This window comes from Maniola hyperantus, chromosome 16, assembly GCF_902806685.2.
Source record: "Maniola hyperantus chromosome 16, iAphHyp1.2, whole genome shotgun sequence".
NCBI lineage: Eukaryota > Metazoa > Arthropoda > Insecta > Lepidoptera > Nymphalidae > Maniola > Maniola hyperantus.
In genome coordinates, this window is record NC_048551.1 from 12679797 (window position 1) to 12751885 (window position 72089).

General features: G+C 37.5%; 2 protein-coding genes across 3 annotated transcripts; one reads left to right on the forward strand and one right to left on the reverse strand.

Annotated features, from left to right (window-relative positions):
• Nucleotides 1-231: 231 nt before the first annotated feature.
• LOC117989469 (mucin-4-like) lies at nt 232-36589 on the reverse strand. Of its 2 annotated transcripts, none has more exons than XM_034976838.2 (4): nt 36456-36589; nt 26814-27973; nt 7416-7594; nt 232-3830 (listed from the first exon to the last, which is right to left on the reverse strand). In XM_034976838.2, exons 3-4 carry the CDS (start codon nt 7571-7573, stop codon nt 1085-1087), a joined length of 2904 nt encoding a protein of 967 aa, XP_034832729.1. In that variant the 5' UTR covers nt 7574-7594; nt 26814-27973; nt 36456-36589; the 3' UTR covers nt 232-1084. The 2 variants fall into 2 exon arrangements, with proteins under 2 accessions (XP_034832729.1, XP_069359964.1); XM_069503863.1 differs by having other exon boundaries at nt 36452-36576.
• Nucleotides 36590-42627: 6038 nt separating this feature from the next.
• On the forward strand, nt 42628-45967 carry LOC117989796 (uncharacterized). The gene is made up of 3 exons (XM_034977208.2): nt 42628-42838; nt 43522-43718; nt 45614-45967. Exons 1-3 carry the CDS (start codon nt 42691-42693, stop codon nt 45965-45967), a joined length of 699 nt encoding a protein of 232 aa, XP_034833099.2. The 5' UTR covers nt 42628-42690.
• The last annotated feature ends 26122 nt before the right edge of the window (nt 45968-72089 follow it).

Below are 72089 nucleotides of genomic sequence, written 5' to 3' on the forward strand. Positions count from 1 at the left end.
ATTTTTTTATTTTTGTTAACAGGGCCATCTATTCTCTAGTAGAAAAACCACGCAACTTTTAGACCAGCGCCATCTACTTTCTACTAAAGAAACTACGCAACCGATGCACCGTGTACATAGTTCGTTATGACGTTGGCAGATGACGCTCTTTACGAATAAATATTGTTTTTTTAACCGCTGAGTTTTTGAGATATAAAAAAAACATTTTTGTAATCAAGTATTGTAATTAATTTAATCGATATTTACACACAGTTCCAAAATATTAATAAGAGTGACCACAATATAATATCATATTCGGGTTCTCTTACTTAATTAGAGATATCCTAAATAATTTTGTTTTTACACTTAACTTTATTTCTGAAAGTTGTGTCTTGAAATAACAATAATATTATTATATTTACCTAATACTTGTGTATGATCTGCTTATACATTACTTAAACGATTTACAAAAAAAAGTAGTAACGATACCTTTAAAAATAGTTTCGTTATAAAAGTCTTCGTAAAATCCTTACAAAATAAATTCGATATCACAATATAAAGTCAGTAGGCTTCCCTCAAAAATTTTGTTCGAGGATAGCATTCTGAAAATATACTATTTAAAAAGTAAAAAATATAAAAATGGACTCACACAATGGACTTACGTTACAAGAATATATGTATCAAAAATTCTAGTAAATTACAGGATATTTTAAGTGTGTGCGAGCCTTTATATTAATGTAATAAATGCACTAAAAAGTCTGAAATACGAGCATAACGTGTCCCATAGATATCTAAAAAGTTCTATGTTCTTATTTACTGAAATGTTTAAATAATTAATGTACTCGTAATACATATACTGGTCACCAAACTTCTCTAATAATTCGGTTTTTTTTACTTTTGCTAGATTTCTTTAAAAATAAAAACAGTAAAATGTTTATATTAAGCAAAAAAAATTTGCCAGTCATATAAGTTTGATCGTTGTAATATGCAAGTACAAATTACCTTGCTGATGGTAAAACATAGTTTGTATGTTGCCACGGGGTCGAATGTAAAACAATTTAGAAATAAAAAGGTGAATTGCTCTTATTTGACACGGTGATAAAAATTATGCTTTCGCAGCTCTTTTAACCGATTCCTCCATACTTCTTAAATATCTATTGAGAGATTCAGATGTATTTTGCAAAATGCTCATACCAAGTCTATATTTGAATTCAACAACCCTTTTCAGGAAATCAAAGAAACCTCCACCAGTCGACGGTAAAGGGGGATATGTGATTACCTCTGGTTTATATGTTGGACCATAATACGTCGGTCTGTATGGCCTTCTGCTAGTAATAACTGAAACCGGTGGTGGAGAAGGAGGCAAAGTTGACGTGGTCTCTGACCGGATATCAATAGTAGTTTCTGTATTCATGTTTTTAATCTGTGTAGTTAAATCCGCTTTGGTATTACTATTTTCATCAATTATAGTGCTCTTTTTTGTTATTATTTCAGGTTTGCTTGTAAAAACTTCGTATACTTTAAAAGTTTTAGTTGTTGCATCTACATCATTCGATATTTCTATTTCAGTTGCTTTTTTTTCATCTACTGGTAGAGTAGATACACTTTCTATTACATCATTTTTGATTGTACTTGCTTCTTCTGTTTGGGTGAATTCTTTAGCTGGATCAACAGATACTGCATAAACGGTGAATACGTCTTTATTCTCTGGTGTAATTGTTACTTCATTCTTTACTTGCATAGATTCGATTGGTGATGGTGTTTTGGCGGGTATTTCAAGCCCGTCATCAATTTCGTTACTAAGAAATATATCATTCTTTTCTCGCGTTGCTTTTAATATTTCCTCAATAGATCCTACAATATTACGTTTACGGCGCATATTTCTTCGCCTTCTTTCTAATTTCCTAGGTCCATGTTCGGGTACAACAGCTGGTGTGGCGGATTCAGTCAACTCTTTCGGTACATTACCTACAACAAATTTATTATCTGAAGTTTCCGTATCTTCATTATTATCATCAGCATAATTGTCACTTTCTGCTTCTTCTGCCTCATTATTTGAACCTAAATACATAGAAGTGGGAGAATATGTTACGGAACTACTTGTGGTTTCAGAATAAAACTGACTATCATAAGGATAGACGGGCTTAAAATCTGCCTCCTCTGCAGGTTTTACTCCATATACAACGGAACTTGACAAGTCACTACCGTATGATGAAATTTCAGGAGATCCTGCTTGGGGTGCTGCATATATTGGTTCTACAGCCGCAACTTGATATGGACTATACGTTTGAGCTTTATCATTTTTCTTTTCAGCTGTTGTATAAGCATGTCTTGTTTCATATTGATAGCGATTATAATTATTATATGGGTCAGGATACACCGCCCCATGAGCGATTCCTGTTTTTTGTTGAGGATAATGAACACTGTGGTTTGGATAACTAGGCGTAACTACGTGACGATATCTTAAATCTTGTTCCTTTTTAGTTGGATATCTGTTAATGTACGCTGTTTGAGAAACATATGGGTTTAACTTTTGTTTCGAATGAATTGGCATTCCAGCGAGAACAGTTCCGAGCATTTCTTCTTCGGGTTGACCATTGCCTTCGCTGCCATATTCTTCGGCATTGTGCCTGTAAATGTCATCTTTCTTATCAACGTCAATTGTACGTCTCACTGGTGTAGCAAATGGATACAAAAAGTAACTAGCTAGGCCCACTAGTCCAGCTAAACCTATAACTCCAACACCAACTGATGGCATCACTTCTCTGGAGAAGTAATTATAAATTTGAGATGTAAATGGACTTGTAATACTAGTTGGCTTCTTAGAAGTTTTAGTCGGTTTTGTTTTGTTCGAAGTTTTTACATCAGTTGATGCAGCAGTTGAAGCTTCAGGCTTAGGTTTTGATGTTTTACGTTTCTTTGTTTTCGTCTTCTTTCTTGTCGATGATCGTTTCGGTTTCTTAGTAGTTGTTGCAGGTGTACTTACTTCCAATTCAATTTCCTGTTCTTTGGGTTCCATTGGTAACATAGCCGATTCACTTATAATTGGAAGATAGGTAGTGGTAGTTGTGGTTGTAGAAGTTTTATGTTTGTTTTTATTATTCTTTTTTACGGGTTTTGATGTTACCTTGGCTGTTGGAACTGGAGCTCTTGTCGTAAGTGCTTCAGTCGAAGGCGTTACGCTAGTGGTACTTAGGGTTGTGGAACGTGGTGTGATATTTTTGTTTTTCTGTACATTTGACAATACCGTATCTTTAATTTTGTTATAAATATTTTCATTTATTGCAGAACCACCAGCTACTAAATCTGATTTATTTGTACTTCCAATTATTGGGCGTTTTCCACCTGGTATCTTATTTTGTGGCTTTTTATTCTTATTTTTATTTAGAACGGGTTTTTGTTTCTTTTGAACGTCTTCAGTTTTAGTTGGCTCTGTAGGAATTGAGGTGTTTTCTTTGTTTGGTGGATTGCTTAGTAAGATCCATGTTGATAAACCTTCGCTATTAGTAGAAGATTCATGTACCAATTCTTTATTTTCCAATTCTAATTCTTCCATTGTTACGGGAACAGCAATACCTACATGAGAATTTTCAATAGATTGTTCATCTTCCTTTCTAGTTTTGTGTTTCTGTTTCTGTGTAACTTGTGATTTAAGTTTTGGAGGTATCCTTGTATCAGGCACAACTGCTGCTTCAATTGTTTTATTAGGTTTATCAAGTAGCTGTATTGTAACCTTTTTAATTGATTCTCCTATCGCTGGTGATTTAACTTTAACTTCTCTTGAGGTATTTGATAGAGCCGGTGTTGCATCGTTCTTCTTATCTTCATTAGACAGTGATTCGCTCGTAACCCTGAAAAATAAAAATAAATATTTTTATTTTTTTTCGCATTATATGTTATTGTACTGTTTAAATTATTTTATTGGGATTAAATAAAACGTTTTAATATTTTAATTACTTTTTATTCCAAATTTTACACACTACCTACTCATTTAACAATTTATCAATCAATGAATAATACTTAAATATCAAATTCATAAATAAAATACCACTAAGGTAATAAAAATTATCTGTCTCTTCTATTGCAATTTATAAAACATTATAACGAATATCACAATGTTGAAAACTTATTAATAATTATCTTAAAATAAAATATGTGTAGGTATTATGAGTAAATTTCTGTTTAAAAATTATTTTGAAGACATCTACGAAGAAGGAAGTTCTATATTAGAAAAAAGTTGCTTCAGATTCAGATTCTTTATTTGTATAGTTTGTGTGTGTTTAAATGAAATTGATTCAGCTCAGTAACAAATACGTTTCAATCGCAGGGTGCCTAATATTGCATTTTTTGAGATTATTTTCGTAACGTTTTCTTTTGAATGACCATTATTCATAATTCTCATCTGTCTTGAGTCCTTTGTGCTATGTAAACTTTCAATAACTAATGTTTATGTTAGGAGCTGAGAGCGGCAACAGACTATAACGTGACAACAGAATACAATAGGGTTCAGATTTAATCTGGAGATGCAACAGATTCCATTATGCAAACAAGATTGGAAATGTTTTTGGAACAAGTAACTAGATATTCAGTTTCTTTACAATCTAAAATCATTCGTAAAAAGCTAAATAAAATAAAATAAAAATCCATTTACATAATGTATTAGACATGTGTCCGCTATAGCTTAACGTAACTGAAAACCGCTGCCGTGCCTATAGCGTACCGTAGCGTTATTGTCGTAGCTAACAACGGTTATCACTATGACGAACCACCTGACAACGCAACGCTGCTAACTGGCAACTGACAATGCATTGTTTGGTTTTTGGTAACTAAAAACGCAATAATTATGCCTTCTCTTTTTTTCTTTCACTGAAAGCTGAGAAGGAGCGGTTATTGGCTACCGGCTTAGTAACTAAGAACTTGATAAACCAAAGCCGACCTTATCTCTATTACGCTAAGGCTTAACTGTACAAGTACTTGTCCATTACACTTTGATCTATTAATTTTATTACAGTTAGCCTTAGAGTAATAGAGATAAGGTCCTCTTTGGTTTTTCAATCGTCGTGAAATGTTTTTGATTAACTGGACTGTGGCAAACTATCCGTGCAGGCGTCCACTATAGTTTGACCTATGTCAATGATCATTTTAATTAAACTTTGCTGCTATGAACTTAAGGTTGTGATTACTTCTTGTGACTACGATATTCATGAAAGTAAAATTGGTTTTATTTTAGTGAAATATGCGCGCGCTAGCTATACAGACGGTATTGATACGGCAGCTAGCTTAGTTACTACAACGGAAACCGTTGTGAGTTGCGCATATTAAATTAGTTGAAACACAACTCTGATACCGATATTCGGCAACGGTTATCAATATCGGTATTGAAACTAAATAACTGTTGGATAACTGTTGCCAGAAATAGCCAATAACGCCCATCTCTATAATGTATTAAATAACTGATAATTTATTTTATCTTTAAATTAAGCAAACACAACATCAGCAAAATATTAGATCAAGTTAATTAAGTCATTGAAAATTTTTTATATTTAAATATATTTGTACTGCCGTTACCTACCTCACAACCTCTTATCTTGTGTTTAGTAATGTTATTATTTTCGCCCTAAATATTAACGAGAAACCTGTTATTATCTTTATAATAAAATAAACCTTCTTTTTAGAGTCACAACCTTATAAATGAGCTTCTCGTAGATAGTATTGGTTTACCAACAAAATTCATAATAGATGTTTATCTTTCTTTTCGCTTTATTTTACGTTTATTGCTTCTTAAGTTCTCTGTAAATCTCTTTAAAAAATCTTTAACACTCTCAAACCAAGTGGGTTTCTCTGAAACAAAGTTATAATTCTCTGTACTCTTTCTTGTTTGATCTTCCCATCTTCTATTATTTGGAAAAGATTCTAGGTGCCATGTTTTATAATTCTCATCCCATTGCCATTTGGGGCTGTAAACGAATGTTTCCGGTGCTTCTCTTCCAGATAATACAAATGGGGCAAATAATGTTGCTAATCCCGAAGCACCAGCAAAAAGTAATAAAATAGGGGTTATGAAGAACGATATCGCGCCAAAACTAAAAGGACTTATTGCTGCTAACCAATTAAATGCACCAACAGCAGGTCTAAAGAAGTCTATTAAAGATGAAAAGCTGAATCCGTCATCATCGTCACTGCTCGGTTGATTTGGTCTAGAATAAGTTGATAGAGCTGAACTAGGTGATGCAAAACTACCTGGTTCAGAAGATTCTGCATTGACACTATTCGCTGCACTGTAACTTGATAACTCTAAACCTTCAACTGATGCACTATCACTCTCTTCATCATCACTATCAGTTTCATCATCATCATCAGTTTCCTGTGATTCAGCATAATCATTCGGAGCCTCATCACTTTCTGATTCATCATCTTCTGGTAAACCAAATACATCAGTCAGTGTTGTGTCTGTATCTTCATCAGATTCAATTACAACATTTTTGTTTATTACATTTGTGTTTACTGCGATGTTCAAATCCGGACAGGCTTCTTTAGCTTGACCTTGAAAAGTGTTGTTAAGGGTGAGAAAGATTGTTGGGCATTCATTGGGATCTGCACTATATTCTTCTGGCCTTATAACTATCCTATCAGTGTATGCACCTGCAGGTGGGAACGTTGTAACATCAAAATTACTACCAGGATAAGAAGGATAGTTGTTAATAGTATTATGATAATTGTAAGGATATTTTACCGTTGTGGATTTTATAGGTTTTCGAGTAGTAGGTCTTATTTGAGGTTGAATATATTGTGGCCATGGTTGTGGATAGCCTACACTAGTAATAATTGGTGTAGGTGATGGTGTCGTAAAAATGTAAGAAGGTCTCGTTGCATATGGGTTATTCATTAATTGGAACCCATCTGAGTAAACCTGACTTTCTTCAGAATATTGTGGTCTAGGTCTATTATAGGAGTATGTAACTTTTTTATCATTTGAGTTAAAATACTGTTGGTTTTTTGTGCTTTCGTCTTGATCATCGATTGTACTTGAACTGACTCCATGGTCAACATATTTTAATAAATTAGCAAAATTTATAGCATCTATTTCACTTGAAATACTACTTTCGTGGGATATACCATCTAAATCCTCAACTTTTACGTTATCCACCCATTTTGTGAATACTTTTTTAATATTAGTGTTTTTGTGAGGATTCAGATTACGTTTGGCTGATATCGGATCTTTTAACGAATTATATTTATTATTTATTTTTGTGTGGTTAATTGGTCTTATAATACTTTTTATTCGAATTAGACGACTTGTACGATTTGAGGTAACACCAGTAGGATTGGCTCCATTAAAACTATTTCTTATACTAAAAATATTATCTAAACTATTGGTATAATTTTTTCGTAAAGGTAACTTATGTCTAGGATTATTATTTTTATTGTAACCATACCTTATAGCAGTCTCTGTGGGGTTATTTGTTGGGACACTTGCTACACCTAAGGCAGTTGAAGACACTTCAACTTGAGGTCGCGAATACACTAAAGGACTAAATACAACTAACACTAAAGCTACAGTCCACTTAACACTGTCACTTTTTAGTCGCGCCATCACGGTGCACTCGAAATGTACCTGGAAAGATAAAAAAATGTCTATTAGAAAAAGTGATAAACTTCATAAATAGGTAGGCAGTTCTTTATTTCCTGTATGCAGCGTATGCATTATACACCTCTAGGCTCCGAATTGAAATATCGGTTGGGTATTTATTACAGACTAGCTTACGCTCGCGACTTCGTCCGCGTAGACCACACCAAAAATTTCAAACCCCTATTTCACCTCTTTAGAGGTTGAATTTTCAAAAATCCTTTCTTAGCGAACGCCTACGTCATAGTAGCTATCTGCATGCCAAATCTCAACCCGATCCGTCTAGTAGTTTGAGCTGTGCGTTGATAGATCAGTCAGTCAGTCAGTCAGTCAGTCACCTTTTCCTTTTATATATTTAGAAGATAATCCGTAGTATATACCCACTGAGATTCACAAAAGGCCTGCCGACTCTTTAGGTCAATAGGATATTTTAATAAAAACCAAATTATACTGATAAAAATGGTAATTATGAAATCTAGTCTCTCAAACCGTTAACCCAAACGGTACCCGTGTATGTTTGAAAACGAAGTTAGAACCGGTTTCGAAGAGGGAAGTTGATCCGTTAATATATCGTTAAGCTACGATGAGGCTGAGGGGACCGTTACGGAAACCTTCCATTATTTCACGATCTACGGCGTTATTGCTTTAAGGGAAACCATTAGTGCTAGAAACACGCATAAGCATAATCTAAATATATATAAAACGAAAAGGTGACTGACTGACTGAGTCGCAATGGTGCAACGGATTGACGTGATTTTTTGCATGGGTATATAGATAAATACCTAGAGAGTGACACATAGGCCGCAAAAACAAAGATTTCCCACGGGATTTTATAAAACCTAATTCCACGCAGACGAAGTCGCAGGCATCAGTATTATATAAAAGAACAAACCAACTGACTGAAAATAAAGGTAAGTATAACAGCTGAAAACGAGTCTAAAAGCATGTTGATGTAAATAGTTTATCTCTATAACGAAAACTCTCCATATGTACTAAGCAATCATCCTACTAATATCCTACTAATATTATAAATGTAAAAGTGTGGATGTTTGGATGTGTGTTACTCAATCACGCAAAAACTACTGGACGGATTTGGCTGAAATTTGGAATGGAGATAGATTATACCCTGGATTAACACATAGGCTACTTTTTATCACGCAAAATCAAAGAGTTCTCGCGGGATTTTGAAAAACGTAAATCCACGCGGACGAAGTCGCGGGCATCAGCTAGTAAGCTATAAATTCTACCACGCAGAGCATAGTTAGAATAAAAGATTGACAAAAGTATTATTTTCGAAATTCACAAAACAATAGCGGTTTGAAGTTATATTCATTAGTATAGTAGGAACAATATGTTTTGGGGATCCCACCTAGGTAATGAATCATAAATCTTAGTTTCTTGTTGTTGTGGTTTTGATAAATTATTATTATCTATCATAAAACCGGCCAAGTGCGAGTCAGGCTCGCGCAATGAGGGTTCCGTACTACAGTCGTATTTTTTCGACATTTTGCACGATAATTCAAAAACTATGATGCATAAAAATAAATAAAAATCTGTTTTAGAATGTACAGGTGAAGACCTTTTATATGATACCCCACTTGATATAGTCACTCACTTCGAAAGTTGAAAATACTAATTATTAGTTCATGACCACAATTAATTTTTTTTTGTGTGATCTAACCCTAAATTCACGGTATTCAGATTTTTCCACAAATGTCAGCTATAAGATCTACCTACCTACCAAATTTCATGATTCTAGGTCAACGGGAAGTACCCTGTAGGTTTCTTGACAGACAGACGGACAGACAGACAGACAGACAACAAAGTGATCCTATAAGGGTTCCGTTTTTCCTTTTGAGGTACGGAACCCTAAAAAGGATTCGTACTTTGACCACAGAAGTAAAATGTTAGGTGGATGACGTTTAACTAACCCTTATGGAATTTCTTGCCAGATTCCTCGGTAATTTTTGAGTTTTGTCACGTATTAATAATAAACAAAATCTTTTGAATACAGTGGAAGAACTATGCGGGTATGCGGGGCGTGCGTCCCCCCGCCTCACACCCCGATTGCCATCTCGACCTGTCGCGTATTATAAGTATTTCATATGACGTACATACTACCTAGTGACCTAACAATCTCGATTTCAAAAGTTGAATGACCCCACGCGGCCCTGACCGAAACCGGAATGCTTACATTACTGACCTCAGACCTGTATACCCGAATCTGGGAGACACCGTTTTTAGAGGTCCTATTTATTTATTGATGCCCACGACTTCATCCGCGTGAATAGAGGCTTTAAAAAGTCACGTGATTTTCCGGATGGAGAATTAGCAATCAAATTTCAATAAAAAAAGTTATGATTTTTTTTAAAATTTAAATCTGATTCTTTGCAAAAATAATATATCAAATTTTTGCTTTGCTTACGAGATATACCTATTTAAAAAATAAAAGGGCTTTTTCCCCCCTATCTTCAATTTCCACCCTCTAATTTAATAGCACGCCGCGATTTTTTTCTTTTAGAACCCATTAAACGATTCCTGCAATAAAAACCCGTAAACATCTTAGTTTCACGGCCCATCCGTTCAACCGATTTTGACGAAATTTGGTACAAGGATAGCTTGCACCCCGGGGGAAGGACATGGGCTACTTTAAGGGTAGGGTATAGGGAAGGACATAGGTTCCCACGGGATTTAAAAAAAAACTTAATCCACGCTGGTGATGTCGCGAGCATCATAGACTAGAAGATATAGTCTAGTCTAGTTTTTTATATTTTCTTCGGAATAGTATTAGGAACCACGTCATGCATTGCCAGACTGGTGGCAACCCCTTACCAGACATCCTTAAAGTTTAATAAATTGTTAAAGTTTAAGAGTGTCTGGCAAAGGGCTGCCACAATGCTATAGATTCTACTTTATTTAGAGTTACTAAAATTTTAAATCAGTGTAGCAATGTGCAGCGTTTCCGTCATCCTAAGCCGTGGTCCGAGCGTCACAGGAGGCGCCATTAAACAAAAAAAGAATATTAGCCATGTTAAATGACTAATATTCCCCTTTCCTCTCCAACTATGCGTCAAGCTTGTGCTAGGAGTAGGTACGACAATAGTGCAACGGGTGGGGTTTGAACCGTCGACCTTTCAGTTTTCAGTCCACTCCTATACTCGTTGAACTATTGTGGCCCTTAGTAGGAGGACGTTGGCCCCCGACCTCTCAAACTATTTTTTCGAGTCCTAAGGCGGTGCTTCACGCTCATTACCCTCCCCGGTGACGCTGTAGCGGCCAGTAGAAACTACGCAGCATATAGTGAATCCGAAACAACACAAATGACGCGTTCAAGTCTTTTGTACTCAGTAACTACTTGAATGTAGCGCTACGAACAGTAGGTGTGATGCAAAAGTAATGTAGCAAAATATGGAAAACTGTAGTTTGCCTAATTGGCACTTACGTTGGACCGGTAACAAAAACTTTTTGTTACAAAAACTTTTTGTTACAAAAACTTTTTGTTACAAAAAATTATACCTAAACAGGACTGTTTAAATATGCATGATTTGTTATTGTGTTTTATATTTTCATATTCCAAAAATGCAACTTGTACCTAAATTTTGCTAAGAAAGAGTGTAGTATATTATTGCAAAGTTTCTGAAGAAATATTACGGAGGCACATTATTGTTTTTACGTTCAAGTAAGTATAGACATCACTAGCTTATACTTGCAACTTCGTCCGCGTGGACTACACAAATTTCAAACCCCTATTTCACCCTCTAAGGGGTTGTCTTTTCAAAAATTCTTTCTTAGCGGATGCCTACGTATAATAGCTATCTGCATGCCAAATTTCAGCTCGATCCGTCCAGTAGTTTGAGCTGTGCGTTGATAGATCAGTCAGTCAGTCAGTCCGTCACCTTTTCCTTTTATATATTTAGAAGATTATCATAATCATAGCCCATCGCCGGCGGACTACTAAACACCAGTTCCTCTCAGAATGTGAGAGGTAACTCTACTGTAAATGTTTTTGGTACAAAAAAAAGGTTAACCATTGTTCATGTGTTAACCATTCAGTGACATTTGAGTACAATCACTATAGTAACTATAAATGGCATATTATATTAGAATTAAACAATAGGTATGAACGATCGAATCAGATAACTTGATCGTGTCATATAAACACTCACTCGAAATGCAAGCGACGGCAAAAAGAATTCATATTGATCAAATTCATGAAAATACTTAGTTTTTAAAATAGCCAAGTGCAAATTGGCAGATTTCAGTGAAACTTTCAGGCAAGCAGGTTTCCTCTCGATGTTTTCCTCCTCCGTTAAAGTATGTGAAAGTCTGTGAAGTCTGCCAATTCGCACTGGGCTAGATTATGGCTTTAAACCCTATGAGAGAAAACCCCTTCTCAGTAGTGCACCGGTGATGGATTGATCAGGATGATGATGATTACAAATGTGTGTAGTGGCATTAAGTAGATGGTCTCAATATGATTTCGTGGTATTCGGCGAAAGGTTTCAACGTAACATGAACAATCGAGATTCAGGATGCTGCAAGATGTCAATATCTCCTTTCAACTTTACCAAATCCCCTACTTTTACTTTTACTTTTGTGTCCAATCTAGGTTTATCTTATGAACTAAGAGCCAGCGCGTGCCAGACCTTCGCTATTTTAGAAAAGCTGAAAGTTCCTCTGCATGTTGTCAAAAACACAGGGAGGAAGGATCAGCGAAATGAAGTTTGTTTATATATTTGTTTGGATCATGGTGGCTTTGGGAGATAACAGGTAATAAACGTGCAGATAAACTTTCAGCTTGTATAAAATAACGAAGGTCTGGCACGCGCTGGCTCTCTCTTTATTATGTTTATTCTACATGATTATAATGTGTTGTTACGTATCAAATTAACCTTTGCATTATCCCACTCCCAACGAGATAGAGTTCAGAGTTCTGCATTCACTACGTTCAAAAACTTTTGACGACCTCCGTAGCGCAGTGGTAAGCGCTGTTGTCTTATTAGTGGGAGGTCCCGGGTTCGATTCCCAGCAGGGGTTTGGAATTTCATAATTTCTGGCCTGGTCTATTGGGAGGCTTCCGCCGTAACTAGTTATTACCCTACTGGCAAAGTTTAGTTTATTCCTGTACGATGCCGTGTTGAAACCAAAAGGATGTGGATTTAATGAAAACTGACATACCCTTCCAGGTTAGCCCGCTTCCATCTTAGACTGCATCATCACTTACTACCAGATGAGATCAGTCAAGGGCTTACTTGTATCTCAATACAATTAAAAAAAACTTTAAGCTACAGTCACACTTACACGAAAACTAACTTTTATCATATTTTATAGAGCCTCAATAGCTCAACGGGTAAAGGAGTGGACTGAAAACCGAAAGGTCGACGGTTCAAACCCCGCCCGTTGCACTATTGTCGTACCTACTCCTAGCACAAGCCTGACGCTTAATTGGAGAGGAAGGGGGAATATTAGTCATTTAACATGGCTAATATTCTTAAAAAAAAAAAAAACTTAACTATACAGAAAGCAGTGAAACTGCAGTGAAGAATCATTATCTTACAAATTGAAGACGACAATCATATTTGTTTCTCCTTAAGTACGATTATAGAGTATATATTAGTCTATTTTATTAGTATATTGGTATTATACATATTATTTTAATACATGTATTAGTGGTTTATGTATTAGTATGGATCAGTTATTTGAATGTATGTTTATTAGTATATTACACACCACCTGCAGTCTAATTTTCCTTATACTTTCCTATCTTTAAGGTTGCCTGGTAGAGATCGCTAATTAGCGATAAGGCCGCCTTTTGTATCTTCCTTCTGTCTGTGTTTTTTATTCTTTAATGTAATCCTTCTTGTGGTTGTGCAAATAAAGTGTATTTATTATTTACTAGCTTATGCCCGCGACTTCGTCCGCGTGGACTACAAAATTTCAAACCCCTATTTAACCCCCTTAGGAGTTGAATTTTCAAAAATCCTTTCTTAGCGGATGCCTACGTCATAATAACTATCTGCATGCCAAATTTCAGCCCGATCCGTCCAGTAGTTTGAGCTGTGCGTTGATAGATCAGTCAGTCAGTCAGTCACTTTTTCCTTTTATATATATATATATAATAATAATAATGATAATAATATAAGATTATTAAAGCAGCAAGCGCGGGTCCTTTGGTCCCACAGTCGTGTGGGAGGCATGCATAGGCTGCTATGGTGTTACATAAAGGCCAAGTTAACGGTTTAATTAATTTTAAACCGTACTTGACCGTAACATTTCACTATTTAATTACATGTGAGTTGCAATAAGTTGTGTGCACGTCAGATGGTATAAGTCACTGGCGACTTATCCATCCATATTTTAATATTATAAATGCGAAAGTGTGTCTGTATGTCTGCTAGCCAGCCTTTCACGGCCCTTCCGCTCAACCGATTTTAACGAAATTTGGTACACCCGGAAAATCAAAGAGTTCCCACGGGATTTATAAAAAACCGAAATCCACGCGGACGAAGTCGCGGGCATCTCCTAGTTCAATATATTTTTGCTCAAAACATGGTAAATACTTATAAACTTGAAATATCGACATAGCTCAACGGGTTGTGAAGCTGAAGTGGCAATGGGCAGCGCACATAGTTTGAAAAACTGATAGACATTGGGGTCCCAAGAAGCTAGAATGGCGAACTTGCACCGGAAAGCGCAGCGTTGGAAGACACTCCACTACAGATTCGTGGAGTTCCTTCCAGGGGAAATGCGCAAAAATATTTCCCAGCGATAAAAAAATGTGGACAGACGACATCAAACGAGTCGCAGGGAACCGCTGGATACAGGCGGCGCAAGACCGTGGTATGTGGAAGTCCCTACAAAAGTCCTATGTCCTAAACACTACGTTTCTTTTACACAAAAACATACAGTGCTGGTTTTCTGAAAAAAATAGCCCGTGCGGATGAAAATACACGCTTCCGCCTATCGCTTATGATAGAACAACCAAACCATGACTATTATGGTAATCGTATAACTGGCAGTCGCGTATCGGAATGCGCTCACGTTTCTATCGCGCCGGTTTTCCAAGTTCCAACTACGGCCAGCACTGACTGTGATCACTGATCATACACTCTGTGCCAATGTTTACTATTTACTGTTTGCCGCTGGATTCACGCGGCGCAAGACCGTGGCACAGTAACAAAACGTCGATACCTAGCGTCAAATGGTCCAACATTTGACGCTAGGTAGCCTATGAATGGCATATGAATCTATATATATAAAAGGAAAAGGTGACTGACTGACTGACTGACTGACTGACCGACTGACTGACTGACTGATCTATCAACGCACAGCTCAAACTACTGGACGGATCGGGCTGAAATTTGGCATGCAGATAGCTATTATGACGTAGGCATCCGCTAAGAAAGGATTTTTGAAAATTCTATATATATAAAAGAAAAAGGTGACTGACTGACTGACTGACTGACTGACTGATCTATCAACGCACAGCTCAAACTACTGGACGGATCGGGCTGAAATTTGGCATGCAGGTAGCTACGTAGATTCTGACGTAGGCATCCGCTAACAAAGGATTTTTGGAAATTAAACCCCTAAGGGGGTGAAATAGGGGTTTGAAATTTTGTAGTCCACGCGGACGAAGTCGCGAGCATAAGCTAGTTAGCCTATATTTCTTTAATTTCACATCACCTAAGCCTAATATTAGACATATTGTCGATTCAGGATAAAAGCGATAGTTTCCTCATTCTAGTTCACTCTGTCCATGACGTGTGGAACTCCCTACAAGAGACTTATGTTCAGTTGTGGGGGTCCTGATGATGATTTACAGTTTAAAAGACTAGAATCAAGTGGAAAAGTAAGAAGGATAGATTTATTTACCAATAAAGCGATGTTAGCCGCCTCGCAATCAAACAACCCAACAATAGTTAGTAACTATTTAATTGGGGCGAGTTGCGAATGGGAAAAGTTGCGAATGGGACGAGATGCGAAAAAAACGAAACACGAATGGGACGAGATGCGAAAAACACGAGCTTCGAAGTTCGAATAGGACGACTTGCTGACAAACCTAAGGGTTCTACCCCGGACCTTTCGCCCCTAAGGGGTGAAATAGATATTTGAAATTGTGTAGTCTACACGGACAAAGTCGCGAGCATAAGCTAGTTCAGGATAACAGGTAGTAAATGCCAAGTGTATTAGAAATGTATTCGTCATTCCATAGCGGAGACATTTATCGAATGTTACCTAATACGTTTTGGTCCACATAGCAGCTAGTGTATAGTTTACCATGGATTTCGCATTATTACCACAGTCACCTGCTTGTGTTATGGTCTACTGAAGACTAAACATTAGCTATTTTTGCATTAGCTTAATTTAAGGGTATAAGAATTACGCAAAGGTTTTATAGGTGCTTCCATCATCATTGAGAACCTATCGCCAGCCCAGTACTGAGCACGGGTCTTCTCTTAGAACGAGGAGGGATTAGGCCATAATCCACCATACTAGCCAAGTGCGGATCGGCAGACTTCACACACCTTTGAGTACATTGTGGAGAACTCTCAGGCATGCAGGTTTTCTCACGATATTGTGAGATTTGGAGTGTTTTGATATAAGAAAGGTGACTGATTTAGCTGGAATTTGGAATAGAGATAGATTATGCCCTGGATTGACACATAGGCTGATATCCGAGAAAATCAAAGAGTTCCCACGGGATTTTTAAAAAACCTATGTCCACGTGAACAAAACCACGGAAATCAGCTAGTGTGTAATATAAACAAATAAATAAATAAAAGTTTATTCAGCTCACAAAACAGTAGGTACAAGAGAAAAACAAAAAAACAACTGTTGAAAATTACAAAATTAAAACTAGATAATCTTTAAACTACGAGCTAGAAAGTACTAAAAACAAAAAATGTCTTGTTTGAGCTGAAGGGGCTACTAAGGATAATATAAGGAAGTTCTCATTCAAATGTAGTTACAAAAAGCTTTGATATTTCTGCATAAAGTTTCTCTCTACTTTTCTCTTACATAACACTGCATAATAACGTTCTACAAGCATAAGCTAGGTATTTACTCAAATAGTTTTAGAACATAACACTTATTAAGCGACAAGTTAGCATAATACTTGAGAGGTTAGTGACATAATATTATATTCAACATAGGCTACATAAAGCTCTTCACCCATTACACAGATTTAACGCCGACTCCACTCCAACTCGACTCACAAAAGCGGAAAATGTGAGCTTTATATCGTATTATCGACATCGAAGTGTGTTGCGTAAATAGATAAAGTGAAATAATTATCATTTTGTCTATTGCTTAGCTGTCTGATTAGACAGCTAAGCATACATTTGCCACTTTACCAGGCCTAACGCGTTGATTCACGAGGTGGCCATGCGTTGACGAAAGGACGACTCGTTGACAAAGTCAACGGGTGACAAGCGGATCGTAGAATGTTCTGAAGTGCACGACGCATGAAAATTTTACCATACGATACAAAATATAAAGTTCATATTTCAATGCTTTACTTTGAGTCGAGTTGGTGTTGAGTAGATACAATATATAGAATACACTTTACACCACAGATGAGGGATTATCTGTGCTTTACACACACTCCACGTCGACTCATACTCTCAACATGGAAATGTGGGCTTTATATGGTGTCTTTAAGGGTGAAATTTTCAATAATTAATGAATGAAATCCCATGACTACTTGGACCATGTGACCAATACACTTCTTTCAATTAAATATTGAAAATTGCACCGTAAGGTTCCAATATATAAAACTCACATTTCCATGCTTCTGTGAGTCGGAGTGGAGTCGGTGCCGAGTGTGTGTAATATGCGAAGACCTTTAACATAATAAGAGGTTGCAGTTCACGGAAGACTTTTCTATTTATGTCATTGTATGGTCATGCACACCATGGGACCCGCCTCTATCGCCTATAGGTATTGTTTGTCATGGCCTATTAAACTAATGTCGTAAAAAAAGCAATCAGTGCTCTTATTATCAGTACCTCAGTACCCTTATTATAAATGGGAAAGTGTGTTTGTTTGTTGGTTTGTTACTTTACTGGTTTGTTGGTTTGTCCTTCAATCACGTCGCAACGGTGCAACGGATTGACGTGATTTTTTGCATGGGTATAGATAAAGACCTGGAGAGTGACAGAGGCTACATTTTATCCCGGAAAATCAAAGAGTTCCCTCGAGATTTTTAAAAACCTAATTCCACGCGGACGAAGTCGCAGGCATCAGCTAGTCCGTTCATAAAGAAGATATCATACGGATTGCTTTATTTCCGACATTCATCATCATGATCAACGTATCGCCGGCTCACATAGCACGAGAGCGAGTCTCCCCTCAGATGAGAAGGGTTTTGGCTATAGTCTACCACACTAGCCATGTGCGGATTGGTAGACTTCATACACCTTCGAGAACATTATGGAGAACTCTCAGGCATGCAGCTTTCCTCATGATGTTTTCCTTCACTATTAAATCAAATGATATATTGTAATTACTTAAAACGCACATAACTCCGAAAAGTTCCAGAACTTCAAACATAACAAATTATATAGGTACACGTATATAGAGTTTTCCATAATGTTCTCAAAAGTGTGTGAAGTCTGCCAATCCGCACATGGCTAGCGTGGTAGACTATGGCCTAAATGTGGCCCTTCTCAATGTGAGAGGAGACCCGTGCTCAGTAGTGAGCCGGCGATGGGTTGATCATGATGAAGTGATATTTTAGTAGCACAGTAGTTAGATAAAGTACGTGGCAGAAAATAATGTACATCATCCTTTAGAATGAGATTTCGGCTTTGTATACCTATGTGACGTTTTGTCGGTGTCAACGACAGAGACAACGCTCTACAAAACCGCTATTTCTTTCTAAAGGTCAAATGTACATTATTTTCTGCCGCGTTTTTCTCGTCCGTGGTAGAGATGGTGAGCGCTATGGTTTTATAATCCAACTTTGTGCAGGCATTTTGAAGTTATGGTGAAATAAAGAAACTCACGTACCCTGAAAACATTTCACTCCTTTTTTTGCAGTCGAGTAAAAAGTAACCTTTGTTCGTCCTCGGAATGTTTAACTGTATTATCAGATGAGGTAGGTACCTATCTATACGATAGTAACTAAAGGTCACACACACAGATATTAATGGGTGGGAACCAATTGTGGCTTAAATTAACGGACACTACGTGTGTATTTACGATATAATAATAATATTATAACGGACTTTCAAAAGAATTTTCTGTAGAAAACTTGTTTTTTTCTCTATGTGAGAAATATCACATCAAAATGAGGGCACTAATGTTAAGAGTCGTGGAAATCCATCATTGTTGTTTAAACCTGCTTTACTACTAATGTACCTACTCCTATTTAAATATTTACTTTCCACAATAACTGGAAATTGACTCAAAAAATTACCGCCCAAGTGTTAAAAAGGTAACAGTTTATACATAAATTCTACGCCTAATTACAGGAATTTAAATGTTATATACTTTCATCAAATCAAATCAAATAAATGCTTTATTCAAAATCCACACTAATATTATAAATGCGAAAATGTGTCTGTCTGTCTGTCTGTCTGCTAGCTCTTCACAGCGCAACGGTTCAACCGATTTCGATGAAATTTGGTACCGAGATAGCTTACATCCCGTGGAAGGACATAGGCTACTTTTTATCCTGGAAAATTAAAGAGTTCCTACGGGATTTTTGAAAAACCTAAATCCACGCGGACGAAGTCGCGGGCATCATCTAGTAGGTAGTAAATTACACTTTCTGAAAGTCAGTTGTTGCATTTGTAAGATGATATAGTGGTGATAATTTTTACGCGCACTTAAAAACTAAACCTACGAGGCCGAGGGTTCCAAACGCGCCCAGGTCTGAGAAGAGTCAACAACAAACTCAGCCGGGTATTCTTTTTACTATCACCACTTTACAATATCACTTAAACTTATTAGAACTATCACAAAGCCGTTAAGCAACTCGCATTCATCATCATCAACTCATCGTCAGTTCACTACCGAGAACCTCTCAGAATGAGAAGGGTTTAATCACAGTCTACCATGCTGACGAAGTGCGGATTGGTAGACTTCACACACCTTTGAGAACATAATGGAGAACTCTGAGAGTTCTCCATTATGTTCCGTGCAGTTTTCCTCACGATGTTTTCCTTCACTGTTAAAGCAGGTGATACCTACTTAATTGCTTAAAACGCACATAACTCCAAAAAGTTAGAGGTGCGTGCCCGGGATCGAACTCCCGACCTCCCGAATAGGAGACCGACGTTGTAACCACTAGGTTATCACTGCTTATCTAATACTAGCTAATGCCCGCAACTTCGCGTGGAATTAGGTTTTTTAAAAATCCCGTGGGCCTCATAGTCTTTGTCACTCTCCAGGTCTTTATCTATATGCAAAATATAATATAGTACCCATGCAAAAAATCACGTCAATCCGTTGCACCGTTGCGACTTGATTGAAGGACAAACCAACAAACAAACACACTTTCGCATTTATAATAAGGGTAGGATTAAATTAATTTATTTTCAATCACTATAAAGTCATCCTTTATTCATATAAATCAACAATAGCAATTTGTTGCATTAAATTGTTTCATTTTACAGACCAATTGTGATGCCCACATTAAGGTCCCGTTGATCGAGTCAAGCGCTATTTGGCACACATCACCTTAAACAGACGGCTTTGTTCTATAACCCAGAAAAAAGACCTCATTTTTATATGGCGTCAAAATAATATGACAAAAGAAGAATTGACTGTAATCTACCCACGGTTAATACCATTAGATGAAATTAGATTTTGTTCTGAAGACTTCGGCCTTGGCTAGATCCTGGCTAAGACGTATCACTATCACCCTACTGGCAGCATATAGACACAGTCAAAAATAAATTTCAAAATGTTGGTAGGTTGAAAAGATGAGCCCAATGGGCGTCGCGCGAGAGAGGCTCCGGCGTACCTACGTTCTTTAGAGTTCCCGGAGCCTCTCAATATGTGCTGAGGAGGGCCATCGAGAGGGTTTTAGTGGGTAGAAATCCCACATAACCCGATTGGATATCTTAAGAAGATTACCCCCGAAAAGAAAAAGGTTGAAATGAGACTATTAACAGCTAATAGAAAAACCAGCCTTACAAATATTATCATTTACCTACGCACTATAAGTATAAGTATAGATATTTAAGTAAGAAGAGAAGAGTAAGATATTTTCTTGCCAGATCGTTTTTTAACATAATTATACTTGCACAGAAACAGAAGTTAAAAAGTTGATTCGAGGTAGTCATCTTCTGTACCTGTACACTACGATACTTCAGTGAATCTACACTAATATTATAAAGAGGAAAACTTTGTTTGTTTGTTTGTTTGTTTGTTTGTTTGTTTGTTTGTTTGTTTGTTTGTTTGTACTGAATAGGCTCAAAAACTACTGGACCGATTTTAAAAATTCTTTCACCATTCGAAAGCTACATTATCCACGAGTAACATAGGCTATATTTTATTTTGGAAAAAAATAGGGTTCCGTAAGATATTTGGGTTTTTCGGACACAAGGTGTAAAAAATCAACCAGAAAAGTTACTTATTTTGCGTACGCTGCCTAAACTATAAAAGATAGAACCATAAAATGTTCTAATTAATTGTAGATCTTATAAATATCTACAAAAAAGTCCGCGACACACTATACCCATCTATGTCGAGTGAGGCACAGCAACCATTTTTTTATTTAAAAATCTTGAATTTTTTTGGACTACATTTAAACGCGTTTATTTTACTCATGCTATTAATCCTTATCAAAATAAATGATTTCATCACTAAGAACAGTTTATGGAGATAATATTTGGTCTTTGAATGATTAAAATTGGACGTTTGGTTTTGAAGTTATGGCGAAATTAAAATATTACGATTTCTGCTGCACGGCCCGTTGTATTATTATTATATAAAGAGGTAATGTCGTTAAGTTTGTTTGTAGGGGGTAATCTTTAGAACTACTGAACCGATTTTAAAAATTCTTTCACCAGTAGAAAGCTACATTATTCCTGAGTGACATAGGCTATACGGGATCTTTAAAAACCTAAATCTACGCGGGCGAAGCCGCGGGGATCAGCTAGTCACTTATAACTTTGCTACTATGTCCATATAAAAAATTAAGTCGATCCGTCGTTCCGTTGCGGCGTGATTGCCGACAAACCAACAAACACTTTCGCATTTATAATATGGTGGGTTTGATCTGGAAATTCCTAATTCTTGCTGAGAAATGCCTTATACCTAGACCAAGCCCTAAGTACAGTCAGAGCGAAAGTAACCTTAATATTGGAAACATAACACTGGCCCATAGACTCAGCCACTGACTAGAGCGGGCACTTTCACATTTCATTCAAACCTGCATACCACGACCTTCATAAATGGAGCATAACATTATCACAAACTGCGAATTTCAGTGTGTTTATAAACAACGAAGTCAAATTATTTGGTTTGGCAGAAGTATAGGTCAATTCTCTACTAGGATCTACGGATTCATTCAAATACGTGCATCAGCCAACAGTTTTATCTGGTGGGAGGCTTCGGCCGTCACTATTTACCACCCTACTGACAAAGGGGTGTAGATAGTAACTCAATTTTTTGAAAATTCCACTTGAATAATAATATTTGTTACTAGTTTATTATTCCAGCGACTTCGTACGCGTGGCCTACACACATTTCAAACCTCCATTTTACCCCTTTAGGGGTTGAACTTTCAAAAATCCTTTCTTAGCGGATGCCTACGTCATAATAGCTATCTGCATGCCCAATTTCAGCCCGCTCCGTCCAGTAGTTTGAGCTTTGCGTTGATAAAATCAGTCAGTCAGTTAGTCAGCTTTTCCTTTTATATATTATATAGATTTAGCTTAAAATGTAATATAATTACGCCAGGAAGACAATGCGTCATTCGAAATGGGTATCAGTGCACACTTTTGACTGATATTTGTTTACGTACTTACTTAAACTTAAAACTTAAGCTATGAGGGTTCCAAATGCGCCCTAGTCTGAGAAGAAGACCATTAAAAACTCAGTTATTATTTCATTTTCATTTTCACACATTTTACTTGATTTTCTAAAATTACTACATTTTACTTGATTTTCTAAAATTAAGTAAAATATATTATTACATTTTATAATATTTTATACAACACAATATTGATAATATTTGTTTGTAGGCTTCTTCTCAGACCAGGACGCGTTTGGAACCCTCGTAGTTTACGTAATTAACTATATCCATTACATAAATAGTAATTATCTTAAAATTATTAACAATTGACTATCAAAATGTTTATAATGGTACCTATTTTAAATAAAGGTTTTACTTTGATTTTGAGTAATACCAATTTCCAAAACACTATCATTTTTATAGATAGAACGTGTCTATATAACTCAAAGCTTTATTCTTTCTAGTTTCCAATGTCAAGAATTTAAGATGCGTGCGCGCACTTGTAGTATCGCGAACGTTAGTTTTACTTTTAAAAGGCAATAATTATGAAAAAAAGTAATAATTAAAGATTTAATAGGTATCTAGTTATATACCTACCAAGCTTAATGTCTATTTCGCAAGCGGAACATCGTTCAGTTCTATCCAGAACTTTCTAGACAGACTTTCCTAGTACGTCGATTATTTCTTTATCAATTAGATATGATTTATTTAGGTACGATTGTTAATTAAATGAGCAGAATCAATCTGAAATCGATACCATAGAATATTTATATAGCTTAGCATTGTTGAGCGTGTTTTTAATTTTTTGAACTTTTGTATTAAGTAGATATTATGTATATCCTAATTTATGTTGTTATCACTACCCATATTAGAAATGCGAAAGTGTGTTTGTTTGTTGGTTTGTCCTTTCATCACGTTGCAACGGAGCACCGGATTGTTTTTTTTCATAAAAACTACAGTCAGTGTCACTCGGGAAAATCTAAGGATTCTAATAATATCCCACAATAATCTACTAGTCCAAATATTATGTTCAAGCATTTCCAAGAAGTTAAGGTGGAATAAAGAAACTAACAATACATAAACTCTGAAAACGTCACACTATTTTTTAACCGACTTCTGTACAGTCTGGTCGTATGAAAAAACCCGGCCAAGTGCGAGTCAGGCTCGCGCAACGAGGGTTCCGCACTACATTCGTATTTATTCTACATTTTGCACGATAATTCAAAAACTACGATGCATAAAATTAAATAAAAATATGTTTAAGAATGTACAAAAAAAGCCCTTTCATATGATACCCCACTTGATATAGTTATCTTACTTCGGAAATTGAAAATAATAATAATTATTAGTTCAGTACAAAGTACAGACAACAAAGTGATCCTATAAGGGTTCCGTTTTTCTTTTTGAGGTACGGAACCCTAAAATTGACACAATATAATATTTTAGTATTCGCACAGTTTTTGACGTCATCCCTGGTGCAGTGGTGAGCGCTAGTTTGAACTTTGAAGTGGGGTCACGGGTTCGACTCCCGGTAGGGGCAAATTAAGTTGTCTCTCGTCTCGTCTTGTGGGAAGCTACGGTCGTGGGTATAGCCACCACTTTACCGGGCAAAGATGTAGCTTTTCAGCCACCAAGCGATTAATTAGCGTTCCAGTACGATTCTGAATAGGAGCTTATTGGAGTAGATAGGTAGGTTCAAATTGTTATATTGTTTAATTTGTTGTTACTGTTATCTAACGACCTTCCTGGCGCAGTGGTAAGCTCTGTGTTAATGGGAGGTCCCGGGTTCGATTCCTGGCAGAGGTTTGGAATGTTATAATTTCTAAATTTCTGGTCTGGTCTGGTGGCTTCGGCCGTGCATGGTTACCACCCTACCGGCAAAACCGTGCCGGCAAGCGATATAGCGTTAAACTGCACGATACCGTGTACAAACCAAAGGGGGAAGGGTTTAATAAGAACTGCCATACCCTTTTCAGATTAGGCCGCTACCATCTTAGACTGCATCATCACTTACCACCAGATAAGATTGCAGTCAAGGGCTAACTTGTATCTGAATTTTGAAAAAAAGACTGCATCGTTAGGTTCTAAGTACCAGGGGAGATAGAGTCAAAGGATAACTTACATCGCAGTGAAAAAAAAAACTTTCATCGTGTGTACGATCGGGACATGATAAAAACCTTTTAAAAAAATGGTCACAAAAAATAGGTATAAAGCGTTATAAAGCTTACCGTTATAACCAGTCTGGTCACACACGCGCTACACACAAGGTCTAAGAAGCAACTGATGGGTCGTACGGACAACGGTATATTGGTCTACTTCCGAGGTTTTCTTCGCATTTTTACTGTGTACGTATACGCATCGATTGAGACACGATTTTATATTATACGATTTCAGTAAGTATCTGTTCAAGTATAGGTTGAATTTTCAAAAATCTTTTCTTAGCTGATGCCTTCATCATAATAGCTATCTGCATGCCGAATTTCAGCCCGATCCGTCCAGTAGTTTGAGCTGTGCGTTGATTGATCAGTCAGTCAGTCAGTCAGACAAGTTGGACTTGGTAAATCCTAGGTACGTACTACGTACTAACATTACCGCTAAGTCCTACGATTTACTGTAGTTCGTGTTTTTACAGTAACATCAAAAGAAAATACCCATAGTCCGCAACAGGTTGAGATGGTAATCGGGGTATGAGGCGGGGGGATGTCCCGCACACCCGAACGTCACCAGCGATCGCCTGCACCGGGTTAACGCGGAGGCTGTGCGGGTGTGCAGGGCGTTCCCTCCCCGATTGTCATCTCGACCTGTCGCGTACTCTACATTTAGATAGCTTCTCGTTAACTGCGCCCCAAGCCTTCTATTGTGATTAGAACCCAATCGTTTGATGCAATATTTTTTTCCAACCGGCAATCGAATCACAACCGCAAAAAAGTGCAACCTCTTTTAAAATATTTTAAAGCGCCATCTATTGAAAACTGGTTGTAGCACATCGCCGAAAAGAGAAAGGTTCGAGTCAATGTAACGTTCGCAACGTAATTTTAAACCTCACTGTTAGATGTCGGTACTAGCAAGTTTAAATGGTAATCTTGCCGCTAGATGGTGTGTTTTATTTTTAAATAAAAATTTGTGTGGTCAGTGAGAAAAATAATGGGAAAGTAATAAAATTATTAAGTACTTAATATCGATTTCAAGTAAATTGAGTTAAACAAACTTTGATGTACTTATATAAGTCATATTTTGAAAAAGGATTTAAAATGAAGTTATTGACGAAATAAAAGACATTAATGATTCTGATTGGTCGAATGAAAGCGGGTAAACTAACTTCATGTTAAAACCCGCCAAAAATAAGTAGTTACCTACTTCATTGACGATTAGTAAAAAAAACTCCAAAAAAATCTTAAATAGGACTTTTGTGCTACGACAAAGTTACCCCACAGTTACACACTCGTAGTTACTAAGTAAGTTACGTGATAGCTTAGTGATTAGTATATAAGCCTCTTATTCGGGAGGTCGGGGGTTCGATCCCGGGCACGCACCTCTAACTTTTCGGAGTTATGTTCGCTTTAAGAAATTAAATATCACTCGCTTTAACGGTGAAGGAAAACATTAGGAAACCTGAGAGTTTCCATAATGTTCTCAAAGGTGTATCGAAGTCTAACAATCCGCACTTGGCTGGCATGGTGGACTATGGCCAAACCCTTCTCATACTGAGAAGAGACCCGTGGAGACTAGCAATCGCAGAAGCAGAATAACTGTAGGTACTTATTCCCCGGGCACTGATATTCCGGAATAATACTATAGAAGCAGCTATGACTGTGTAAAAATATCATCAAAATTGGATCAGTCTTTTCATAGATTTATCTGGAAAAGTTTTAGCAAGCACTGGGAGTACCTAGAAGATCTCACATAATATCTACATTAGTACATGAATCGTACCTACTTACTAGACTATTTAGAAAAAAAAATGTGATGTTCATACCATCTATTACCTATTCAAAATGTTTTTTCTCGACCTAGGTACGCTCAGAAAAAAATTTGGGAAAATGCAAATAGTTTAGCAATAGTCAATTTTGCCTAGGTATATTATTTCGATATTTTTAAATTTTCCACATATTTTCAAGTTTACTTGTAATTTTCATTGTAGATCATTATTATTTACATAAAGCATTACTCAAAGGCATACATGAGGATCATTAATTTTACCCACAACATTATATTATAGAAACTGTAATGACTTACCTGGAATCATAATTCTATCGACCGACGATCAATCTTCCTTCACGTACAACTCCAAACAGCAATTTTCTTCGACATTACCACATTAGATTTTAGATTACATCTTCATGGTAAAGCAGTTTTATCTAACAGAGCCTTTTCTCCAATTTCCTATTACATCTCATTGCGTAATTTCAAAATTGCCTATTTAACCTTTACTATGCATAAAAAGATCTATTACATTTTTTTTGCTATTATCAATGTTTGTAGTTAAAGCAATTTAATCCTTAACACTATTGCATAAGATTTTAACTCTTCTTTTTTCAAATTCTTCGTGAACGCTGCTTTCATACGTATCCAATATCCACAAAAAAGTCTATCACAATTTTATCGTTACTATTTCTGATGTGTATGGACACAACAATTTAGTTTGTATTACCATTGCATAAGATATCATCTTCAGCTTCCTCAAATTCTCTGTTAACTTTGTCGTGATTACTTTGATGTTCTTTGTAGTTTTGTTCTACTTTTTCTTCGATAAAAAATACGATTGAAGTATCTAATAACATTCGTTCATTCACATATCAATAAATGTCATTGTTTGTTTATTACATAACAAAACTTTCAATTTCAATTCACGGCTGTTAATATCATGTTTGTTTATTTCTTTTTCGTGGTCAGTAGGTTGGCATATCGACTGTGTAAAGTATTGCTTTGCATCGAATTATTCTGTAACTACTAACTTTATGGTTTTTTTTGTTAGTATCTTAACCGTTCTTTTGTTATTATTAAGCCATAATTAGCATATTTCAATTTCAGTTCATAGTTTTCAAAATCTAATATGTTCAATATCTATTTCTTAATCAATTAGACATGTAAAATATTGAACTTATAGACAAAACTTTAGTTTTTAATCACATTCACCTTATCTTCATTTAAAATGTTACAGTTATTAAGAGAGCTACTGTTTTCATTGGTCAATTCCTTAGTAGTTATAAAGTTATACTTAGCCATGATCTTATAAATCACTGGTTCATCTGTTCCATCTTTCTTTATCTTGTCAATCTTGATGAAGCTTGTTCAACACGATACAATGAAAGTCAGTAAAAACGGTAGAAACTCTGTGATTTCTTCCACAATTTGCTCTTAGTTTTACGCTTTTCTTAACGACCCCAGCATGTTGCCTGTAATGAAAGAATTATACGTGATCAGTACTAAGTTTTACTTTCATCTTATTACCACATAGATATACAGGATGCTTAAAAACCGATCGCTATAACAATCTATCTAGTATAGTAAGACTAGAATCTCATGGCAAATAGGCATAGGCAAATTTTCGGCATAGTCACGAAATTTATGTATTAAAAAAAACAAATAATTTTCACTATGACACTGAGTAACAATATTCACCACAGAGTACATGCATAGGATATTCACAGAGTACAGTGTTGCTAACTTTGGAATTTCATTTCCGTATTTTTCATGAAATTCTGGTCTACCTATACCCACTTCGAATAAATTACTTGGACTTTGACTATAATTTTTGTTACAGAATTACAGATACTTTCTAGATTAAAAAAGATTTAAAACAATAGAACTTTTTAATCAAACCAATTGTTTAAGTTAACTATTAATTCAAGAGCTGGTTTATCAGCTTAATAAATTTCTGGGCCTAAAAACTTGAAATGTTGCATGTAGGATTTCTTGAGGTTTTGCAAGTAGGTTTTCTCTCCACTTTAGAAAGGATTTTTCGAAATGGCATCCCAGTGAACTCGGGGTGATCAGCTAGGTAACATATTTATGAAATTTAAAAAGTATTGGATGATGACACTATAGGCATAATATCAAGAGACACGTTTCTAATCTTAATTCACCTAAAAAATAAAAATATTGGCTAAACAGATAAGCTGTAAAAAACTAGCAGTTAGACAGACACACTTTCGCATTTATAATGTTAGTATGGATTTAGATATACCTACTCAAAGTAAAGTTTTCTTACATCTCACTTAGTTTCAAAAAAAATACACCATGTATAAAGGAAAACAGATGTGATTATGAAATATGATGTCTCACGGTGATTAGATTGGAGTGCCTATTTGACTTGGCCGTTTGTAACGATGAGTCGATAGATACCCGGTCATTATCTCATCATTCAGTATGCCAATTATTGACAATGATCTGTGAAGATACTTTTGTTGGATAATACTTATGCTTTGTAATGTTATTCTATAGACCAGTTGGTCTATTGCAGGGGTCGGCAACTTTTTGAGACGGAAGAGCCAAAAGTTACGATTTACAAAATTTTTAGTCATTAAAAATTTTGGTTTTAATTTATATATTACTAGATGATGCCCGCGACTTTTTCCGCGTGGATTTAGGTTTTTAAAAATCCCGTGGGAACTCTTTGATTTTCCGGGATAAAAAGTAAAAAAGTAAAAAGCATATGTCCTTCCTCAGGATGAAAGCTATCTCTGTACCAAATTTCGTCAAAATCGGTTGAACGGATGGGCCGTGAAAAGCTAGCAGACAGACAGACACACTTTCGCATTTATAATATTAGTATGGAAGTATTTGCTTATATACCTACATAAATATGTTTGATATTTTATAAAAATTTAACTACATTAAATAGGTACGAAATACTATTTATTTACTAACTAACTGACTACCTATTATGAAAGAAACCCACTAAACTTAAAACATTTATCGACCATTTCAAGTTTATTTCATGCGTGTACCTAATCATCGTTTATACGAAACATTAAAATTCACTTTCAATGGTAAACGACATTATTATATTTCCATTGGTAGATTATTATTTTCACTTTTGTCTCATACTTTCATTGAGATATTAAATGTCGTTCATCTCTCCATACCTTAGCATTGGGGGCATTAAACGCACGACTTCTGTCTAATTCAGGCCGACAGTCGTCACGAAATATCCTATCAAACTCATGTTTTCAGTCACGACTACGTGGTTAATTGCGCAACGCATCACTATCACAATCGCCTTCGAAAATGTCAACTGGAATTAATCCATTCGATTCACTCTTAAACAAAGGTCTTCTTATGGGGTTTTTAGGCCAATTTAAAGGCATCAGTTGCTAAAGCTTCAAGCCTCAACAGTTTAAGGGTTGAAGGAGTGGACTGAAATCTGAAAGTTCGGGGGTTCTAACCTCCCCCCCCCCCCCCCTGGTGCTACTATCGTACTTACTCCTAGCACAAGCTTTACGCTTAGTTGGAGAGGAAAGGGAAATGTAATATTAGTCATTATTTTTAAAGAGTTTTAGGGTGCCGTACCTCTAAAAGGAAAAAGGAACCCTTTTTGTAGTCTGTCCGTCGCGTCAGTCAAGAAAACCTATAGGGTACTTCCCGTTGACCTAGAATCACGAAATTTGGTAGGTAGATATAGGTCTTCAACACAAGGAATAAATCCAAAAACCGTGAATTTGTGGTTACATCACAAAAAAATTTAAAATGTGTTTATGAACAAATAAATAATTAGTACCTACTTATTTTCAATTTTCAAAGTAAGATAACTATACCAAGTGGGGTAACATATGAAACGGCTTTACCTATAAATTCTAAAACAGATTTTTATTTTATTTTAATGCATAATAGTTTTTGATTTATCGTGCAAAATGTCGAAAAAATACGACTGCTGTACAGAACCCTCGGTGCGACAGTCTGACTCGCACTTGGCCTTTTTTAATAAGACAGTTAATCGAACCCTACACCGCATATTTGTCATTCTAGGTTTCGATTGTTGCGTCTGAGAGGTCTTGGTATCGGAAAATTCTAGTTAGTAGGTAATGTTAGGTCAGAGATCGGGAGGTCAACCAATAAAGGCTCTACTGCGTTATTTTCATTCATTACTTTTGTAGGTACTCAAAATTACTACGTCTTTCGTCGAGAAAGCTTGTGATGAAAGATATGCAAAGTGAAATATACACTAAAGAAATATTTTAAGCCTGACTTAAATTATTATCCGCCTTTCAAAAAATTATTCGTCCAAGATATGGCCCAGACAGATTAGTAAAATATAGAAGGGAATAGATGTCTTCGAGATATTGTAGTCTTGGAATCGAATGCTGAAAATCACCTGGAAAGAGCACAGAGGCCTTGACTATATTGGGGTGCCAGCCAGGTAACCTCCCTGGTCCCTTTTGGATACGTCCGAGGGGAAGAGCAGTACTCGGGCCGGTGCACCCCGGTAATATGGCTAATAATTTCTGATCGGGGATATTGTTGGCTATGGCTACTGACCTGGCATAGGGGAGGTTTCTCCACGTGTCCCTCTGACTAGCAGAGGGCACAGTGGACGAGACGAAGGATAGGACGCGAACGACGTGCGCGGGAACGCGTTGTTGTTGGATCCCCGGGAGGGAAGGAGGCGCACATCGTTGGTGCGCCTCGGACGTGTGGTGGGGGACCTCGTGAGTGGGTCCCCGGTGGAGGGTCCGCCTCGACAGACGTTGCTGGCTGGGTCGCGGTTGTTTGCTTTGGTGTTCCCGTGACCCAGTCGCTAGGTGCATGGCTGGGTTTTGGTGGGTATATCGGTCGCCTCTCGGCCGGCGAGTTCAACATACCTTCCCTCCAGCTGTTTGGTGGGCTGTTCAGCTGGCTGGCTTTCAGGAGGGGGGGGGGGGGTGCGTAAAAGCATTTCCCAGCGTAAAAAAAGCTCATGCTTACTGAGAAATCGAAGGAAAGAGGATAGGCGGACTTAGGCCGAGACATTGGATTGTCATGACTCTGCCATATAGATCCCGAAATTATTAGACCAGTTATGTGTGTCCAGACCTTTACAGTTTTGTCCAAATTATTTACGGATTCAATGTAAAAGGAAAGGCGAAACCAGCTATCAGATGGCGTTTACCATTGTCCTTAGAAAGTTAACCTATTTTGAAGTCGATGCCAGTACGAGCAAGTATGTACTATGCATGCAAGCAATATAAAGCAACATCAAAGTAAGGTCGGTTTTCCATGCACAGTGATTAACTATAAAAATTTCTATCATAAAACTAAAGGGACGAATTTTTTTTGTTATACTTTGACAGCTCAGAATAAAATAAAATAACATCAAATAAATTAGTATTTACTAGCTAATGCTCGCGACTTCATCCGCGTGGGCTACACAAATTTCAAACCCCTATGTCACCCCTTTAGGGGTTGAATTTTCAAAACTCCTTTCTTTACGGATGCCTACGTTATACTAGCTATCTGTCGGTGTGTGATCCGTCCAGTAGTTTGAGCTGTGCGTTTATAGATTAATCAGTCAGCCAGCTAGAAGTACCAAAATAAAATGAAATAAACTCTCAATTTAAGGACCATCAAAAAAATACACATGATAGTACGGAGTACGCTTTTATGGGATCCGATGTCACCATGATAATGGTGGAAAGTAAAAACAAACGAAAGTCCATGGCAATTTGCATGCGAGACTTCACTCTGAGGTACTTAGGTATTTCTTGTCTGTCATCTTTCGTTCTCAGTAGCTAACAGCGTGAGTGTAATAATATAATGGTGATATTATTATAATTTTACTTTCCTTACAACGCTACTTAGGTACCCCAGAATCTAAATATATAAAAAGAAAAGGTGACTGACTGACTGATCTTTCAACGTACAGCTCAAACTACTAGACGGATCGGGCTGATGCAGATAGCTATTTGACGTAGGCATCCGCTAACTAATTGTTATATACTATCTAAACACAATCCAATACCAACAACCATTTGCCTCAATTTGTAGTTTTAATGATTTAGTATTTTTCAAACCCGCAATAAATAAATAAATAAATAAAAATCTTTTTTATTAGAATAAACTTTTACAAGTACTTAGGAATAGTCATCTACCGCTGGTTCGGAATGCCTTTCCTACCGAGAAGAACCAATGTAGGTATAGCGTGCAAAACTCGGGTCAATGCCCCGCCTACGACGCGGCATTGACTCCGAGTGGCCTAATCGCAACGTTCGTTGACCTCAAGCGTTAGTCAGATGTTTTATTTGCAACAAAATTTAGTTTGTGTTTTTATTTATTTTTTCGCGTTTTTTTAATGGTATCATATCAGTAATCATCATTGTTATCACCTGTCTTAGTTTGTGCTAGCGTTCTGGTTACACCCAGTATACAAGAGCGACAAGATATAGCTATGGTAATATTATGTGCTATAGCTCCGTCCGTTGTCCGAGGCTCAACCTTATCTGTTTGCGATGGAAATCAGCAAGGCACGGAAACAAAACAAGATTATGCGTCAAAAGGGGCACAAGCGAAATCGCTATCACTTTACTGATCATTTGTCAGTTTGTCACAACAACTATCTCAATGACGTCCCAGTTACTTCTTATTTTCACTGATATTAAATTGATTTAAGCAAAATCCGGTTCTTTTTTAAATAAATAAAAATGAATCGCAGAAATGTATGTACGCGCATAGCTTCTGAACGACTGCACCAATTCTTTTTTTAGGGTTCCGTACCTCAAAAGGAAAAACGGAACCCTTATAGGATCACTTTGTTGCCTGTCTGTCTGTCTGTCGGTCTGACAAGAAACCTAGCGGGTAGGTACTTCCCGTTGATCTAGAATCATGAAATTTATCAGTTAGGTAGGTCTTATAGCAGACATTCGGGGAAAAATCTGAAAACCGTGAATTTGTGGTAAGATCACACAAAAAAAATTAAATTGTGGTCATGAACTAATAATTAGTATTTTCAATTTTCAAACTAACTAAGATTACTATATCAAATAGGGTATCATATGAAAGGTCTTCTGCATTTTAAAACAGATTTTTATTTATTTTTATGCATCATAGTTTTTGAATTATCGTGCAAAATGTTGAAAAAATACGACTGTAGTGCGGAACCCTCGTTGCGCGAGCCTGACTCGCACTTGGCCGGTTTTTTTTTGTCAGGACAAGGTTTGTATGAAGGATTTTTTTTTGAAAATCCACGGGAAAAAGACAGTCCCCGCGGGACGCGGAGGAAGTCGCGGACAACAGCTAGTTTGAAATACTTGTCCACATTACTTTTCCATACAAGTACAAAATTTTCTTACTATTTACTATTTAATAGTTTGGTTTTAATTGTGGGGACTTTAAAAAGTTAAAATCATGATTAGTAAGCTTTCTTTTTGATGCGCAGAAACCAAAAAAATATTTATACCTAATCATCGATATAAATGACAAGATATGCCCAAGCAACCAAAATTTTTCACAGTTTTGGAACCAAATAAATCAGCGCCACCTCTTAGATACTAATGAACGACCCGTTTGAAATCCAGACGTCGCTGAGGTTGCATTGGTGCTAAAGCACCACTGAGTCGGTGCCATTTTGTTTGTTCAATGCCCTGTCCATACGAAGTAATTTATAAGTCAATGTACCTACCTAATCGATTATTTGGCGTTAAATTATAGTTAGTCAGACTTATCTTATTGCATCAGAAGCTGCAACTGGATACAATAAGATTAAATGATCATGAGCCGTGATAGCCGAGAGGTTAAGACGTCAGCCTCCGAATCGCGAGGTCAGGGGTTCAATTCCGGGTATGTACTAACTTTTTGGAGTTTTGTGCGTTTTAATTAATTAAATATCACTTGCTTTAACGGTGAAGGAAAACATCGCGAGGAAACCTGCATGCCTGAGAGTTCCCCATAATGTTCTCAAAGGTGTGTGAAGCCTACCAATTCGCAAATCAGAGCCTCAATAGCTCAACCGGTATAGGAGTGGACTGAAAACCGAAAGGTCGACGGTTCAAACCCCGCCCGTTGCACTATTGTCGTACCTACTCCTAGCACAAGCCTGACGCTTAATTGGAGAGGAAAGGGGAATATTAGTCATTTAATATGGCTAATATTCTTTAAAAAAAAAAAAAAAAAAAAAAAAAAAAAAAAAAAAAAAAAAAAAAAAAAAAAAAAAAAAAAAATGGCCAGGCGTGATAGACTATGGCCAAAACCCACTCTGAGAGCAGACCCGTGGTCTGTAGTGAGCCGGTGATGAGTTGATCATGATGATCAACCATCTGGTGGCATCGACGTTATTCTCAGTGAAGTAAACCGGGTCGGCTGATGCGATATGTCATGTGTACATGATCTACATTACGCTCATTATGATTACAATCGACGCGCTGACTCGGAACAACACTTTGTTTAATAATACGTTTTAACTTTTAACATTTTTTTATTTAAATTTTGCTTAAAAGTGTGCTTGTAACTCACTTTCTTTATGAAAAGCTAGCTCGTGCCCGCGATTCGCACAGACTACACAAATTTCAAACCCCTATTTTACTATCCACTGAAGCGGAGCGGAGCGGAGATGTGTTGAACAGACTAAACCAAAATCAAATCAAATGAAATCATAAATTTTATTGCCTTTAAGTTGCTGAGTGCTGACATAAATTATATAAGGAACACAGATATTAATAATACAAATAAAGAACAATTAATAACAATTAAGTAGACCTAGGTCTAGGTCTAGGACTAAGTCTAGGCCTGACTTGTTAGTCATCACCTGACTAGGGTTGTCTCATTTATTGTTAAATAAAGTTAATTAACTTACCAGCTCTGCCCAGCCAGGAGATGCTTACCAGTCAGTGACATTTACATATAGATGAACTTAGGTTTAAACATGAAAAAAAGAAAATAATAATAATCTATATATAATTTATATAGACAGCAACTTTGCAATAGGAGGCAAGCTCAGCTAGTTGCTGTGTGCGGGCACACAGCGCTGGTTTTCAGCTTGCTCCCAGATTGTCGGTAAATAACGTGATTTTATTTCGTCATCTCATACAACACTGATTGGTTAACTATATATAGGTACTCATCTCCGCTCCGCTCTGCTTCAGTGGATAGGCACCCTTAGGGTTGAATTTTCAAAAATCCTTTCTTAGCGGATGTCAACGTCATAATAGATATCTGCATGCCTTTCAGACCTATTCGTCCAGTAGGTAGTTTGAGCTGTGCATTAATAGATCAGTCAGTCAGTCACTTTACAAAATCACTTAAACTATCACAAAGCTGTTAAGCAACTCATTCCCAAGCTTTCCTAACATTTAAATAGTCCTTTAAATTGTAACAGGATTTTTCAAGTACGTTTTATAAAAACTTTGAACTTGTTGAGAGACATCTCCAATATGTCTTCTGGAAGATTAGATTAGATATTACCTTAGTACCTTATTTACCATGATATTATGACTTGATGATGATGATATTATCCATACTAATATTATAAATACGAAAGTGTGTCTGTCTGTCTGTGTCTGTCTGTCTGTCTGTCTGCTAGCTTTTCACGGCTCAACCGTTCAACCGATTTTGACGAAATTTGGTACACAGCTTGCAACCCGGGGAACTACATAGGCTACTTTTTATCTCGGAAAATTTAAGAGTTCCCAGAGGATTTTTAAGAACCTAAATCCACGCGTATGAAGTCGCGGGCATCGGCTAGTTAATAATAAGACTTCTCGGTAGCAAATCCATTCATGGGGTTGCATTTGACGATTCCAAAGTTTTTAACTAGGTACCTGCCTATATCCACTAGTAAAAGATTTTTTGGAATAAAAAATCTTTCTAAGTAGGTAACTACCTATTTCTATATCTAAAATTCAATAATTTAGTGATTTTGAAAAAATAACATTCTCGAATTCACGAAAAATTATGTTGAAAAATACTCACATGTATTTGTAAAGCAAAATAACCACACAAAACCACAATTTCAAACCACCAAGCACTTGCACAAATTTTCAAAAATTTTCAAAAAATATATAAACGGTATTGTCACAAAACGTCTTCTTCCCAACGCTACCAAGAACACAGTATCAACAAAATACCCAGCAGAATTTACAACAATGTTTAGTTTATACGAAACTAAACTCTATTCCACGGAAATAAAGTCAAGTCTTTGCTCAACTGAATTGCATGTATACAGAATGATTTTATATTACAATTATTTAGACGATATTGAACTCAATCCCTTTATGATAAGGCATGCGGTCAATTACATATCTAGTAAATCCATAAAGGCTGTATTTAAGATTATGCTATATGAAATTGAACTCTATTCCATTGCAATAAAGCCAGTGTTAAATTGTATGGTAAAAGTGTCCATTTCGAATCATTACTTGTTTTGTATAATTTTATGGTGGTTGCACGTTTCGAAGACTAACAGCTACCGGTATTAAAAAAGACATCTTCTGTTTTAAAATAAGGTTTATCTCTATGGCGCAGTGGTGAAAAATAACGTCTTGCACCTCATCTTTCTAAAGGTTGCTAGTTTGAACCTTTGAGTAAGTGGAGTCAACCAATATCCACAGAATTGAAACTGTTCAGAATGCGCAAACTCAAACTCAAATTATTTATTTAGAATAGGTAAAATTTTACGCTTAATATTTTAATTTGTAAGATGATAATATTATAGTGTTGATAATTAATACGTACTTAAAACTAAAGCTACGAGGGTTCCAAACGCGCCCAGGTCTGAGAAGAGCCCACAACAAACTCAGCGGGGTATAAAATGCTATGGGCAAAACATGTTTACATTGTGCAATGCATAGCGGGAGATCTCCTGAAGACCTCTGATTGTCAGGGTGTAGATGCCGATGCCGATTAACTGCGGTCAAATGTCTCTAAATATTTTTAGTGTTCCATACCTGAAAAGGAAAAAAGGAACCCTTATAGGATCACTTTGTTGTCTGTCTGTCGTGTCTGTCAAGAAACCTATAGGTAGGTAGGTCGGTCTTATAGCACACTTAAGGTGAAAAATCCGAAAACCGTGAATTTGTGAAACATCACAAAAAAAAATTAATTGTGGTCATGAAATAAAAATTAGTATTTTCAATTTGCGAAGTAAGATAACTATATCAAGTGGGGTATCATATTATGAAAGGGCTTCACCTGTGCATTCTGAAACAGATTTTTATTTTATTTTTATGCATCATAGTTTTTGAATTATCGTGCAAAATGTCTAAAAAATACGACTGTAGTACGGAACCCTCGTAGCGCGAGCCTGTTTTGCACTTGGCCGGTTTTTTTACAGTGTCAAGTATAGTGGCTGCATTTGCACCATTCCACGCGGGCAAGATTAAGTAATTACATTCAATTAAAAAAAAGAGAAACAATTAATTATTCTAACACAAGTACTGGTCCTCAAGATCGTAGATTTAAGCCTCCATAATTGGAATATTGGTTCCTAGAAACATCGATTGTAGATCAATGGGGCCGATTCTCTTGTACACAATCTCTAAACTAAACTACATTAACGGATCTAAATCTAGTGCTATCCTTTTCCGCAAGCAACATTATGAAAGGGATCGAAATAGATTTAGACGTGTCACTTTAGTTTAGTTTAGAGCTTGTCTACAACGGAATTAGCCACAAATGTCTCTGTAATTCAATTTAAAATGCAGATCAATAGCTGCCTACCGTGAAGTTGGAAAAGTCGACAATGAATTCCATTAACATAACATTTGTACCACATTAAACTAGCATTATATAGGAAATATTGAGAATCTAAATATATAAAAGGATAAAAAAAAAGATTCCGACGAATTGAGAACCTCCTCCTTTTTTTGAAGTCGGTTAAAAAGGTAAATGACTGACTGATTGATCTATCAACGCACAACTCAAACTACTGGACGGATCGGGCTGAAATTTGGCATGCAGATAGCTATTATGACGTAGGCATCCGCTAAGAAAGGATTTTTGAAAATTCAACCCCTAAGGGTGAAATAGGGGTTTGAAATTTGTGTAGTCCACGCGGACGAAGTTACGAGCTTAAGCTAGTCTAAATATAAAAAAGGTAAAGGTGACTGACTGACACTGATTGAGTCCGCGACAGGTTGAGATGGCAATCGGGGTATGAGGCGAGGGGACGCCACGCACACCCGCACGTAACCTCTTTGCCTCCTCCAGCATCAATGAGCACGGGGGCTGTGCTGGTCTGCGGGGCGTTCCTTCCCCGATTGCCATCACGACCTGTCGCAATCTATCAGAGCTCAAACTACTGGACGGATCGGGCTATATGACGAAGACATCCGCTAAAAAAGGATTTTTGAAAATTAGATAGGGAAAAATAGGTGGGGCATTGACCCCAGTTTGAATGCATTGCGGGTTTGAAAAATACTTATCACTAAAACTATAAAATGAGGCAAATGGTTATTGTTATTGGATAGTGTTTAAATAAATAAGAGCCTCAATAGCTCAACCGGTAAAGGAGTGGACTGAAAACCGAAAGGTCGACGGTTCAAACCCCGCCCGTTGCACTATTGTCGTACCTACTCCTAGCACAAGCCTGACGCTTAGTTGGAGAGGAAAGGGGAATATTAGTCATTTAATATGGTTAATGTTCTTTAAAAATATATATATATATAGTAAGTAGGTATAACAATAACGCTTTTGCTAGCGTTTTGGTTACAACCTGTAAATTGGGTATTTTCCTACTTTTGAATTTGATAAATATTATAACTTTATTATAAACTAGGATAAAAATAATAACGTACCTACACAAAAAGATTTAAAATCCAACAAAGATTTACAAAGTTACAGGCATTTTAATTTTGGAAAACGAAAATTTGTATGAAACCGCACGAAGCTAACTAATGCATTAGTAGGTGTGACGTCAAACTGCTGTATCGCTATCTCTGTCTAATCAGAAATATTAAAATGCTTATAACTTTTTGATCGATTTAATTAGTTTTTTCAGTTTACGTCATTATTTTTATTCTAGTTTATAATAAAGTACTTAATAAAAAAATTGGAGTCAAATACCCAATTCGCGTCTTAGACACGCCCGCGGGACCTTTACGGATTCCATGTGCCCGAATCCCGCGTTCATGGCGTGCAGGTGTGGCCGTAGCTTTATGTCTAGCTAGTATTGTCAGCATCGCTAAACGAGCTGAGAAAGTAAAGGTGGGACGTGCGAAAATTATTAATTGTTTGCTAATTTTATTGTCCGTGCAAATGTAACACCGCTTTATATCTAAGTGAATAACCGTTTATCACTGTGAACTTTCATTACGCCGCGCCGTGTCAACAGTCTAACGTATACTGAGATAGGTAGATTTAATCATTTCGACACCCCAAAACCGCAACTTTTCGGTTGATCTATACAGGGTTATGAGTCCCGCAAATTGCTATTGGAACCTGGATTGGAAACTGGAACCATGTCTAATTAACATCGAAATGACGTCATTCTAACGTCATTTGACTTATATTTAAGTAAAAATAATATACTATCAGCTCGAAACTTCAGTCTAGTGCTGATGGTATATTATTGTTACTAGTACCACGCGCATTAGTTATTTGCGGGACTTATACAGGAAAATATGACTCGAATAGTAGTCCGCGCCAATTAAATAGTCGTTCTTGAAGATAAACGCAAGACGCGACGCAATAACATTTTTAGGCGTCAGTGGGACGCGCGACAGGAGGTAGCGGAACAACCCAGCCCGCACGCGGCACCACACCCTGCGTTCGCCATCTGCATTAGTGTGAGTGCTACATCCGTATACAGTACACGAGCGCGTGAAATACCGAACAATACCTGCGCGAGCTCGCAGGTACATCGCATGCCAGACGTGACTATTTAACTCCGGGGAACTTATATACGCTCTCAGATTAAATCTTAGTTATTATACGCTAAGTATTGTAATACGCCGGCAATGGGCAGGTTTACCAAACAAAGAATAAAATAAAAATAATATAATAAATTAGTCAGTGACTGATGAATACTGATCATAGATCATCGACCTAATACTTCTGATAGTGGTGAAATGATGGACAGGATGGTCACGTTTGTGGCTCGTACTATTATTCGTAGACAGTTCACAAATCGACAATATTGCCTAGGTACCTACTGTCCGAACGTCCGTGATAAGAATATAAAATTTTCATCCAACTTTCTAGATTTGATCGTTATAGACATTTTAGTTCTCGTGCAAAAGGCATTTGATTTTAATCTGATAACCTTATGACATTAGGAAAATTGCATAGAATTTGCAAGAAACAAGAAGTAGTTACCTAGGTAGTTACTAGTTACCTAGGTAGGAGAATAGGCTGTCTGTACGTAATACTTTTTTAAAATACAGATAAGTCATCATCATTATTAACAGCTCATCTAAGACGTTCACAGCTGAACACAGGTCTCTTGTAGGGAATCGCACGACACGGTCTTGCGCGTGAATCCAGCGGTTCCATTGGTTCCCTTATACCCTGCCAGCTAGGACTCCGGGTCTACACATAGCGGTGGATCCACAGATAGGTAATTGCTTGGGTCTGTCAGCTCAAACCTTTCAGGAGGTTTGTCATTCTAGCACCTTGTTGGTCGTAAAAGTAGGTCAGCCTGTATAACAATATTAGGTAGGTAGAAGGTAGGGACTTAGGGAGGTATACCTACCTGTTTAAATATGGTAGGTACTTATACCTATTTCAAAAAATTTACAACTTGACTTGACTTGACAAAATACTTTTCTCATTAATGGTTCTCGTAGTGCGTGCAAATTGTAAAACAGTAGAAAACATTTTCGATATTCGGAAAACTAACATTAGAGAGTCATCTAGTTATTATTAAGCGAATTAGAGCCTTATCCATTGGCTTGCCAGCCAGCAATAAAATTACAAACGTAAAAGTTTCGACGTAGTTCTAAAGAGCAGAGATAGATGGCACAACTGTATCGTTGTAGTTCGATAGATAACGCACAGGTAGAGCGGCTATCGTGTTAAATAACTTGCCTGATTTTAATTATTTTATATATTATATTGTAAAATTTTCTCGCAATCGAAGTGAAAAGCAGAGTGTATATCTCGGTCATAAAGCCCATTAATTTATCCTCGACTTAAATAAATACCTGCCATTGCCTAGGCTACGGCTGGGGTAGATAAACGTCTCGGATAAAACGGTTTGTTTTATGCCCTTGTTGTACAATCTACTATTTTTATTAGTCTCTGTCAGACTTATTGCTTTTATCGCATTTTTTCTTTGCTATTATGCAAACAATCCCAGGTTCGATTCCGTTCAAAGTGTAAACCAAACACAATTAACACGAACAGCATAATATAAAATGATTGAAATAATCTAAGCTGGATAATCTATATATATAAAAGGAAAAGGTGACTGACTGACTGACTGACTGACTGAATGACTGACTGACTGACTGACTGATCTATCAACGCACAGCTCAAACTACTGGACGGATCGGGCTGAAATTTGGCATGCAGATAGCTATTATGACGTAGGCATCCGCTAAGAAAGGATCCTATATATATAAAAGGAAAAGGTGACTGACTGACTGACTGACTGACTGAATGACTGACTGACTGATCTATCAACGCACAGCTCAAACTACTGGACGGATCGGGCTGAAATTTGGCATGCAGATAGCTATTATGACGTAGGCATCCGCTAAGAAAGGATTTTTGAAAATTCAACTCCTAAGGGGGTGAAATAGGGTTTTGAAATTTTGTAGTCCACGCGGACGAAGTCGCGAGCATAAGCTAGTACATCTATATTACTGTACCTATTACTTATATTATAGAAATAAGTAGGTAGACATAAATTAATACAATTAAGGTAAGTAAGTAGGTAGGTAGAGACCAATAAAATATAACTAATCTATGGTAGATAAGTAATAATAAATTTAAAAAAATCTAATTCCAAGCAAAATAAAATACTTAGGTAAGTAGGTTCTAATCTCCAAATTCCAATGACCTCGATTGAGAATATTTTTATAAAGCCTCATTGATCACAATAGCGTATCGCACACATAGCTAGTAGTGACGCTATTGGTCGGTAACCGGTACGCGACGGGCAAGAAACGAGTCAGTAATCGGTCACAGTCTCGCGGGACGCCATTGTGACGCCACGGCCCATGTTCCATAGCTATCTTTATTTAGCGTTTATCAATTTGTTAACAAAATGAGCAGCGAACAAACGTTTAATTTTAATTTAGTCCAAGAAATAGAGAAATACCCGTGCCTTTATAACTATAAATTGAGTGCGTATTCGTATAAGGATGTAACGGACAAGGCTTGGAGTGATGTCGGTAAAGCAGTCGGTTTGTCTGGTAAGCTTAAGCAGCTAGATTTTTTAGATAAGTAAAAAAAGGGTTTGTCACAAGTGGTAGTTTAATAAAATTTCTGCGATACATACAAGCTACCTCTGTACTAAACATATTCAAGTACCTACCTAATGACCGCGACTTTCAGAATTTTTTTAAAGGGTTCCGTACCTGAAAAGGAACCCTTATAGGATCACTTTGTTGTCTGTCTGTCCGTCGTTTGTATCAAGAAAACCTATAAGAGTTCTTCCCGTTCACCTAGAATCATGGGTAGGTAGGTAAGTCTTATAGCACAAGTAAAGGAAATAATCCGAAAACCGTGAATTTGTGGTTACATCACAAAAGAAAAATTAAAATGTCTTCATGAAGAAATTAATTTACTAAATCACGCATAGATGGCGCAGTCCGTCATTAACTTGAAGTGTTCTACATAAAAGGTCCGATAAGGCTCTTTTGGCGTTTGAATGACATTGACAGGGGGGCACTGTTAGAGAACAAAGGCTTTGACTATTCAATCAAGAACAAAGGGGACACTTGACGGCAACATTAGTTCCGATTTTCGCCACGCGCCAAAAGAGCCTTGTCGCACTGTATGTCTTGTACGATGGTATGGAACGTGTATGGAACCCTTCGTGTGCGAGCCCGACTCGCCTTTCTCGGTTTTTTTAATATTCTTTTCTCTGTTCCAGTGAGCGAATGCAAGGAGCGATGGAAGAACCTTCGGGCGGTCTACGTCCGTCACAAAAAGCAGGCGCTGAACGGAACTGCTCCCAGAAAGCCGTACTATTTAGACGAGGCCATGGAGTTCACGTTGCCATACATAAAAACCTTGAACTCCCTATCCGGCAATACCTCAGCAACTTACGAAGGCATTTATGATGATCAGGTACCGCGTAGATAATAATAATAATAGGGAGGCCGTATGGAGGGAGAAGGAGCTGCACGGACGCTTTTTTAACGCTCTTAATGAGCCACACGTAGATAAAAAAGCGTCCGTGCAGTGGCTGCGTTTTGGTGACCTCTTCGGGGAAACCGAGGGTTTTGTCTGTGCGATACAAGATCAGGTGGTCAAGACGCGGAACTACCGAAAGTACATTCTGAAGGATGGCACTCACGACATCTGTCGAGCTTGTCGCCATCCCGGCGAGTCACTCAGACATGTGCTTTCGGGATGCTCAGCGCTTGCCAACACTGAGTATCTGCACAGACACAACCAAGCAGCCAAAATCCTTCACCAAGAGCTTGCTCTGAAGTACGGTCTCCTGGATGAGAGGCTGCTGTATTACAAGTACACACCGGTGCCGGTACTCGAGCGCGACGGAGTCCGGCTCTATTGGGACCGGTCCATCATCACGGACAGGACTATTCTAGCGAATAAGCCTGACATCGTGGTGGTGGACCGGGCACAGTCGAGGGTGTTTTTGGTGGACATCACCATTCCATATAACGAGAACCTCGTGAGAGCTGAGACGGAGAAAAAACGCAAGTATCTCGATCAGTACCCGTAGTACAAGATTTTACGTCTCACCAAACGAAACCAAATTCGAGAGTCGAAATACTTCCGCGTTACAGTAAAATGGACTTAAACAGCCTTGAATTGAAGTCAAATATTCAATGCCACTGATTTTAATTTCGCAATGTTTCCGCTTGGAGCGCTGGCTAGCTGTAGATGTGTAGACAAACTTGAGCTTTAAAACAAGGCATTTAAGATCCAGTTTACTGTAACGCGGAAGTATTTCGACTCTCGAATTTGGTTTGGTTTGGTGAGACGTAAAATCTTGTACTACGGGTACTGGTTCATGAGGTTTCCGACATGTGGCGTGTGTGTGTGTGTGTGTGTGTGTGTGTGTGTGGAAAGTGTGTTTGTTTGTTGGTTTATCCTATCACGTCGCAACGGAACAACGGATCGACGTGATTTTTTGCACGGGTATGGTATAAGACCTGGAAAGTGACTTAGGCTTTTTATCCCGGAAAATCAAAGATCGGGACTTTTAAAATCACGGGATTTTTAAAAACCTAAATCCACGCGTACAAAGTCGCGAGCATCAGCTAGTAATGAATAAAAAAAATCTTAACCCATCACCGGCTCTCCTCTCAGGGTGAGTAGGTTTTAGTTTAGGTCATAGAGCAGAAACAAAGAGGAGATGTTGTATTAAGATTTCCCTATGAAATATCGAGTGACATTTTGCGGGGTGAGGGGTTGTGGAACGCCGCCCACTTCTCAATTTTCCATCTGCGGGTTAGTAGCAAAACTACTCGCTTAGCGACCTAACATCGATATATTGATGTCACTACATAGTTCAGCTATCTCACACTAGATGTCAATAAGTGTAGAAACAATTTAATAATTACGTATAATATTACTTACAAATTAAATGTGATACCATTCATAGCATCAGAACGTCTGTCTGAATAACTTTGACACGATAAAACACAACACTTCATCCTTTTGTTCTTAAAAACGCGAAAACACACCGATAATACGAGTCTCAATATATGTGAACCTGACGAACGCAGACAGCATACTAACTAAGGCCCCGCCCACAGTGATGACGTCAGGACCTAGTTGAAAATCACAGTGCACAGTTGCTTAGGCCAACTCCTCTTTGTTTCTGCTCTATGGTTTAGGCCCAACACATTGGCTATGTGCGTACCTATTGGCAGCCTTCGTACTCCTTTGAGAGCATTAATCACTATCAAGAACTTGTGAAAATGCAGGTTTCCTCACGATGTTTTCCTTCACCACTAAAGCAAGTGATATTCATTCATTATTTGTTTTAGGATGAAGACAATTCCTCAAACCAAAGACAATCACCAGATCCGTACCCAACAGGAGTTGCATCACCACCGTCACCACAACAAAACCAGCATAACCAGCCCAAGAAGAGACCTAATGAAGACAAATTCGACATACAAGAATACTTCAGATCTAAAATAAGTAGGGTTCAAGACAACGTTGACGTTCAAAGGGAATCAAATACTTTGTTCCTGTTAAGCTTGTTGCCAGATTTGAATGACATGTCAAGTCAACAGGTTAGGACGTTTAAACGGAAGGTTCTGGAACTAATTGATGAAGTTCTGGTGACTAATACGGGCACTACGACCAGTGTAAAAGTTGAACCATTGTATGAATAGCATACCTACTTAGTGGTTAATATTTCTGTTTGCTAAGTTAACTGTGATTTATTACTAAATGCTCCTGAAAAAAGCATATTACACAATTATTGAAGATAATCTAAATGATAAAAGAGCGTGGATTTGACCTGCAGCTCGTTCCAGCAACGCACAGGACTACAAATACTTTTTTATACATGGCATAATCTTGTACTATATCAAATATTTGAAAAGAGCAACCGCCGAGTTTCTTGCTGGATCTACTCGGTAGGAAAGGCATTCCGAACCAGTGGTAGATGCATCCGACGATTCGAAAGCACTTGTGAAAGTTTACTTGAATAAAAAAGATTTTTATTTTATTTATTTATTTAATTTTAAAAATATGAATACAAAATAATATGTGGTTGTTACTTCAGATCTAAAATAAGTTGGGTTCAAGACAACGTGGACGTTCAAAGGGAATCGAACACTTTGCTCCTGTTGAGCTTGTTGCCAGATCTGAATGACATGTCGAGTCAACAGGTCAGAACGTTTAAACGGAAGGTTCTGGAACTAATATATATATATTAACTGTGATTAATAACTAATATTAAAAATATAAATACAAAATATGTGTTGTTACTTCCGATCTAAAAGAGTAGGGTTTAAGGCAACGTGGATATTCAAAGGGAATCGAACATTGTTCCTGTTAAGGCTAAGCGTATGCTGACACGCAGCTGGCGGAGCATATCTCAGTACAGATTTTGCAGAGTTGGGCAGTTGAAACACTTATTGTCAGGTCTGAATGACATGTCGAGTCAATAGGTCAGGACGTTTAAATGGAGGGTTCCGATTTAATACGACGACTCTAATAAAAAGCTTAATGTTTCGCAAACGGATCCCTGAATCGAACAATATTTTTACATCTTTAAATATATAAAAGGAAAAGGTGACTGACTGACTGACTGATCTATCAACGCACAGCTCAAAGTACTGAACGGATCGGGCTGAAATTTGGAATGCAGATACGCAAGATGGCGTAGGCAAGCTAAAGAAAAAAAAATCGTCCTCACTAAACGTGTCGGGAGGTAGGAGCACTGTTTTTGTTCAAGATTTTATTTTATCACTTAGTAGTCGAGAAATAATATATGTTACATACCGATGCCAAATTACAGCTTTTCAGTACTCTGAGCCTCGAACTAAGCCGCGGACACACGGACGCGGACGGTCAGACTGACATGGCAAAACTTTAACGGCGGTTACGCACTCATCCGACCCGAATCCGTGAAAATATTATGTTCCGAAGTTGTCTAATTTTATGGTATCTTATGAGTATGACTTAAGATGTAGATAAGTAGATATTTTTTATATTCGTATTTTGACGGATTCGGATCGGATGGGTGCGTGATCGCTCTTAGGGTTCCTTGTTGACTACGGAACCCTAACAAGAGCCCCCTTAACCAATCCACGTTAAACACGACCTATTTCTTTATTGATAGGAGTTAGTCCACGCGTGCAATGCGTGTTCTATCTCTCTGCCATCTACGTTCGCACACATCGTGAGTGTTTTTGTTCGCGAATCTATGCATTATAACTACCATTTTACGGAGAATTGAAACTCTCTGGAGATCAATAAATAACTTACTAGAACAACATAATTTTTTTAAGATAAAAATATTCTTACCCAAGGAAATCAATTATCTACATGAAAATAGAAGCAGATAATATGAGAATGGGTTAGGTATGAGGTATGAGAATAGAACATGATTGATAATCCGAACCAGGCAGTGGTAGATGCCACTGGCAATTCAAAAATACTTGTAAAAGTTTAATTGAATAAAAAATATTTTTATTTCATTTTTATTTTAATCAAGAAGAGAATTTTCATGAGAGTGGTTTCCAGATGGCATGTATGAAGAGTGAAAATAAACTCAAACTTTACGTTTCGAGAAAACTGATTTTGATGTACTGAAATACTGAAATGTGCGATGTACAAATACAGAGAGCGAATAAAAATATTGAAAACTGTAATTTGAAAATACAAAGCTGCTGAGACCGATCAGTGTTTAAATTATTATGCGAAAAAAATCTATTTTTGCGTCAGTTTTATAACACACATTATTTATTTACAAAATTTTGCAATATTTTATTTCACGAGTAGGATCGTTACATTAGGGATATTACCCAATAGAACCTAAGTGCTGTTGATGATGATTTTGAATTTGATTGATGAAACAGGACTGTTTATGTTCTACTAACACAATCTAACGCTTTACAAATCTGCTATCTCTTTCTCAAGGTCGATGTACATTACTTTTTGCCGTGTACTGTATATAGAAGAGGATACCTAATATGAAGAGAGAATCATATCTACCATACATAACAATTTTCTACACATTATTAGAATAACAGTGTGCCACCCAGTTTTCACGTAACATGCTCCAGTAAAGCTATAGTAGGTACCTACTACCGTTTAACTTTTGATGAATTTGTTGATCAATATTAATTTTGTTAAAAGCCGGTTCTGATGGAAAAAGTTGATAGCGCGAATTTCAGCGCGCGCTCAATTAGTGGAATTGCCTGTCCACTCATCATTGTATGAATACTGAATACATGGAAATATCGGCATGGACTCATAGCTATAGTACACGACAGGGCGAGATGGCAATCGGGGATGTAACGTCCCACACTCTCGCGCAGCTCTCGCGCTAAACCAGTGCGGGCGTGCGCGGGTGACACGCGGGTGTGCGGGGCGTTCCCCCGCCTCATACCCCGATTACCATCTCGATCTGTCGCGGACTTATGCCAATGGGGTGATAAGACCAATTTGATGACGTTTCCATCAGATAGGTACGTATCGTATAGAATTAAGTTGCTGGTTCAATTTTGAACTAGGAACTTTATTGTCAACTAGCTGATGCCCGTGACTTCGTACGCGTGGATTTAGGTTTCTAAAAATCCTGTGGGAACTCTTTAATTTTCGGGGATAAAAAGTAGCCTATGTCCTTCCCCGGGTGCAAGCTACCTCTGTACCAAATTTCGTCAAAATCGGTTGAACGGTTGAGCCGTGAAAAGCTAGCAGACGGATAGACAGACAGACAGACACACATACGCATTTATAATAATAGTATGGATCTATACTTCTATAGATATTAATATTATAAAGCGGTAAAGTTTTTCGCCTCTATGAGACTCCCGCCACTTTACGAATACGATAGTTCACAAAATTAGTCGTTCAAATAGATCAAAACAGGTAGGTACCTATAGTAGGTACGCGACAGGTCAAGATAGAGACCCCGATTGCCATCTCAACCTGTCGCGTACTATTCATTTTCCTTTATTTCCAGCCGCGTAGATCAGTACCTTAAGGAGATGTCTCCTTATCTCAAAACAGGCTTCGCTTGTAAATTGAAACGCATGTATTAAATTATCTATTCGTATCTTCCAATTGCTACTGAGTAGATAATTGCAATTATAAAGCAATTATACAGATGGTGTTGGCTTTTCAAAGCCTATAGAGCTTCTATAGAGCAGGAAGCTACCAAAGCACCTCGGTAAAGCCCTTTGAGACATAGTGATAAGTGAGAACACGTGGAACAAGTAATGAAGGCTTAAGAACATCTCAGGATTAGAACCTGCTTTGATCTATTTGTAACGACTAATTTTGTTAACTATTCTCGGTACCTACTACGGTGGCGCGAGTCTCATAGAGGCGAAGATACACTACCTACCTTGTCTTAATTCTCCCCCCCCCCCCCCCCTCCTAAAGGAGTGAAATGGGGGTTGGAAGGTTATATGTGTTATTCGGTGCTGTTCAGAGTGCGTGTCCTGATGTTATAATTTTTGTTTCTGAAAAAAAAAAGCCATTTGTTTCCTGTAGGCCAGGCGGGCGAAGCCGCGGGCAGAAGCTAGTCTAAATATATAAAAGGAAAAGGTGACTGACTGACTGACTAACTGATCTATCAACGCACAGCTCAAACTACTGAACGGATCGGGCTGAAATTTGGTATGCAGATAGCTATTATGACGTAGGCGTAGGCGTTTCGACGACCTCCCTGGCGCAGTGGTAAGCGCTGTGGTCTTATTAGTGGGAGGTCCCGGGTTCGATTCCTGGCAGGGATTTGGAATTTTATAATCTCTAAATTTCTGGTCTGGTCTGGTGGGAGGCCTCGGCCGTGGCTAGTTACCACCCTACCGGCAAAGCCGTGCCGCCAAGCAATTTAGCGTTCCGGTACGATGCCGTGTAGAAACCAAAGGTATATGGGTTTAATGAAAACTGCCATACTCCTTCCAGGTTAGCCCGCTCCCACCTTAGACTGCATCGTCACTTACCATCAGGTGAGATTGCAGTCAAGGGCTAACTTGTATCTGAATAGTAAAAAAAAAAAAACATCCGCTATGAAAGGATTTTTGAAAATTCAATCCCTAAGGGACTGAGATAGGGGGTTGAAATTTGTGTAGTGCACGCGGACTCGCGAATATAGGCTAGTCCTTACGTATTCTGCAATACACTGATTCAAATTTCAAATCATTCGACGCGCGTAATCAAGTGCCATCAAAACTATATACACAGAATTTTAACATAAACCCCCGTGCATTTGCACAAACCATCATAATCCAACTATGGAAACTGCATTTACTGAAAGCCTTTGAAACTACACAACTATTCATCGATTCAATGTGACATATACGACCTTTATACAGTTAAATTTCAACCGTATTTTTAAACTTTAGAGTATAAATTACATTGGAGTGCATAAGATAGGGAAGCGTGAGTGATTTATGAATCTGATATGCCAAATTGGACTTTAACGTGGAGAAGTTAAGATGTATAATTTTGAAGGAAGGAAACGCATTGCCGCGTCTCGAATGAGTCTGTATTCGCTCTCGAATAATCGATACCTGACGTCTGGCCTCCCCCCTGATAGTACAGTCGCTGACAAAAGTAGAACCTGATTCAGGTTAAATATAAAAATACTAGCTGATGCCCGTGACTTCGTCCGCGTGGATTTACGTTTTCAAAAATCCGGTGGGAACTCTTTGATTTTCCGGGATAAAAAGTAGCCTATGTCACTCTCCAGGTCTTTATCTATACCCATGCAAAAAGTCACGTCAATCCGCTGCACCGTTGTAATGTGATTGAAGGACAAATCAACAAACAGACACACTTTCACATTTATAATAAGGGTACTGATGATTTTACTAAAAAGCCTATTGCACATTGGCCCATCGCACTCGGCGGACGTAAGTAGGTAGCCATTATACGTGCACGCATGCTGACAGTTTATCCTACAATCCAATTTTTGTAGATTTTCATTAAAAAAGTGCTGGAGCCATACAAAAATTCACAGTAAGTATTAATGCGATTTTATGTTTGTAATATTCAGGTTTGTCTTTTGCTAAGAATTTGGGCATTTTTTGTGAAACCTGTTACTAAAATACTTAAATAGTATAGTAAAACAAAATATACCTACTTACTGTGGCTAATACTGTTGTACACAACCTTTAAACTAAACTAAATCGATAGGTTTATAGTTAATGTTATAGTTTTTCGCACGGAGCATTATGGAAGGAATGGCAAAAATATAATAAGATAAGATTAGGGTCTGTCATTTCAGTTTAGTTTAGAAATTGTAAGATTTAGAAATCGTCTATTGGTTTACACGACGACGATTATTTAAGATTGTAGTTATTTAATTAATAAGACTTTTACCGGCGACTGTACTCGCATCTCAGTTAACGTGAGTTCCCTTGTAGTTTATTCGGGCAAAAAATATAAATTGATTTGATTATTCCGCTACTTTCCATTGGGAAAATCTTTTGCTTTATGTTATCTACATGATAATAAAATAATACGACCTACCTACAGACATTATCTTCATATCATATTATTATACTTACTTAATTTTTTTATTAATATTATATAAATTAATATATAGCTACATTGTCTAATAATATAATTAATAAATGATGGTGAGCCCCAGAATATTTTAGTAATATAATAATTACTAGCTGATGCCCGCGACTTCGTTTGTGTGGATTTAAGTTTTTGAAAATCCCGCGGGAACTCTTTGATTTTCCAGGAATAAAGTAGCCTATGTCCTTTCTCGGGCGAATTCAAAAACCGGCCAAGTGCGAGTCAGGCTCGCGTAATGAGGGTTCCGTACTACAGTCGTATTTTTTCGACATTTTGCACGATAATTCAATAACTATGATGCATAAAAAGAAATAAAAATCGGTTTTAGAATGTACAGGTGAAGACCTTTCATATGATACCACACTTGATATAGTCACTCACTTCGAAAGTTGAAAATACTAGTTATTAGTTCATGCCCACAATTTTTTTTTTGTGTGATCTAACCCTAAATTCACGGTTTCAGATTTTTCCCCAAATGTCAGCTATAAGATCTACCTACCTTCCAAATTTCATGATTCTAGGTCAACGGGAAGTACCCTGTAGGTTTCTTGAGAGACAGACGGACAGACAGACAGACAGACAGACAACAAAGTGATCCTATAAGGGTTCCGTTTTTCCTTTTGAGGTACGGAACCCTAAAAATGGAAAAATTCATTTAAAATCCTTGTTATAAAGAGCTTGATAAAAACTAAAACTAAAACGAAGCCTCAACCAAGATTACTTTTAAAATAACTACCTAGACGGACTACACATTAGCTGAATACCTATAGTCCCTTGAAAGTTAGACGTAGTTTAATATCTAACAAGCTCTCGCATGACTGCGCTGCGGCGATGCGTCGTGTACCTAATTGAAACTATCTGCACTAGTGATGTTCGTTTAGTAGCTATGAGTCAGTACCCGTAGTACAAGATTTTACGTCTCACCAAACGAAACCAAATTCGAGAGTCGAAATACTTCCGCGTTACAGTAAAATGGACCTAAACAGCCTTGAATTGAAGTCAAATATTCAATGCCACTGATTTTAATTTCGCAATGTTTCCGCTTGGAGCGCTGGCTGTAGAAGTGTAGACAAACTTGAGCTTTAAAACAAGGCATTTAAGATCCAGTTTACTGTAATGCGGAAGTATTTCGACTCTCGAATTTGGTTTGGTTTGGCGAGACGTAAAATCTTGTACTACGGGTACAGAACCTGCAAGACGAATCGAATTTCAGGAAAACCTTTAATGTTAGACGTAGTTCAATCTCGTCTGATTCGTCGTGTACCTAATTGAAACAATCTGTGGGGAATCAAAAGCCTACAAGTCAAATGAAATCACACTATGTATTTTTTTAAACTGGTTTTACGGCTCTGGGTTCTAGCCCTTTTGAGCCTCACACTAATATTATAAAGGCGAAAATTTGCGTGTGTGTGTGTATGTTTGTTACTCTTTCACGCAAAAACTACTGGATGGATTTGGCTGAAATTCGAAATGTAGATAGATTATACCCTGGGTTAACACATAAGCTACTTTTTATCCCGGAAAATCAAAGAGTTCCCGGGGGATTTTGAAAAATGAAAATCCACGCGGACGAAGTCGAGGTAACGCTGCCAGCATTCTGGGCACGCTGCCTCGTTGCGGTGGTTTAGACGACATTTTTAATTTAATTGTAATGTTTAACTGTAATTTTTAATTTTAATGTTCAATTGTTAGATTAGTTTTAATTAAATACTATCTACTTATAGTTTTAGATTGAACTATATTTAGTAAGTTAAAAAAAAAGGTTCGACTCAAGTTTCGGTCACAGTCCAACATAGAGGTATCGTCTCCCATCACTAACCTATAGGTACTTCCTTTATTGAAGTCTAACGCTATACTGGCAGATAGCCGTGATTTCGTCCTCTTCAAAGTTTGTAAAACAACTTTGCCGCTTCGTAGCGTATTGGTTAATAGTTAACTTCAATTTCACCCGTAGTAATTTATTGGCTTTCATAACATTGCGGACCTAAAATTAACTAAATCTGTCGGATTTAAAACGTTTAACGTTCAATTTGTGGAAAGACCGTTGAAGTTTTTTTTTTTAATTATCCTGTCACTCCAACCCATTGCTGAAACAGAGTGAGAAGGGTGTAGCCATAGTCTGGCCAACGCACACCTTGACAAGACCATGACTTCATGTAGGTTTTCTCACCATGACTTTATTTAGTTTTTCTTCACCGTTAAAGTCACTGATATTTAACTCCGAAGAACCCAGGAATCGAACTCTGGACCTCCTGAAATGGAGGCCTACGTATACAGGGTGTAACCAGAACGCTGGCAAAAATGAAAACAGGTGATAGTACTGATGATTACTGATATGATACCACAAAAAAAAGCGAAAAATATATACAAAAATCCTATAATTTTGTAAAAGTTAACGATATAATGCAAATAAAACATCTAACTGACGCTATAGGGCAACGAACGTTGCGTAAGTAGGCCACTTGGAGTCAATGCCGCGTCGTAGGCAGGGTATTGACCGGAGTTATGACGCGGACGGCCATACATTGCGGGTTTGAAAAATTACCAAAACTACAAAGTGAGGCAAATGGTTATTGGTATTGGACTGTGTTTAAGTAGTTTAACAATAACGTTAAGTTTTTGCTAGCGTTTTGGTTACATCCTGTATTACTACACTACCTGTAGTACTTAGCTACAATCACTTCACTACGGTTGCCTCTACCTCTATATAAGTAGAAGCAGTCAGAGTACCTACACTGTACATATATCTCAATACACTCAGGGCCTAGAGTTAAACTCATAGCTCCAGAGTATAAGCAATCGCGTCCGCCACCGCTCCCGCGCCCGCTTCCGCCATTTCAACGTAAACATGCCCTAACAATTTAAAGTTGAGCAGTTTCAATTGGGCACTCGTCAGTTAACGCAACAGAAAGTTTTCAAAAACCTAAAAATAGAAAAGAGATAAAATCCATGGCGCATGGAAAACAACAAAGTTTCGACGAGTTGCCTTGCATTGCATGTTTGATATCGTTTCAACCATGAGTATAAACAAGCGAAAAAATCCCTCTCTAGTCTCTGGTTTTAAACATGAATTTTACGATAAAATGTAAGTATAAGTCCCGCAAATTGCTTTTACGCTGGAACCATGTCTCATTAACATCGAAATGACATACCTACCTACATCATTTTGACGTCAGCAGACATGGTTCCAGCGCAATAGCAATTTGCGGGGCTTAAAGACTTATGAATACTTTGTAGGCCGGTATATTAGGTAAATGTGAATAATGTAATGTGTACGTTATTTCAGAATAAATAGCTTCTATATTACAATAAAACTTAAAGCTAGCCTTATCTAATTACTATATAAATCATGACCGCGTGGAATGGTGCCAAGAATACTGGCTGCATTTCCGCGCTGGACAGCCAGGCTGATCCGTTGCGCAAAAAATGAGCTAGCCCTTCTGTCACCAGATGAGGCTATTAATCGCGGTGAAATGTCTCGTAAAAAATTTTTAGCACTAAGACTCCATGGCCCCAGGGTCTCCACGGCAAACGGCACAAAAATGTACGAGCTTCTTACTTGTCTTCTTTTGTAGGTTCTAAATGAAAAAATAAAAAGCTACAACTTTCACAAAAATAGACTTGACTCATAAGTACTCATAATAAAGCAATCTACCATCTTACGAGTATTTCACCTCAAAATTTTATTGTAAGGGAGGAAATGAGAAAGAAAACCAATTTCACCGAGCGATAAAGCGTTTGCAATAAACAAAATATCATAAACACGTTCGTGCCTACCGTGTACCGCCCAGCATCATTGTCGACAGATGTTACCGACATTTTCACCAGGTGATAGTAAAATATCGAATAAAAAAACCGGCCAAGCGTGAGTCAGACTCGCCCACTGAGGGTTCCGTCCTACGATCGTATTTTATCGACATTTTGTACGATAAATCAAAAACTATTATGTATAAAAATAAATAAAAATCTGTTGTACAGGTAAAGCCCTTTCATATGATACCCCACTTGATGTAGCAATCTTACTTTGAATGTCGAAAATAGCAATATTTGTTCAAAACACATTTTAATTTTTTTCTTGTGATGTGACCACAAATTCACGGTTTTCAGATTTTTCCCCTAATGTCTGATATAAACCCTACCTATCTGCCAAATTTCATGATTCTAGGTCAACGGGAAGTACCCTGTAGGTTTCTTGACAGACCGACAGACAGACAACAAAGTGGTCCTTTAAGGGTTCCGTTTTTCCTGTTGAGGTACGGAACCCTAAAAACGCTTTACGCTACACCTCCCTCTGCTTAAGTGCCTCGTGATCATTGGGTTGAAAAATATAGGTAGGTACCTAGAGTATGAGTTTCAAAATATGTAATTCTATCGGTATTTTACAGGATATATTTCGGAGAGCGTGCCAAAGAACTTTTCAACCTGGTTCCATATTCACACCCGAACGTGGTCGAAATTCCACGGATACGTACGAAGCGATTTGCCTCCTCATTTCTGATTCGAACCTCTAAGATTTGGAACAACCTTCCAGCATCAGTTTTCCCCTCCAATTATAATAATATGGGTACCTTCAAGTCAAGAGCGAATAGGCATCTTCTAGAAAAGGGCGCTCCATCTTACGCTGCATCATAACTTGCCACCAGGTCTGATTGCAGCCAAGCGCTAGTCTTTAAATAAAAAAAAATGTAAAGATACCATCGGGTACTGTGTAACTTTTGTACCTGTTAATCAAATAGTCATGACTCATGTATGTATTTGTATAATTATATTCTGTGCTCATTCATGGTCGTAGAAAAGTTAATGACCTCAATTTTGTAAAATTTTCGAGTAAGTACAGCCATTTTAAATAATTTGAGAAGATTCAAACGGCATTCTTAACCAGTGGTAAATTAAATTATTTGACGATTCAAAGGCACACACAAGTTTACTTGAATAAAAAATACACAATAATATTTAAGGCATTCCGAACCAGTTGTAGATGCATCCGACTATTAGAAAGTACATGTAAAAGTTTATTCGAATAAAAAAGATTTTTATTTTTATTTTATTTTATTTTATATTCCCCCAGCCTCATACCCCGATTGCCATTTCGACCTGTCGCGTATTTACAGGTATATAATGTACCTACTATACAGACTTTCAAAGCTTTATTTTATTCCATGCCAAACCCAACCAAACTCTAGGCATCATTTTCTACCTACAATAATATCGAGCTCTAAGAGTAAGTAGTAGGGTAGTTTTACAGGGCGCAAGGGAAAACTTTCCTTATTGGGGGCTTTCCATTTCCACCCTATCCCAAGCCCCACGATGGCTACTGAATAGAGCCGGACAATTTCGCAGGAAGCAGTGAAAAATCATCAGTGAAAAGCCTTTTCATAATGTTAGGAGTAGGCTAGAAAAATTGGAAAGCCATTTGAAAAGTCAAAGCCAAAGTCAAAAATTTAATGCCACAATTAAAGCCATGTGAAAAAACTGCCAAGTGTGAGTCAGGCTTGCGTAACGAGTGTTCCGTACTACAGTCGTATTTTATCGACATTTTGCACGATAAATCAAAAACTATGATGCATAAAAATGTACAGGTAAAGTCCTTTCATAAGATACCCCACTTCATATAGTTATCTTACTTCGAAATTTGAAAATACAAATTATTAGTTTATGACCACAATTTAATTTTTTTTTGTGTGATGTAACCACAAAATCATGGTTTTTAGATTTTTCCTCTAATGTCAGCTATAAGACCTACCTACCTTCCAAATTTTATAATTCTAGGTCAACCAGGTCAACGGAAAGTACCCTGTAGTTTTCTTGACAGACAGACCGTTCCGAAGGGTTCCGTTTTTCCTTTTGAGGTACGGAACCCTAAAAATCACCAAATTAAAATGATTTAGAAGTAGCAACAATACGCATCTCTATTCTCTACTTGGTACTGAAGTAGGCTGAAAGAAAGGGTGGAATAATTGGACTCAAATATTATGACACGGAGCAAATAAAACCGAAATTCCGTTCGTAATGAAGTTGTTTAAAGTGGTATTGTGTCTCAATAGGGGATAATAATATTTTATATATTTTAACTACCCCCGAATTTTCCTTTTTCTGCAATACCAAATTTTCTCTTTCGGAAATGAAATTAAAAGATAAATGGCTTAATTTACTAGTGTATTTTAATTTCAGTAAGGTAACAGATATAATAGAGAGAGAAAAAAGCTTTATAAAAGCTGAAAGTTTCTCTGCGTATTGTCCCCAACACTGGAAAGAACGTTTGTTTGGATGTTTGTTTGTATCATGGTGGCTTAACCCTGAACGTTACGACAATAAGTGTCTGGCAATGCATGACGTGCTAAAACTCGGTGGATTTTTAGGTCCCAATGGCGACCTCGCACCAAAAAGTGTTCCGAAAAGTTAGAGGTGCGTGCTCGGGATTGAACCCCCGGCCTCCCGAATAAGTACATTCCATAGAAAAGAGATAAAATCCATGGCGCATGGAAAACAACAAAGTTTCGACGAGTTGCCTTGCATTGCATGTTTGATATCGTTTCAACCACGCGTATAAACAAGCGAAAAAATCCCTCTCTAGTCTCTGGTTTTAAACATGAATTTTACGATAAAATGTAAGTATAAGTCCCGCAAATTACTTTTACGCTAGAACCATGTCTCATTAACATCGAAATGACATACCTACATCATTTTGACATCAGCAGACATGGTTCCAGCGCAATAGCAATTTGCGGGGGTAAAGACTTATGAATACTTTGTAGGCCGGTATATTAGGTAAATGTGAATAATGTAACGAGTAATGTGTATACGTTATATCAGAATAAATAGCTTCTTACTTGTCTTTTGTAGGTTCTAAATGAAAAAAATAAAAACTACAACTTTCACAAAAATAGACTTGACTCATAAGTAGATACTTTAGGTCCCAATGGCGACCTCGCACCAAAAAGTGTTCCGAAAAGTTAGAGGTGCGTGCTCGGGATTGAACCCCCGGCCTCCCGAATAAGAGGCTGACGTGTTTGCCACTAGGCTATCACCGCATTTTTTTCTACATTACATCACCTGTAAATTAGATTTAAAAATTAATCATAAGTAGAAGTTTAAGCTAGAATAATATTTCTTATTAGCCCATAGGCTACATGGTAGTAGTAATAAAGCTGCCATTTTATAATGGTGCTTTATGGTAGAAAAAAAAAAAAAAAAAACCTATCAATAATCTGATTGGTCTGATATACATCCTTCGCTCCCAATGCTGTACCACAGTTCAAGACAGTAACGGCGATTACGCACTGCACTTCAGTTATCCGAGTTCTATCCGTCATCCGCTGAGAATACCAGCGATTATCTACGACATATGTCCATAGCTACCATCAGTGGCGTGCACATGGTTCAAAGCCAGGGTAAGCAGTAGTTAGGAAGGTACCTACTTACATTGAGTATTAAGCTATTTCAACTAGGGTAACTATTTCTTAGGTAAGCAGTGCTTTTATGCCTCTATGCCACTGGCTACCATACAAAACAAAAATAACGTATTTTCTCAGACTCGGATCGGATGAGTGCGTAACCGCCGTTAGGGAACTTAAGTAGAACAAAATATGGCGATCAAGGCTTTAACGTCACTGGCAGGCGAAGAATGTTATAGTTCTTGCATTTCACGAAGGCCACTGACTCATGCTTGTGTTTAAGTCGTATCGGTATACGTAAGGTACACTAAATGTGTGCGTTTGCATTGACTTATATATTACTTCGTAAGGACAGGGCCATTGAACAAGCAAAATGGCACCGACTCATTGGTCCTAAAATGTTTATTTAGCACCAATGCAACCTTAGTGACGTCTGGATTTCAAACGGGTCGTTCATTAGTATTTAAGAGGTGGCGCTGATTTATTTGGTTCCAAAACCGTGAAAAATTTTGTTCGCTTGGGCATATTTTGTTATTTACATCGATGGTGCGTTTGACAGCGCTTGCTCGCGACTGATTGGTTCGACATGCACGCACACTTACGCAATGACCATGTAAACGACGTTACCACAAGTAAAGTTCAGTAGCCTTCGTGAATTGCAAGAACTGTAGGTACATACATTTGAGGCTAGGCCAGGAAACGACAATTTTTCTTTGATTTCACGTCATCGATAGCCTAATATTTGACAGATCGTCGATTCAGAATCGAACCGAAACCGAGAGTTCCAGTCAGCTAATGTAAATTAAGCAGTCAAAATTGGAATAATTGCTATTAATTACGCGAAAGGGTCAACCGATTTCCAAAGGGTGCATATTTATATTTAAATTCGCCTTTGATGTGCCCTGAAGGCCCTTTAATTGAATGAGTAATTAATTAGACAACACATAGTAGGGTCTTTTCATTCTAGGAATAACTTTATATAGTGGTTAAACTGAGTTCGTTTGGCATTTTGTTACTAAAGGGTTGAAATTCGGTTCACGATTAGTTTACCATTTAATTTTAAGAGCCTCAATAGCTCAACCGGTATAGGAGTGGACTGAAAACCGAAAGGTCGACGGTTCAAACCCCGCCCGTTGCACTATTGTCGTACCTACTCCTAGCACAAGCCTGACGCTTAATTGGAGAGGAAAGGGGAATATTAGTCATTTAACATGGCTAATATTCTTATTAAAAAAAAAAAATTAAGAACCTACATCATCATCATCATCATCAACAACAACCGATAGACGTCCACTGCTGGATGTAGGTTAGCAACTGAAAATGGTTAACGCCAACTGAGATTTTTTACTCTGTCGTATGAGATTACGTAAAAAAGAGAGCGCTATACTATAACTTATTTTCGTGGATTAAGTATGGATAATAATAATAAGTATTACAGGATGCATAATAAGTGAGTTTACATAATCAATGTTGCAAATCTATTAAAAGTATGCTCCTGAAAAAAAAGCATATTTTTTACACAATTGAAGATTATCTAAATGATAAAAGAGCGTGAAGCTCGTTCCGGCGATGCTCAGGACTACAAATACTTTTTTTTACGTGGCATAATATTGTATCAAATCTTTGATAAGAGCAACCGCCGAGTTTCTTGCTGATTCTTCATTAGGAAAGGCATTACGAACCAGTGGTAGATGCACCTGACGGTTCAATAATACTTGTAAAAGTTTAATAGAATTGAAAAAACATTTTTTATTTATTTATTTATATCCCTCTAAAAAAAACCGGCCAAGTGCGGGTCAGGCTCGCGCAATTAGGGTTCCGTACTACAGTCGTATTTTTTGGACATTATGCACGATAATTCAAAAACTATGATGCACACAAATAATTAAAAATCTGTTTTAGAATGCACAGGTGAAGACCTTTCATATGATAATCCCCTTTGATACAGTTATCTTAGTTCGAAAATTGAAAATACTAATTATTAGTTCATGACCAGATTTTTTTTTTGTGTCATGTAACCCTAAATTCACGGTTTTCAGATTTTTCCCCGAATGTCTGCTAGAAGACCTACCTACCTGCCAAATTTCATGATTCTAGGTCAACGGGAAGTACCTTGTAGGTTTCTTGACAGACCGACAGACAGACATACAACAAAGTGATCCTATAAGGGTTCCGGTTTTCCTTTTGAGGTAAAACCCTAAAAAGTAGATTGAAATACTCCTTCAAAGACTTCCTTTAAAACAATGAAGCAACGCAAACAAAGGCTGCAGTCCTGATTGATGGCGGCCATTTACAAGTCGGTGGAGAGATTAAAAGAAATCTCGCGAAGAGCTCTCTCCACTCTCCTTACATATCTTGCTTGAACCAGCTTTATTTACTTTAAAAGCTTACTTTATTATGAAATACTAGCTTATGCTCGCGACTTCGTCTGCGTGGACTACACAAATTTAAAAACCCTATTTCACTCCCTTAGGGATTGAATTTTCAAAAATCCTTTCTTAACGGATGCCTACGTCATAATAGCTATCTGCATGCCAAATTTCAGCCCGATCCGTCCAGTAGTTTGACCTGTGCGTTGATAGATCAGTCAGTCAGTCAGTCAGCCAGTCAGTCAGTCAGTCAGTCAGTCACCTTTTCCTTTTATATATTTAGAAGATTTAAGATTTATTTTTAATCCATTGAAGGTTTTCTACGAAAACCCCTTAGATTTAAAATGTCCGGTAAAATCATTACGTAATACTTCGAATCCCGTGTTCTTATTATACGGAACATTCCCGCATATATTTCCATCGAGCCCCTCAAAGTTTTTATTCCCAATTAAAATTGCTCCTGACCGATTTATGCAAAGAAAACATCATATTTTTCTCCCGGGGCTTAACGAGCGCGATTTAACCTAGTTTCCGCTTAACTAGATGCAAAATTTCGAAGTAATATTTTCTGCATTTATACACGTTTTCTACTTTTCTACTATCTTTTTCATCAAGGTTCTGTACCCGAAGGGTGCCAACGGGAACTTAGCCTCCACTGTCCGTCCGTCCGTCTGTCTGTCCGTCCGTCTGTATGTCAGCGGGCTGTATCTCTTGAACCGTGTTTTAGGTAGACACTTGAAATTTACACAGAATGCTCTATTTCCGCCATAACAACAAATAGTAAAATATTCAAAATGACTGCCATAAAAAATACACCAAGGTAATTCCATAAAGTATTCCGTTTACTATTTTTGAGTGCGGAACACTAAAAATGGTTCCACGTTAACGTTTTTGCGGCTAAAAACTCGTAGATAAAGTTGCGGGCATCTGAGGGTACATTATGAGGTCGTAAATATTATTATCAGATAGCAAAATACTTCGGAAACTCCCTTTTGGCAATAAAACTGGTATTTCAAACATGTCAGGTAATAAACTCAAAAGTCTCGCGCGCCACACTTTAAAAGCAGAGATCGAAACAAATAGACGTGGCAGACAAAAAATTTCACGCACATACAACATGCCGACCAACCATCTTAATCATGATAACATCTTGTATAACTGTGGAGTACATAGTCCACAGTATACACACAGTATCGCACATAGTGACATAATATGTGCGTCAAATATTTAGCATCTACATTCTCAAATGACCTGTAGTCGCCGATAGTCTAGTTAAATAAGTTATGTCTGTCAAAACCCTTCAAGGGAATCAATACCCTTATCTGGTACTTCCCGTTGACTTAGAACCATGAAATTTGGCAGGTAGCAGAAGTAAAGAAAAAATCCGAAAACTGTAAAGTATATCACAAAAAAATAATTAAAAATGTTATTTCTTGTACGATGATGGTACGGAAACCTTCGTGTATGAGTCCGACTCACACTTGACAACTTTTATATGATATAAAATAGCCTACCTGTTTGTACCTATTTGTAAATTTGGCTGAATAAAAGGTTTTTATTTATTTATTTATTTTCTAATCGTTCCGAGCTCTATGGCATCTCGCATAGAATTCACCTGGAACGCGCCATATTTCCTCTAAGCGAAATGTAATTAATCAAAAACTTTTCAGAATTCTCCCCGTCCCCTTGAAGGCGTCAAGAATGTCCCGGAGAGTCCCGGAATGTCCCTGAACGTCCCGGTTTAGTCCCGCATATTTTGAAAAGAAATATTTTCAATGGCCATTGTTGGTGTTAAATATAATGCTTTCGCGAGATTAAACTAAGCTGTTTTGGAATGTGGGACGGTTTTATATTTTAACAATGTTTTCGATTCACGGATATTTTGGATTGGATTAAATTTTATTTTCATGTCTAAATATTTTTGTGTCGAACTAATTGTTTTATAATCTTTATTGTACACTAGAGGACGCCCGCGACTTCGTCCGCGTGGATTTAGGTTTTCAAAAATCACGTGGGAACTTTTTGATTTTCCGGTAAGTTTTTCGGGAACTTTTTAAGTTTACGTAATTAATTATCACCACTACATAATTGTATTGCAAATTCAGCAATTGACAATCATACAGTGTACATTAGTACCCAATTTGAATAAATGACTTTGACTTTGACTTGACAAGACTACAGTGGTCACCACTGCACCAGGGAGGTCGGTGAGTTTAGATAAACTTAAATACTAATTATCACCAGTACATCATTGTATTGCAAATTCAGCAATTGACAATCATACAGTGTACATTAGTACCCAATTTGAATAAATGACTTTGACTTTGACTTGACAAGACTACAGTGGTCACCACTGCACCAGGGAGGTCGGTGAGTTTAGATAAACTTAAATACTAATTATCACCAGTACATCATTGTATTGCAAATTCAGCAATTGACAATCAGAAAGTGAACAGTAGTAGTACCCAAATTGAAAAAATGACTTTGACTTTGACTTTAAAGTGGTCACCACTGCGCCAGGGAGGTCGGTGTGTTTAGATAAACTTAAGTACAAAACAACAAGTCCACATTAATATTCGGCGGCTGTTGCTCGCAGGTGCTTTCAAACTTACTCCGAATTACTTGGGATCACCGTCTTGATGTCACTGGCTCCCCGCCAGACACGCTTACTCTGGTGAGATACACACGAAGCAAAAACGATATAAAACCTATCTACCTATCTTTTCATCATTTAGTTGATGAAGGAATAAGAAAAAGTAAATATAGAAGAATCCGGATGTACTCACGTGTTTAGTCGACGTAAGCCTGACTAGTTTCGAACCTATCCGGGGGTCCTTATTCACAGGGATTCAGCTCGCAAGGACGTCGCGGTTAGTCTCTGTGAAAAACTCTCACTCTCTCTCAAACTCTATCTCTCTCTTAATTATTCAATAATTTGAAAATAACGTAGTGAATTTGAATAAGTACACAGTAATAATATTATTCCATGGGCATTTTTTGGTATTTGTATATGAGGGAAATTTTAACAAAATAGGGTGATTTTTCTTTAAATTTTGAGTTAATTTATTTATTTTAAACTGTTTTATTTGATTTCAGATATGTGTATAAACTATGATAACAGCTAGTAAATAAAAATGACTAAAAAAACTGTAAAAACTGAAAAAATCCTGTTAAAATTTATTACAATTTAAGACTAGTCTAGTTTTAAAGTTATGCCTCCATTTATCTAGTTTAAATTTAAAGCCCTGGGGCACATTGTAGATACCTATGCAACTAAATTCTTTTTTTTTGCTCTATATACTTACTAAAATCTTTGGTTACACTGAATGAAATAATTGTTATCAGCCACATTCCGCGCGGAATAAGATGAGCTCTCGAATCTTTTCAGGCTCTTCCGCGCGGAAGAGCCTGAAAAAATTTGAATTTCATAAAATGTAACATTGCATCCAGAATAAGCCCTGGAGATAATCGCGGCCCGTGCCAGCTTGGGTAATTTTGACAAGTTTAAAATTCGCCCTCCGTCTGTCACTCCGACACGTACAGTGCCTTGTTGTACTTATGAAGAGAGCCAGTGCGTGCCAGACCTTCGTTATTTTATAAAAGCTGAAAGTTTATCTGCGTCTTGTCCCCAACACTGTGAGGAACTTTTGTTTGGATCATGGTGACTTTGGGAGATAAACAGGTAATAATGGTGTAAAAAATCTTACGTCAAAGCATAAAGTCTGATTTTTTAATGTTTTCTTCAGAATTGTATTAGAAATCGTGTCATGCGTTGTGACGTGACAACCCCCTGCCAGCAGTGGCGTGCACAGGGTTTGAAGCCAGGGTAGGCATTAGTTAGGTAGGAACCTGTTTACTGGCAAGTCTTAATGAAAAATATGCATTGAGCTTACAACTGGGGTAAGCAGTGAATTTATGCCTCTATGACCTGCACGCTACTGCCTGCCAGACACCCTTAAACTTGTAAAATTTACGGCTACTCTGGTTTCCTTACGGATCTCTTCATTTCTGATTTGATCACATACAGAGGCGGATTATCCCTAAGGCAAACTAGGCAAGTGCCTAGGGTCGCGAGGTTACGAAGGGGTGCGCGCGATCATGTAGAGTTCCATTACCTGGCCTACCTAATTATCCCTAACTAAGTAATATTATCTTGGGGTGACTGAAACTGCCTCTTCTTTAATGTAGCAAAGTGTCATGACGTGATATTCTTCACTCGTCCACATAAATAGTATAATTAGTGATTTTTAATCAACAACAATCAGCTATGCAAAGATACGATTCCTCGTTCTTTTGAAATTAGCACTTAGTAACTTTTTTAATATGGCTGTTAGAGGGGCGCCTATGAGGTGCTTGCCTTGGGCGCTCTCGACATAATCCGCCTCTGATCACATAGCTCTCTTCATAGCCCATTGAGTAACTCTGAACTTTGTTATGACTTATGAGGTTCTTAGCGACTATTTCCCGGATCCATAATATTATTATGTCATTACTGGCAAGTGGCAACACGCACTGTTCAAAGACTGAGAAGTTTTGGACGAGAAGACATCTTGAAGTTTTCCGAACGCAGCCCAGCACCCAAGCTGGGTTGTCTGGGAGTCAATTTAGAAATCATAAAATGGAATATAACCCGGAACCTTTCATAAGAGCACATCACTTATCACTGCGCCAGGGAGGTCGTCAAAGCAATAGTCGTGTGCAGGTAACATACCCTAATACCGGACACCAGACAGACTGCCACAGTGCAGTGTTCGCGAAATCTTTGATTAATTTTTACGTTACACTTTGACATGAATGTCCACCGCTGTGTCTCCAGTTACTCCCCTCTAGCAGTATTGAGGGTCCAGTTAAATCAATTTTCACACGGGGTAAGTCCGAAAATTGAAAAATTAATTTAACCGGTTAAAGTTAAGAAAAGTTAGAGGTTCTTGCCCAGCATCGAATTCCCAACCTCCCGATTAACCACAAAGCTATCACGTGGTCTTAACCACAAAGCTATCACGGATTTCTAATAAGTACTCGTATTTAATCATATAACACGCATTTAAATAGAGCCCTTCCAGCATTAGGTTTTCCCCTCCAATTATAATATGGGTACCTTCAAGTCAAGAGTGAATAGTAGGGTGTCCCTTATATGGTCGAAAAAATTTTTTTTGCAGTTATCAAAACTCATACCCTCCTATTTTGTTTATTATACTAAGCTTAACTTAAATATAAAATTTTAACTCCCTACGTTCATGTTAACCCGTGCCGACAGGGTCCCAAAGTTTATGTAAGATGGTGTCTTTGAGTACTTCTTAATAAATAGCTAGGTCGTCGTAAATATGAATGTTGTATGTAAATATTGATGAAAAGACAAATTTAAGTAACTCTTTTATTTATTAAACAGTTAAAGTTACATAATTTATTCACAATACTTTCTTCTTAAGGTCCCTTTTTTACAGACTAGAATCATCTTTTTGTGTTCTTGAACACAGCGTGATAAAAACTGCTTTTGCTGAATTTTCAAACTCGAAAACAAATTTTGCGCTTGATGGATACGAAAGCACTCAATGATTCAGCTAAAACAATAAGTAAAATTATAGATAGTTCGATCAGTTCCCGATAATCATCACGCATAATACATTATTGGAGTTTATGCTTAAAAAAACGTCACCAATGCGTTAATAGTTGCGTCATAAAGATATTGTTTTACAAAATCACTGCATGTTACGATAGAACTAAGGTCAATGTTTTTCCAATTGTCTTTAAACTTTTAACTACGTGGATTTTTGATTAAAATACACTTAAAAACCAATTCATAAACATAATAGCGGCAAAGAAGAATATCATCTCTCTATGTAATTTTTGTTCCAAAAGTACACAAGTTCCATTCAAGCTGCCTGTATTGGATGATGTCGTATCCCAGCACATTATTTGTACCTAACTTATCATTGAGGTTCTAGTCACAAAGTGCGTTTGCAACTGTTTTAGCTTGATCTTTGTCAGATGAGATGTCCAGTTTTAGTACTGCAAGGAAGTACTGCTCCTTTTCTCCAAATGAAGTAAGGATTGGCAGGCATTCTTTTTTAGAACTTCTCACAGGCCAGGAAACAGTTTTCCATCCCAGTAAACAGTAACAAATTCGGGCACGTTATACTGAAAATTATTTTTTATGAAATCCGCTTTATCCTTTCCCATTTGTGTTCGAATTCGTTGAATAGAAGGTCTGTTGATTGGATAATCGTCGCAATTAAGACCTATTGCTGGCAGGCATATCGTGTAGTTCTACTAGTTCTTGAGGTGGTATAATGCTGTGTAAAAGGACGTCAATTACCTCTGTGAAGACGTTTGCCTGAGCCTCTTTTTTCTCTTCTTCAATCTTTCTGTCTTGCCCTTTCATCCTTTTCAAGTAACTTTTCTCTACACCCAATAAACAACCTGGATATCACCACCACACCAGCGTGCATGATATCGAATAAATTATCCAAATCTTTTTGAAAACTCTCCTCGCAGCTTTTATAAGCATGCTGTGCTTTTTTGCACCCCTCGCCTGACTTGGTAAAGATCCACAAGCTTCTTTATACAGTTAGGAAGAGCTTTGGTGGGTATTTCAGCCTTTCTTCAGAATGTAATACACTCTTGAATGATAAGATTCGTGATTTCACTAACACTTTACTTGATTTCGCAAATGTTAAAACAGAACTGTGAGAACTTGACGGTTAGACGGTAATTTCGTATCAGTTATTTGGTGAACTACCTGAACAATTAAGAAAATATTTTTTTACAACGCTTCTCCATTTCACTGACATCTTTAAAATATCAAACAATACGCGTTAATAATGATAGGTCGAGATAAATCGACAAATAGAGAGTGCGTGGGGCGGCACCCTCGGCACCACGCGGCACTTGCAGCGCAACTTGTATGATCATTTTTCCGACTCATGTCGGCACGGGTTGCAGTTATCCAAATAAGGAAAAAATTGATATTAGAGTGTTTTAGGGTCAAATAAACAAAACTAGAGCCTATGCGTTAAAAAATTCAAACTTTGAAAAATAAGGGACACCCTAGTGAATAGGCATCTTCTAGGCAACTGCTACATCATCACTTCCCACCAGGTCTGATTACAGCCAAGCCCAACTCTATAAATTATAAAAAAAAACCGTGTGAAGGTAACACACCCTATTACCGGACACCGGACAGACGGTCACAGTGCAGTGTTCACGAAGTCTTTGATTAATTTTTACGCTACACTTTGACATGGCCGTCCACCGCTGTGTCCCCTTTTACTCCCCTCCGGCGGTATTGAGGGTCCGGTTAAATCAATTTTCCAATTTTCGAACTTACACGGGCTTATTGAGCCACACGAAATAGGGACTTTAACTACTCGGGATTGTGTGTTGTACCTGCACGTTTATTTACTGTTCATACTTTTATCGCACTAATAATTATTATGTAGGTACCTAGTGTATGCGAGGGAGAGGGCTGGTTGTCCATATGTCACAGAAAATCTAGCAAGGACAACCACTTTTGATTGTAAATGTCATTTTATATTTCTTAAGAACATTGTTAGTTCTAACCAACCACAACATACCTAACAATGTGTTTGGAAGTAAATGATTTATTTGATTTGATTTTATTAGTTTGATATGGAACAGCACCTTTTGATACTACTGAAAATTTAGATTTTGTGGACTAAATAAATTTCAAACCCTTATTTAACCCCCTTAGGGGTAGAATTTACAAAAATCTTTTCTTAGCAGATGTTTACGTCATATAATAGCTATCAGCATGTCAAATTACAGCTTGAGCCGTCTAGTAGTTTGAGCTACGTAGGTACGTTGATAAATCAGTCAGTCAGTAAATCAGTCAGCTTTTCTTTTTATATTAATATTTAGATTATTGTTAAGAAATTATTCGTCAGTTTATGGTTGCATTTAATTAAAAAACTTTAACATACAGTGCGACAAGGCTCTCTTGGCACTTGAATGACATTGACAGGGGGGGGGGGGGTGCTGTTGGAGAACAAAGGCTTAGAATATTCAAACAAGAACGAAGGGAACACTTGACGGCCAGTGGCGTGCAGATCATAGAGGCATAAATGCACTGCTTACCCCAGTTGTAATAGCTCAATGCATATTTTTCATTATGACCTGCATGTAAACAGGTTCCTACCTAACTAATGCCTACCCTGGCTTCAAACACTGTGCACGCCACTGTTGACGGCAACGTTAGTTCCGGTTTTCGACACGCGCCGAGATAGCCTTGTCGCACTGTAATCTTTTAATACCTCAGAACAAGGACTATTAGAAGTAGCCCTATTGTGACACTTACTGTTAGAGCGAGATAGCTAAAAGCTCTTATTAGAGCGTGACAAAAAGATTATGTTTTGTCCTTATCACCGTGGCCACTTTTTTTGTTTGCCAAAATGTATTTGTACGTGACGTTTTGGCAAACAACGTGAAGTGAGGTTATGTTGACTCAAGTATTGTAAATAAATAATTGATTCGTTTTGTTGTTTTTTGTTTTTGAAGTTATTGTGCAATTGTGGGTTGCAGTATACTAGGCTACAATAGCCGAAGCGAATGTAAAATAGACGGAATAACATTTCACAAGTAAGTACCTCTGCTTGAGCGAGAGGGACTGAGGGGGCCACGCTAGTTGCATATCTGGACATATCTGTGTTTAATACCATCCAAAACATAAGCATTTAATACCAAAACGTCAAAGAACACAATAACAATTTAGCGATTCGTGTCCCCACGGAAGTAGGCATTAATAAACCTTCCGTCAGCAACATCTGACGCATAATCCTAGACGTAGGGTAAAAGCGCCAATTACACGCCCCCGGTGATTGACGTTTGCCCGCAAAGTGCTTTGTGCTGTCCGGAAAAATGTTTTTCGATGTTAACCCTTCTTACAACAACCTCAAGGGTAAGGTTATTAAAGGAAAATATAATTAAGAAAAAATTTTACGTATTGGTGAAATTTAACTTTGTGTTTGGTAACCTTTTGGGGCTTCTAGATAGAAAAATTGTAATTCATTCTACATTTTTAATTCACGTGTTAAATATTACTATTATAATAATATTATAAAGTACTATCTAATTTGTATGTATATAGTTATAAGTATACCGCAAGACGCACCCGCTCCCACCTGGGACTCAGCGCAGGCTTAATCTTAGTAGGCGTAGGTATAGTTTGACAAATCTTCAGTTCCAATTTTTATGCAAGTAAGTAGGTTGTAAGGTAGTGGTCCAACCGCCGACGATGAACGAGAAACGAGTAGAACTAAAAACTATAATCGGCGATCAGCGGGAAGCAAGTGTGTAGTTTCGATAGTTTTGTCGCTTGGCTATAAGCGAGTGTGCAAGTGCGACGAGCGATTACTCGCGCCATTCGCCCGCGGTAGCTCAGTCCTGTGAAAATCTGCGCACGCGTAACACGTGTTCAAGCGAGCGAGCATCGCTGAACGAATATCGCTGTGCGAGTTTATTTTTGAAAGCTCGTCGCTCAGCAACAAACTAGTAAAGCGAGTCGTCGCCGGCAGTGTGCGCAGTCAGAGAGCAACTTTTGATATATGCATCTCTTTCGTTTACACGAAATGTACACTACGATTCAAACTTAAATGCGTCTGCGTGAAGTTGCGAGACGTGCGCTGTTACCCTCCCCGCTTCCCCGGACACCCAAAATGTGTGTGGTGCGCAACGTCGTGCGCAAACTTCAGGGCTGCATTTACGTTTGAATCGTACTGTACATTTATTGTACGTTTCTTTAGAGAGAAAATCGCCAATAGTTAGTCGTTTTCTCGCCGGCGGTTGGACCACTGCCTAAGGTAAGTACGCCAATTACATGCCGCTGGTGATTGAAGTTTTCCTACAAAGTGCTTTGTGTTGTCTGGCCATTTTTTTCACTGCCATCCCATCTTCTAACGTCGTCAAGGGAGCCATTTTTAGAGGATATTTTAGACGTTGACTTTAGTATCCTACGTGTATTTGTGTACCTGCGCAGTATTTCAGACATGAAACTCATAGTCTAAAGCTAAAAGCTCTGAGGCTAAAGAAAATAAATAAAACAGTCAAGTGCGAGTCAGACTCGAGCACTGAGGGTTCCGTACTACAGTCGTATTTTTTCAACATTTTGCACGATAATTAAAAAACTATGGCGCATAAAAATAAATAAAAATCTGTTTTAGAATGCAGAGGTAAAGACCTATCATATGATATCCCACTTGATATAGTTATCTTACTTCAAAAACTGAAACTACCTACTAATTATTAGTTTATGACCACAATTTTTTTTTTGTGTGATGTAACCACAAATTTACGGTTTTTAGATTTTTCCCTTGTTGTCTGCTATAAGACCTACCTACCTGCCAAATTTCATAATTCTAGGTCAACGGGAAGTACCCTGTAGGTTTCTTGACAGACCGACAGACAGACAGACAGACAGGGTTCCGTTTTTCCTTTTGAGATACGGAACGCTAAAAATATGTAATATCAAA

What these genes read in the sequence shown, in the direction of transcription:
- LOC117989469 (XM_034976838.2), bottom strand. Translation starts at nt 7,573, where the DNA reads ATGGCGCGACTAAAAAGTGACAGTGTTAAGTGGACTGTAGCTTTAGTG. An exon ending in CCCACAGAGACTGCTATAAG is followed by an intron (nt 3,831 to 7,415) that starts GTATGGTTACAA and finishes TTTATTTTTCAG; the next exon opens with GGTTACGAGCGAATCACTGT.
- LOC117989796 (XM_034977208.2), top strand. Translation starts at nt 42,691, where the DNA reads ATGAGCAGCGAACAAACGTTTAATTTTAATTTAGTCCAAGAAATAGAG. An exon ending in TAAAGCAGTCGGTTTGTCTG is followed by an intron (nt 42,839 to 43,521) that starts GTAAGCTTAAGC and finishes TCTCTGTTCCAG; the next exon opens with TGAGCGAATGCAAGGAGCGA. An exon ending in AAGGCATTTATGATGATCAG is followed by an intron (nt 43,719 to 45,613) that starts GTACCGCGTAGA and finishes TATTTGTTTTAG; the next exon opens with GATGAAGACAATTCCTCAAA.